We start from the raw sequence: 72,089 nt of genomic DNA, 5'->3' as shown, positions 1-72,089 counted from the left end.
TGGGTCTCCACCGCTAATCCCTCACCCATCATAGCAATCAACACATAAGACTCACTGCTCACACCTAACTTGTTTTGAGTCTCCTATTCTGTCTGCTTTTTTTCCCAGGATAATTGCTTGGTCTCTGTCTTCATTATCTTTCTTTTCATCCGCTGCCTTATCTCATATCTTCCCCTTATTTTTCCCATTTCCGGCTGCATGTCCTCTCCTTTCTTGCATGTGCACTGAATAAAAGGGGAAAGAGAAAGAGACAAGACTCACAAGTCACAGAGGGGGGAAAAGATTTTGAAGTCAAATGTTACAGAGGGAGAGATGGTCTAGAATGAAATGTGAAAGAGAAAGAGGAGAGAGAGAGAGAGAGAGAGAGAGAGAGAAAGAAAGAGAGAATGTAATGTTCCATGGGGTGTCATTCATGTAAGAGAGAGAGACAATCTTGACTCAGATGCCACAGAAGAAGAGACGGTCTAGAGTCAGAAGTCATAGAAAGGGAGAGACAATGTAGAGTCATTGAAAGCAAGAGAGAGAATGTTGAGAAAGATGTTACAGAGAGAGAAAGAGTGACACTGTCTAAAGTCAGAAGTCACTGAGAGTGACAGAGTGAGATATGGTCTAAAGTAAGATGATGCTCTGGATATAGGTGTCAGAGATGATGAGGAAGTCTAGAGTCAGAAAGAGCAAGATGGTCTAGAGTTAGATGTCAAAGGGAGAAAGTCAGACTTTTACTGATGAAACGCGTCGGTATATCTTACATTCTGTATCCGTGGTTGGGTCTAAACAAGCAGGCATTTGTCAAGTTTGATATATGGACAAAGAGGGACCTTTGTCCATATAGCAAACTTGACAAATGCCTGCTTGTCATACCATCTGATAGCCCTGCTGATTGTACAGGTGCAGCATTGTGGAGAGATCTGGGTCACAAATTGTTCTTTCGGCTGTGTGGTCATCAAGAAGGAGGGTTTTTCCCTCCTACCAGCCGTCATTTTAGATTCTGTAAGATTGCTCCAAATTACGCTTGAACTAAAAATGAATTGCTACCTCGTGTTAGTTTTCACACTTTTCATCATAAGATACATTTTTTGGGAGTCCTTGAATATTTTGAACAAATAAGACATGCCCTTGGTTGCAATCAGAACTATTTGAGAATATGTATTGGTACTATTGAGATTATTTATGCTATTTATTGATTATTGTTTTTAACAACTGATGTTCAAATAAATAGATTTTTTATTAATACGGGCTTTGCAATATTCATGCTGGTTATTATCTTATTATCAGTCTTATGACGCACCTTTCATATTATTGAGATTATGAGAGAGAGACAGGCAGTCTAGAGCAGGGATGGCCAACCAGTTGGAACCTAAGACCCCAAAAATATCTATAGATATGGCAGAGAGCCAACTTTACCTTTTATATATGTGTGCATATATATGTGTGTGTGTGTGTGTGTATGTATATATATATATATATATATATATATATATATATATATATACACACAGTATAAACAGGCACATACATACCGCACACTCATACATTGAAAATATAACATAATTTACAACATCTTGCTAAGTGATAAAGAAGATATCCAACATTGCCAAAATGTTCAGAATAATAATTAACCCAGCACAGCTCTTACCTTGCTGCTGTGTCCAGCGGAGGAGGGTTCAATGAGCACTTACAGTCTCTTCACGGCGCTCTCTCCCTTTTTTTTTTTTTTGGGGGTGGGGGTGGGGGCCCTAAAAATCCTGCGTGCGCCCCTGGATGGCCTAGATTCAGAAATCAGAGAGAGAAAGATGTTCTAGATGCAGATGTCACAAGAGAGACTGTCTACATTCAGAAAGCATAGAGAGGGAGAGATGGTCTAGTCATAGAGAGGGAGAGACAATCAGATGTCACTGAAAGAGAGAGAAAGAGACGATCTTAAGATAGACTTCCCAGAGAAAGAGTATTAAAATCTGTTCAGTTCAGACAAACTGGTTTTGATAAAAAATGAATGTAGTAAAGTATAATGTAATCAGATCAATTTTTAACACATCTATCATTCACAAAATAAAGAATATTTTGGAATCTATTAAGTAAATAATTAATTTTCTAATTAGTGAAAGGTTGAGGATTTTATTTATAAATTATTACTATATAAGTTAATAATAAGTTAATAATACAATATCCATCATCATCATTTATTCATATAGTGGCAACATATTCCGTAGCGCTTTACAATTGGGGACAAACACAGCAGTAATGTAATAAACAAACTGGGTAAAACAGACAAAGAGGTGAGCAGACCCTGCTCGCAAGCTTACAATCTATGGGACAATGGGAGTTTGATACATGAGGTTAAGTCTACATTTTGCATTTCGGTCCAGCCAGACTGCAAAGGTAAAAAGTGATTCGTAAGCTAAATGATCCATCACACAGCAATGTTATATATTATATTATATTATAATTAATAAAAACTGTTGGTGGGATCATAATCCAAACAGTAAGATAATTTTATTCATATATATCAGCTACAATGATATAATCATCTTCCACTTTGCCTATAACTAAAGAATTCAATTTAACTGCTAATGTTTCAAAAAGTAAATATAGTCAAACAAAAAAATAGTTTGAAACACATAAAATGAAGAGATAACATTAGGACAAAAATGATAAGAGACTAGAATATTACTTAATATTGAGAGAAATCGTACAGATGACAACCTCTCACCCCCACCCCATTATCTCCCAAAAATAATAAATAAAATCACCATTTTGGTCTTGTTGTTGCAACCTCTTCCTCACTCTGATGTCTCTTTGACAGAACAATCCTTCTTCTTGCTTCCTCTACTTGCTGATTGTTGGTAAGATCTATGCAAATGTTAGTGAGACCCACGCAATCTCCTCCATTCTCTATTGGCATTACTTCATACTCCAGATTACGGCTGGTGTTGTCTGTGCAAAGCACCAATGTTGAGGTGCTGGAATTAGAAAATGATTCTTCTGTGGCATAACTCTCAATTTCCATATATTCCACATCACCAGGGTTTCCTACAAAAATTCATCTTCTCCCTCTAGAATGATGACTTGGTCATCGTATTTTCTCATTTCAATGTCATTTTCTTTAATCACAAATTCAATGGTCAAGAAAATTCAGGACAACACCTTCTGGATTCCTGATGGTAGGATCTTTGGAAAGCAGGACATAGAACAAATCTTCAGCTTTCCTACTGAATTTATGCCAGCATGTTGGATGTGGAATATGCTGTAGAGCAACTTGCCAGTAGATTAAGTCCTGGAACAAGTGGATGTTCAGCCACAGTTCTTATCCACTGAAAGGATCCAATGGGTGGAACAAACAGAAGCACACCAAAAGCCCAAACTTCAATACTAGAATCCATAGCTAAGAAATCATAGTATTTAAAGTCACAGAGTTCTGGGGACATGTAGATATGATGGGTGACGTGGATGGAACAAGGGAACCTGCAAATTAAATGAATCCAAAGTCATTCAATTTAATGTGGTGACAATCTTTGTTCATTAGCAGTATCTGGTTTTATGTTCATAAGTACCAGTACTTTACTGTGCATGTATTCTAGAGCTCTGGACAATTGTATTGCACTTCTTTTCCTCCACATTAACGGCAGGTTGCTCCTGCTCCACTAACAAACTTCATTCATATATTAGAGGTGAGTTATACTCTATACAATATGTTTATTTGTTGAAATTTGTCACAAAGTGTTGCCTCTCAAGCATGGCTGAAAATAAAAAATATCTCTTCATTTATCAAAACACCCAGATCATCTTCCCTCTTTGAATGCAGCAACAAGTTATCATTATTTAATTATCCGTTTAAAAAATGCATATATGACAGAGATTAGTTGATGAGGCGCCAATGTTAATAAAATAATTTTTATAGTTTAGTCAGAGAATACAGAACAGTCAGAGACATACTGCAGAAATCCTTATAATAACCATAGACATTAAAGCTATGTCAGGGGTTAAAAAGTGTTTACTTTCTACTATTAGAATTTAGCCTTTTAATGTATTACTAAGTAAGCATAACAAACTCCCACCCTTATCAATCTGAGCGCATTGAGCATGCCTGGCAAATATCTCCCTTCTCTAGATGTACCTAGTAGATAATCTGTCCAGGATTTTTGTGCCCTTAGCCTTTGTATACACGCCTCCTCCTTGGGAGAATTAAGATAAGCTATCTCCAAATCCTAACAACTATGCATATTAGATCCCACAGGACATGAGATTATATTAGGAGTATTTTTTATTTGCTGAACACATTGAATAAAGTTTACGTCAGCCCGGAACTCGCCATCCACCATATTTTATCACAATGTCACAACGATATATTAATACATATAATTTAACAGTGATTAACAGCACACTTTAGGGAGAGCCACTTGTTTCACCACATCTTTATCTCATTATAATAATCTCTAAATCACTAAATCTAATTTGCCTCTTAGCTGCTTCTGTGGCAATGCCCTCTCTTCCCTCTGCTTGTGCAAACTTCATCTTCTCTGCTAACCTTTGTGTCCAGAGGGATGTTTAGACGCAATTTTGCAAAATGAGCAGCTCAGCATTTTAAGGGTGCAACATTTTCCCCTTCGGAAATAACCCCATCTGTCTAGATGAAAGGAACACTTTAAAAAAATGTTCTTCTTACTTTTCAGAGAGCCGATAGGACACAGGAGTAGAAGACACACATTTAACTAGCTTGGTACGCAAAATATATATAGAGTTAATGTTACAACACTTATTTTTTGTTGGTAATTACTACACTATATAGTTTTTTTTCTCAATATTCCTTTGTCTGTACCTGTTTTTTGAGGATTAACTATCACATTCCCAGATTTCGTTGGACATTAGGATAAATTCTTATATGTCTGGTACGCCTACACACATATAAGGTGGAGGTGGTGTTTTTTCTATAAGACAATAGAGTATCTCTGGTTTACCTGAACAATATCCGGTTCCCTTGAATATTGAAGGCTCTCAATAGGGAACCTTCATTTAATTTTCTTGTGACAAGAACTTGTATTACTTGATTTACTACAACAGAAGGTGCCGTATCCTAACTCCTTTTGTCTAGGTTACACATTTTACTAGCGTTTAAAAAAAATACTTCTTTATTGAAGAAATGATGGAAAATAATAAACATTTTTAATATGAATCCATAACATTTCTTCATTTTGTTTTTAACTATAATAACAGAGAAAAAGAAAAGACGGGAGAGATGGGCATGGGGGGCATAGGCCAAATACATGGTGGAAAATATGCATCTAATGGACAAAATAATTGCTGCTATGAAACATTAAGTATGTAACAAGTCAAAATAAACAGTCAGTACACTCTGTAGGCAGCACATCAAGGACTCTGGTTCTGCCAGGCGGGGGATCCAGAGGAAGAACCACAGGAACTGCCGTATAGGTGGAACAATTTCTTCCCAAGACTTGGAGGATTTAGCGTCTTTAATGAGTGTACCTGGTTACACCTTTGTGTTAAGACCCATGGATCCCATATCGCATAATAATTATGGACAGCATGGTGGCATAGTGGTTAGCACTTCTGCCTCTCACCACTGGGGTCATGAGTTCAATTCCCGACCATGGCCTTATCTGTGTGGAGTTTGTATGTTCTCCCCGTGTTTGCGTGGGTTTCCTCCAGGTGCTCCGGTTTCCTCTCACATACCAAAAACATACTAGTAGGTTAATTGGCTGCTATCAAATTTGACCCTAGTCTCTCTCTCTGTCTGTGTGTGTGTATGTTAGGGAATTTAGACTGTAAGCGCCAATGGGGCAGGGATGGCGCTGCGGAATCAGTGGCGCTATATAAATAAATGGTGAGGATGATGATGATGATGTTCCTTCTCATAGCATTTTTAATGTGTGTCTATTGTTCTTTATTTCATTGCTCATAAACTGTTTGCAGTGGTGGTTACAATAGTTACTCAGAATAAATTACTATAGTTCAGTACCAAGAACAGCTTCCGGCAAGCTGCCTTGCTCACTGAACCTTGAACAGTTACCAGCTGCTGTTTGTTTTGTTGACCTTCTTCCCAGAAAGATCATTACATCTCTACTGCCAACTTCAGTTCAACAGCTAATGTTTTCTTTTCTCAGGGCATTTACAAACCCACAGCCAGTTCTACAAGTAGTGGAAAAACCTACAGATAATATCACTAGCGGGCAACAGCCAGAAATAAAAGTTGCACTGACATTAGAATATTATGTGCTGGTCTTTTACCAAAGTGAAGAAAAGCGTAATATATTGTTATTGTATCATGCTTTGTAACAACAAAATACTTTGTACACTACTGTATACTGTTTTTATTGTCATTGCCTCATGTTTTGTATCCACCTAAATACTGGAATGTTCAGCCAGCATTTTACAGGCGGTGCCATTTTCTCTAGTCCTGTAGAGGTTCTTATGCTCTGATAGGCTAGAGGTTGATCTACTCTTGTGAACATTCTAAGAGTCATGTGACACTGGAGCTTTGTGCGCCAGCGTATATCATATATTTCTTCCAGCTTGTCCATGGAAAGAGAAAAAAGTTATTAAAGCGGTTGCTCACACCTCAGTGAAATGGGAGAAGATTAAACAGCAAAAAATCCAGAATAACTTCAAGAGTAATGATTTACAATTACATGTAAACATTTAGATTCACAATTACATTAAACATTTAGAATTGTACATAAAGTTTGAACATATTTCTATTATGTATCCCTTTTGCAGATCAGTATGATATGATAAATTTAATAGAATTGAACTTTGCAGTGATTTTTATTTTATAAAGCAGATCTATTTAGTGTTACTTTACAGTCAGTGAGTAGGAATTAAAATAGGTTTTATAAAGTGTGCTAAAATAAATAAAGTCAGATTCTCCTAGATTGTATTTTGGTTTATTCAGGTATGGGATCTATGATTTGTAAAGTTTGGGACTTAGGGCTTTCCGGAAAAAGTCCCCCCCCCCCCCCCCCATAAAATTTGGCAGACCCTGCATAATATATAGTAAAGCATAATTTAAGAATTAACCCAGTATTTTTCCACTGTCCCCTCCTTATTCGATTGTTTAACAGTGCTCCTCGCAGTAATTATAGAAGGAAACATGCTGTGTTTGTATGTATGATAAAAAAAGCAGCAATTATTTACTATTTTTGCTTTCATTTTACAAATCTTTTAAAAATGCATTCAGAGTAGTTTAACTTAACTGTACTTTATCCCCAGCCTTGGAATAAAAGACTTCTGTAATATGCCATACTCCGTGGCATTACATGCGGGGCCATCCCGGCTGCTGCGTAGACACACACCAACATCTTCTCTCCACTCTTCTACATTCAAAGCTCTGGCTTTGTGTTGTTGGCGTCAACAGGAACCGGATTTCAAAAGACATCTCAGTGCACACACTGGTGCCTGAGCAACAGGTATTTTTGCTATACTGCTGTCTATATGCTTATCTGATTACTGGTTGCTGACTTGGAATGTTCCTAATCATTCTTGTCTGTTTACTGTGCTGATCACTCATTATCATCCCAGCCTATTTCTGACTAACCCTGTCTGTTCATGACCCTGACCTTTGGCTTGTATTCTGATCTGGAACCTGTACTGCCTTTCCATACCTCGACGCAATGCCATCTGTTCTATGCACTGTCAACTGATTCCTAGTAGGGTTAGCCCAGGGTCGTAACCTGTGGTTGTCTTGCAGTAATGCCAACTACCTCCTTATCGGTGTCCCAGGTGAAGACTGATCACCTATTTCAATCTGAATCTAGGTGTCCCAGCATCAACCACTATCAACACAATTGCACACCCACTAGTTCGTGACAGAAATCTGGATAGGATTGACCATAATCAAGATTCTAACTCAACTTCCTGGTGTCCTAAGATGACATTGGACCATCACCAACTCTGAACTTACCATAAGCTTTTGCCGTAGATTATATGAAAATCCGCTTATAAGACCACTAATGTGATATTTACCTTGGGCCACTACTGTGGTCTTTACCTGGGGCCATTAATGTGATCTTTGCCTCTGACCTCTAATGTTATCTTTACCTGGTGCCAATAACTTGTTTTTTGCCGGAAGTTAAACTTAACTGAGTAGCCTTCAGGATCCGTGTCCTTTCCCCACCATCATCGGATCTTTATTTGCGCCAATGTTCCCAGGTTGGAACTTCTGCTCACATCTGGTGGAGCTCTCCCAAACTTGTAGAGTTCTGGGCAGAGATCAAGAATCTAATAACATCTTCTTTCACTGGAATTTTTTCTTTTACTGGCACTATTATTAGGAGCTCATAAGTACCTCAATAAACTGATTTGTCGTATTTGCAGTGCCATAACCTATCAAATAGCAGCAACATGAAGAACTCCTGACCCTCCTTCTATTACAGCTGTTATAAACAGAGTTTGGCATATATACAAAATGGAATGCTTTACTTGCATTATGAATAAATCATCTAAAAAAAACTGATAAAACATGGCTCCCCTGGCTAAAACACTAGAATGCTGAAAACCAAATTCTTCATTAAGGATCTTAAATTAAGAAGTTTCTTATTTAAGTCTCCTGGACAAAACCATGTTACAATGCAAAGGGTGCAAATTAGTTTTCTGTTTTGCACATAAGTTAAATACTGACTGTTTTTTCATGTAGCACACAAATACTTGATAGCTTATTTATACACTGAAATTTAAAGTTGATATTTGTGTGCTACATGAAAAAAACAGACAGTATTTAACTTATGTGCAAAACAGAAAACTAATTTTCACCCCTTGCATTGTAACATGGTTTTGTCCAGGAGACTGAAATAAGAAACTTCTTAATTTAAGATCCTTAATGAATCAGGCCCCTTGTCTTTTATTTATATTATTTTATTGCTGTTACACTCTTATTTTATTTGGCATCTGATCTATGCTATCACTCAAGAAAATAGTTTTTTTTTTTTTTTTTAAATGTACAGGTATTCCTCACTTAACAACCTACCCATTTAATGACCGCTCGGACTTACAACCAGGTTCTCCCTGGGTCCTCATTGTTATAATTGCTGCTGTTTGTAGAGCTTTACTGTACACATGTTTATTTTCTGTTATGCAGTGTTATGTAATGTAAAGCAAACTAACAAAATACAGTTTTCTTTAGTCTATTTCTTCATTCAGAATCAATAAAAATGATTACAATACATGTAGGTGCATATAACAGTACTGTACTCACTTAGCGACCAATTCGCTTAACGACCTAGTCGTAGGAACGGAACTCGGTCGTTAAGTGAGGAATACCTGTATAGCATTTGTGGTCATTTGTTTATTACTTCATTAATTCCCTATGTCCTGACCCACTTTCATTGTTACACTGTTTACTTATCAAGTCATTGGGGAGTTTTTAGCTCCGTTGCTTAATATTTGCAATAAACTCTGTCTTCTGCAGTGGCGAATAATGAGTTAAAGAACCACTTCACTAAGCTGTGTTTTGTGGTCAGAGCTGGAGCTTCTGATATGCTGCTCACATGCATAACATATTTACAATGAAATCATCTGTGATAAACATCCTTTGAAAACAGACACCTACTTCTTTTGAATGACTGGTAAAATATTGTTGAGTTTTTGAGATATTGTTCTGTCATATTGGTTAGCAGTTAAAGGAATTTTCCAACTTCATATGACATTAATTTGGGTGGGGTACTAATTAACGGTGCTGATAACAACGACAATGAGGTCATAGACAAAATATGCCCGAACGTGACTTCAGCGACATTAAAAAAAATCCAGACTTACCTCTTTAATGACAAGAGAACTATCCGACTGTTTTCTCAAAGATTCCGATCAGAAGTAATAACGGCACTGCAATTTTACGTCATTGAAAATGGCGACATATCAGAATTTTTTAAAGCGGCAATTCTGGCTGACAATCCCTAAACTTAACCTGATGCCTAACCCTAACCCGATGCCTAACCCTAGCCCAATCCCTAACCCGATGTCTTAACCCTAACAGTAACACTTACCTTACATGACAGCCAGCATTGCCGCTTTAAAAACTTCTAATATGGAGTTCGCCATTTTCAATGACTTAAAAACGCAGTGCCGTTATTTGAGAAGACAGTGGGATAGTTCTCTTGTCATTAAAGAGGAAAGTCTGGAATGTTTTAATGTCGCTGAAGTCACGTTCGGGAATATTTTGTCTATGAAGTCGCTGTCTGTGTTATCAGCACCATTAATATCATTACCACCGATTAATATATTGGTTTGTATGTCTGTTCCTGCAACTTTTATAAAATATAGCTGTAGCCCCGTTTTCACTGGCCTATGTGTCATCGGTGCACAACTGGTTTCTGTCACTCTGTCTTTATGCCCAATCTGAAATGGAGGACCTATGTTCTGCAGAGCTGTCAAGACGAATTTGGGGCCCAGTACAGTACAGTAATATCGTGGGGCCCAGTCCATAGATGATAAGGAGAGCAATTGTATGTCAATGCTACCAAACTATCACTGATCTCCATACTCCTTCTTCATCCACTGAGCACCCTGCAAAACTGCTTACTAATCATGTCTCCCAACCACTTTATCAGTATGGACCATAATTTTGTTGCTACTTGCGACCTTACATTTAACCGATACCTAATACTTACCTCACATCCCCCTTCCCGCAAGTGCTGCTCTTCTGCTACCTACCACCTGCACAGTCCCTCCCTCACACTCACTGTCACTACTCACACCCTCTATCACTCCTGCTTAGCTATCTCCTTATCTAGTGTTGCCCCTCCTCTACTTCTCTGGTTGATCCAGCTTCCTTTATCCAATTATTCTACCAAAATCCACATCCCTCCATTATCTATTGTCCTCACCTTGTCCTTTTCTCTCTCAACTCTCCACAAAGATATTTGTACCCTGCTTCTACTTTTTTACCTCCCCGCTTGACAACATCACTCTTTCCCCTGTTTCCTAAGCCAGTTGCCTTTGTGTCATCTTACATACAATCCTTTACGCAGTCTTGTCGCCTACTTCTTTGAAATACAACCAGAATACACCCCTTTCTCATTCAGGACGTTACCAAAGCCCTTATCCATTCTCACATATTTTCCACCTTGACTATTCCAACCTCCTGCTATTTGGCCTTCACCTTACCCTAGGCTGATCTTCCTCTCCTGCCGCTGCTCATCCATTGAACCAATGTACAAATCCCTACACTGGTTCCCCATTTCCTCCAGAATTCAATTCAAGCTGCTCACCCTTACTTACAAAGCTGTCACCAGTGCATTTCCTTAATACATCTCTGACCTCATCATGAAATGAATACTCCAACTGAAAGTATACTACAAAAATGAATATACTCCAAATCAACGTTTCCATTCTGCCTCTGATCTTCACCTTTTCTCACCTCTGATAACCACATCTCATCTCCCACTTCCTTCTTCTGTGCTGTTCCCCATTTATGGAACTCTCTACCCTGCCTGACCAGACTCTCCTCCAACTTTCAATCTTTCAGTTCTCTCAAAAGTTCAGTTCACCTCTTCACAAAAGCCATTCTAACCCCACCAATTGTAAGGGGCTCTCTCTACACTCTGCCTATTGCCAGCACCTCCTTCATCAACCTCATATGTACCTATTCTGTTTTATGTAAACTCGTAGTTTGTATAGGTTGTAATGCTGAGGTATGGACCTGTTCTGTGTTATGTAAACATGTATGTTGTATGATTGGTAATACTGACTGTTTGGAGCTGCAGCATTCGTGGCACTTTAGAAATAAATGCGGCTGATGATGATGATTATGGGGGTAATCACTCTCACTCTTGTCCTGACTACTGTCCCTTGTAGCTGCTTGTTCTCCTCACCTCTACACTGTGAGGACATTTACAATTCACTTTAGGGTCCCTTGTCTCTCTCTTGCTCTGGACATAGATATCATACTCATGTTACGGTTACTCCAGTTCTCACTCATGGGATTGGGGTCTCAGTCATTTGACTACCTGCAGCTTGGGCAAATTTAGCAGTTTCACTTCTGGCGCACTATCTATCCCAGCATCCCTGTAAAGGCACTCAGGACGTGATTCATTAAGGAACGTAAATGCCGATACATGCCGCATTTTGCCGTATAAATCAATCTGTACATGCGCAGAACCAGACTATACGCCAGTGAACGCAGCACCATTCAATTAATCTTCAAGCACAAAGGACCCTTACGACAACCTACGATTTCATGGGCAGGGGGGGAATGGGCGTATGCACATAGTCAATGTACTGTAAGGACGTGCACAGCAACGTCTGATACAAGCTTTGGGCATCTCAAAGGTACGTGTTTTTCTGTCGTATCCCTTGCACCAGCTACAAGTCAGGTATAAGTGGCAATCTATAGTGATGACGGCTGTGTATACATGCTAGAACATGTGTTTGCATCAAGAGCAACTGTAAAAAAAGCATTTTATGTACAGTAGACATTAAGAATATCATAATAGACGTATTAATGGCAGAATTTTTTTAAATGTTTTTTCATTAATGACTACATTATTAACAGGTGACTGTGACTGGATCACTTATAAATAACTTATGGTATAAATTCATGTAAAGTAAATAGCGCAGGGCGCTTATTTATATAATCGCCAATGCACTTATTTTTGATATTGTGTATATTTTGATACCAGGGTAGAAAATTTGCTTTCTCTGTTTTAACCTTGCTAAAGGAAATGCTTTATTTTTGATGTATATATCTGATACAATGAGCCTTTGATTAGAAAGTCTTTGTGTATCGTGATGTGGAGAAATGACTTGTTTGTGATTTGTACCTTTCTTTGGGAATGTGCATTCTGCGACTGTCTGTCTGAAGAAAGTATTCATTTGAATTAGACCTTTTAATTTGCTAGATTTCCTGTGTCTAAAAACAAGATGCAGGACATCACAGCGTTTCTAGAATTTCACAGATAAGTGTAAATATTGTTAGCTTTGCAATGCATGTAAATTCATGTTTGTGTAAACACATTGCATCCTGATTCTAAAAATAGCCTGTGTCCAAATCAATATAAAAAGCACTGTCTTGTGCACTGAAATGTATCATTCTGATGTTCCATTTGACCTGATCACCTGGTACCTTCAACTAGTGTGAGAACAAATAAACATCACTCTGCTTCAAGACCCTGCTTGACAACTTCTTCAATACTGCTGTAATCCTGTGACCTGCAGTTTAGACCCTAAATGTAATCCATTCTCCGGCTGTTTCTGAGGTTGGACCCAGCTTTTCCGGTACCACCGCTCTGCCTGCTACCCTGCAGCTCTGGTCAGTGTGATAGGCCAGGGTGATCCATTCACAGCCACCCTGCTCCATAGTAAGAGGTCCGGAGTACCAGCCCAGGTACACCAGCAAGGGGGTACCCCAGCAGTGACAGTTACCCAGAATAAACGTGGTTTTGGGCACCATAAAGGAACCCAGTGCTGGCAGCAGGCTCCTCCTACTGCGACAGGAGGGGCGTATTCGGAATAACGTCCACGTATCTGGTGGCAAAGTAAGCCCAGCTGGTTCCCAGCAACAACAAACAGAGTGGCATAGGCAGTCCATCCTTTCACAGTGACAATCATTGAATGTTTTTTTTGCTTTGTCCGTTCTGTCAAGGCTTTATATTCTACATATGTATTGGACGTATCCTGCAATGTAGTATGTCTATCAAAGCAGAGCCCACCTAGACCCATAGTCAATAAGAGACATATCTTCAGATCCACTTGTAGTTGAATACAGATGTCCGAATTACATGCCTTTAAAAAAAAACACAATTTCCGCTTGTTTTGCGTGCCTTAGTGAATCTGGCCCTCATTGTTACACGTGGCTTACATGACAATTCTGTTCTTTAGATATAATTTTATCCAATGAGAGAGAGCACATCATAAAAATTACCTCTGGACAATATAAAGACTTTGCTTAAAAGCACAGAAGTTAGGTAGGAAGACAAAGCAATTTATTTTTTTAATGTTGCAGGAAGGCATGCAAAGAGCAATCAAGCAAAGTTATTTGAAGATGGGCAGCTCCCTAACATTTTAGTGTCTTACTTTCCTGTGGCATATAACAGGGCTATAATATAAATAACTTTTCATTAATTAGAATATATAACTTATGCGCAACATTACATTTTTGGTTGAAGTCTTTTCAGGAAAACTCTAATGCTATTTTTCATGAATAATGCACATCTAAGCATGTGACATGGACTAACTCAAAGCTTCCTAGAAACAACTATAAACAGAGATAAAGAAAAAAAAAGTTATGATGTTTGTGTGATGGACTGTCAGACAGAATGGAATGTGGTAACTCATTTTTATGTTCCTTTTGAATAAACATTCTGTTATTTTCTGACTTATAATTCAAGAAAGTTTTTATTTGCAAATGATTTAACTGTTGCATGTTAAGAATGTACATATCTATATTGTTTTAGGAATATCCGTCTTGACCTTCTCACAGGGTCTATATGCAGAATTTTTCCATGGTTTAGTCAAATGTCAGTCATTTAGTCATTACCAAAACCAGCTCCACCTATCACCTTAAAGCTTTGTCAACACTTCTCCTTTTTCATCTATTTTCTTCCCCATTTTCGGGTGTGACTTTGGTTTTACAGTACAGTGTAATAATGAGAAACAATAAATAGTTTATTAGTCACTTATATATAACAGAAACCCACAACATTTTTTTTTCATCGAATGACACATTTATTTTATGTCATTCTTTTTTTTTATAGCTGCACCATTCCTCCAATTCACTGAGGCTTTCCCAGCAATTGAATCTTAAAGCATAATTTCCAAATACTTGCCAGTTGCTTCCCTTTAGCAGAACACTGTAAACTGCATGCTAAGGGCAGCACGGTGGCTAAGTGGTCAGCACTTCTCCCTTACAGCACTGGGGTCATGAGTTCAATTCCCGACCATGGCCTTATCTGTGTGGAGTTTGTATGTTCTCCCTGTGTTGGGTGGGTTTCCTCCCACACTCCAAAAACATACTAGTAGGTTAATTGACTGCTATTAAAATTGACCCTAGTCTCTCTTTCTCTCTCTCTCTCTCTCTCTCTCTCTCTCTCTCTCTCTCTCTCTCTCTCTCTGTGTATGTTTAGGAATTTAGACTGTAAGCTCCAATGGGGCAGGGACTGATGAATTAGTTCTCTGTAGAGCGCTGCGGAATCAGTGGCGCTATATAAATGATGATGATGATGCTGGAACAGTTTTTGGTTTTTAGTGCTAGAATAATCACAAAACTTTTAAGTTCACCACTGTAAAATAACTACAGAGTGGTGTGTAAGCAGGAAGACCATTAAGAAGCTCCAACCTCTGTGATTGCTTCCTCTTTTTATTCTAGGTAATATTATTATTATTATTATTATTATTATTATTATTATTATTATTATTATTATGTGATATATAGAAAGCCAGAAAAAAATAAGAGTGTATAGCTGCTCCAAGTGGTCATATAAGCTGCACACCCAAAAATGTTTAATAGTGTAGCGCAGAAGAGTTTCATCATACTTACCTACTCCCGGAAACTTTTTTTTTTGGGAGAGGGGCGTGACTGGAGGGCGGGAGGGGACGGGGTGCAGCCAATCGTGTCATTTTGGCCCCGCCCTGTGACGTAAATGACTGTTTTTCGAGGGGGACAGGTTCAAAATGGCACGATTCACAGAGAATCGCGCATCGCAAGTATGTGGCCCAGAAGTTGATTGACAGCATGCCAGGGCAAATTGCAGAGGTCTTCAAAAAGAAGGGTCAACACTGCAAATATAAACTCTTTGCATAAACTTAATGTAATTGACAATAAAAGCCTTTGACACTTATGACTTGTAATGTTACTTCAGTATACCATAGCAACATCTGACAAAAAGGTCTAAAAACACTGAACCAACTTTGTGAAAACCAATACTTGTGTCATTCTCCAAACTTTTGGCCATGACTGTATAATATTTTCTATGTTATTTGTATTAATTACCAGACAGCAACAGCCAGCTGCCACAATATCAACCTCATTCAGGTCTCTTATTGGTGGGTTTTAATGATGGCTGTGATGGGCATTTGATCCCAATAGCTGCTCTATGATGGTGGCATGGTTCAGGTATGTGCTTGCATACAAGTGAGAGGAAATCTGAAAGTGGTTGCCACGCACATGGTGAATTTGTCACCCAATTTATCCAATTTATTATTATTATTATTACTGTTATTATTGTTATTGTTATTATTATTACTGTTATTATTGTTATAATTAGTACTATTATTGTTGTTGTTGTTATTATTACTATACAGAAATGGAAGTTGCTCAATCAATTTATAGGTTTATAGCAGGTGCTTGAAAGGCATAATTGGTGACTTTGTGACAGGTCACGTGACAGGGGTAGGAGGGGGGGCGTGGTGACGTCTGTGTCACCATAGCCACGCCCTCACTATAAAATGCCTAAATTCACAGCATTGAATAGCTGGGGGAGGGGCTTAATGACGCGATTACACACCATCCCTGATATACAATGCCATGAATTTCGGCATTTTTTAGGATCCGGGAGGGTTGCCTACTCTTCCGGGAGTCCCGGAGGACTCCCTAAATTCAGGAGCCTCCCGGAAATTCCGGGGGAGTAGGCAGGTATGTTGTAAGTGTGGGATTATCTTTAAAGTAGCTGATGGAGAGTGCTGCTGCTGTATTGCCATTTGGAGGCTTTTGGGGTACCTCTTGGTAAGTTAGCTCTCAATTTTAAAGCACATATATGTATGGCCCAATATAGGGACTTTCACTGTTTAGAGAAAGGACCACCCTATTAGCAGAAGCTTTAGGTAACATTGGGACATACATGAGGAGATAACAACTAGACTGTTGGTTACCCTAGACAGAAAGGAGACAGTTCAGGAGATGAGAGGGAGATTTAAGTGTTATCAGCATAGAGGTGGTACTGAAGGTCGAATGAGCAAATTAGTTTCCCAAGAGAAATGGTGTACAGTGAGAAAAAGAGAAGGCAAGGCACACAGACTTGTGGGACCCCCAACAGTGGAGTGGAGGATGTGCCAGAGGTAGAGACACTAAAGGATCAGTTTAATAGGTAGGAAGGGATCTGGAAGTGTGGCTGAGGAAGAGTTCCCCGTAGGAGAGAGTTGCAGGAGATGTACTGTCAGAGCAGGTGAAGGTTCAGGGAGTTAGAATGAAAATATCATGAATGAATGTCAGATGTGGGTTTCAAAGTTCATACGAGAAGGGAAGCGAGAGTGGTGGAGATATGTGGCTATGGTTGACAGGATTATGCCTTGGAGTATGAGTGGGGATTGCATAGAGCCCAAGGTTAGGTAAGAAGTTGTCAGCAGCCATGAGAAAAAGTAGGTTGAGAAAAAGGACATGTGAGGATGATTTGTGAGTGTGAGGTTTATTTCTGCTTACGTAGGCCGTATGGCGTGTGCAGCAAACAAGACAGTTCATCGGTTCAGACTTGCGAAGAGGGAAGTAGTGAAGGGGAAATTATAATAGGTGGAGGAGAAGTAGGATGATGGAGACAGAACTGGACTGTTGAGAAAAGTGCAGTGAAAGTGAATAGGAGAAAGAATGAGTGTAAATGGAGTAGGTGTATGGTGGAAGGATGTGAGAAATGTTGAGAAAGTTGGAAATTATAATTGGTGCAAATTCTGCTCGGTAAAGAAAGAGGTAAAGGATAATTTACCTCTGGCTGGGGTTAATAGAGCATGCAGTTTCTGTAGCTCTGATATGACAAGGTTCAGGGTGTTAATAGTTGGGCTAAGAGGGCCCTGCAGTCAAAGAGAGAGGGCAACAGCAATGACACTTGAGCTTAGTGGGCAGCTGAACATATATTGAAATAACAATGAGAGTTGAGCTCTGTGGGTCCAACTGCTGAGCAGAAATGGTAACAGCAGTGACATTCGGGGGCGGATCTAGAAAATAGTCCTACCAGGGGCGATTTAGGCCACGCCCCCTTTTGACATCTAAGACTGCCGGCGGCTGCACACTATGTGCAGGTCCGTTCGGCAGTGACAGTCAGGGACAGTGTTCTGCCCGGCCGCTCTGATTGTGATGTAAACACAATCAGAGGTAGGGGAGATGATCGCCCTGATCGCCCCTGACTGGATCCGCCACTGGTGACATTTTCATCTAAGTGGCTAAAGCTGCTGAAAAGAGATTTCTGTAGCTCCTAAAAAAAAAACCTGGTCTATGGTTACAAAATCAATCCTCAATGTTACTGTGATGTTTGCCAACGGTATCTACATATAAGTGGGGAGCTAGAGCATTGAGCTGAGTTAATTTGCAGCTAATTTAGATTTAGAGCAAATTGGCCCAAAATGTACGTGGTGACTTCACAGACCTTCAAAAGTGGCCATGAACAACTGAAATCCATCTGTATTTTAGTAATTCCCAGATAGAAAAGTAGCCATTCAGAGACTACTATGGTCAGATGCATGTGTAGCTGACCCTACTAATGGACACCCATTGGATGAGGCCTCTCAGCCTTACTGTTAAACAGTTACATGTGTCCAATTTGGTCCCCTACATGTGTCACCAAACCAGATACAGATCTGGCTGTAAGGTAATATATGTGGCTACCTACAAACCACAGACACAAGAGGAGTGTATTTAAATGTGCATTTTACTGATTCAATAGCTTGTGTATGGAGACCATCAATTAAAACCAATGATACAGGAGAATCAACTAGATGAACTGAGATCTTCTTTACGTAGAAAACTGCTGTTTTCTCAGTTTTAATGGCTGATCGCAGTTCAATTCCTAGACCCTACAGTACAATATGGCTCACAGAGGCTTAAGATAATAAGGTGCCCGAGGGCAGATGGAGTGGGCAAGTGAGAAAGAAGGAGGTTGTCCAAAACCATTTTAGTCTGAAGATGACAGCTGTTGGACTGTGATCTGACATCTTACAGCTGTCTTCAGATAATCATCCAGAGGACCTTGTCTGATTATGTCACCAATGTATGTAATAATAATAATAATAATAATAATAATAATAATAATATCACTTGGCCCCTGTATGACTCAATTTAACATCTGTTCTCCAATTGCATTGGCCAATGAAATGGAAACCCACATGATGACCAAATTCACAGCAATATTTTTGATCTGAAGATTTCAAGCGTGCGCCGTAGTTTTAAGAAAACAACCAATTTATACTACACATATGGATACAATTGTTTCAGAGGCGGAAATTTGGAGATTTATACATGCAAAGTAATAAACCATTTTTAACAATTCTTTTAAACTTATCTGCAGTTCTTGGTGCCTACACATCAAATAAAAAGCAAGCAATCAACAAGTACTGATTTGGTTTATTTTAGTATCATTGTACAACACATAACTGTTTTTGTAATGAGTATCCATAAAATGGACTAGTGCTGTAAAAAAGCATATATGTGTGCATATGTACAGGAGAATGAGAATCACAGACACCTGGAAATCTGGGTAAGAAATATTTATGGAAAGGAGGTAAAACAGTAAATATGTTGCAGTGTCACTTCTGACCAAGCTGTCTTTCCATTTTTCCAGATATTATTTATTGGACCCTTCCAGACACTTGTAGGCGCTGTGAGCTATTTTAGGAAAAGTAAATAAAGACTATAAACTGTATGGTGTTGTAGCTATAGGCTTATATGTGGTGACTTAGTGGTTAGCACTTCTGCCTCCCAGTGCTGTGGTCATGAGTTCAATTCACAGCCATGGCCTTATCTGTGAGGAGTTTGTTTGTTCTCCCCGTGTTTGCGTGTGTTTCCTCTGGGTGCTCCGGTTTCCTCACACACTCCAAAAACATACTGGTAGGTTAATTGGCTGCTATCAAATTGACCCTAGTCTGTCTATATGTGTATGTTAGGGAATTTAGACTGTAAGCTCCAATAGGGCAGGGACTGATGTGAGTGAGTTCTCTGTACAGCGCTGTGGAATCAGTGGTGCTATATAAATAAATGGCGATGATGATTATATGTCCTTAATGAATAATGCAACGTAATATTTGATTTAAAAAATTATTGAAGTGGAATCCCTTTCTGTACTTGCTAAGGAGAGTGAGGAAATGTGTATCATTAACATAACTAAACCAATGTACAATTTCCATTTGTGTAGCCTGTCCATGGGAACCCTAGTAGTTGCAGGCCCTATCTTAGGGAATCCATCAGGTCATTATGTGTATTGAAACTAGTGCACTTTTAATTTATAATATTAACCTGGAGATATATATCATGTTTACATTGAACTGATGTTCTGATTTAAAAGACTTAGGGGCCTTTTTATTACCGTGGTAATCGTTTTATCGATGCAATCTGATTTTTTATGTAGGTCTGAAGCTTGCCGGAAATGTTGTCATCGTTAAACCGTACCCAACCCCTTTATTAATATAATGCAGTGCCAGTAAATTATTTGCAAAAATGCATATTTAAGCATCGCTGAAATGCGTCATACCGGGGCTACTCTGGGAACCCAGACGAAGTCATCCCTCTGGTGCGAACTGTTATTCCTGTTTACCGGCAACCTAGCATACACATAGCACTTCCACAGCACGGGATCCAACAATGCCGGAGAGGCTTCAGCTGGATCCCTTAGAAAATGACAGGAAACGTCAACCTGAGATGACGCTACCTTGCTGCAAAATACAAATTTTCAAAGCTTGATGCATTTCAGGACTTCACAGTCCCCATATTAATCTATGGGAACTGCACTAAGAAACGTTAAGTGGGTTATGGCAGGAGAAACCTTTTTACATTTTGCAATCACCATTTTATATAGAAAACTGCTGTTTTCTCAGTTTTAATGGATAATCGCAGTTCAATACCTAGGGCTGGATTTACTAAACTGCGGGTTTGAAAAAGTCGAGATGTTGCCTATAGCAACCCATCAGATTCTACTTATCATTTATTTAGTACATTCTACAAAATGACAGCTAGAATATGTTTGGTTGCTATAGGCAACATCTTCACTTTTTTTAAACCCGCAGTTCAGTAAATATACCTCCTAGACCCCACAGGGATCAGGGGCAAGCTGATCCGCCCCCTGGGCCAGTCTCATAGTGCGCTACCTGGGTCACTGGGTCATCTGCATTTTTTTTTCCTTTAAAATGTTCCAAATAGACTGCTAAGTGGAGTTTTGCCTCCAGGGCTAAAATTTGTCAGCCCTCCCCTGACAGGAATACTGGAAATATTGCAAAATGTCTATTATTGTTTCTGTAGAAGACTCTTACTCTTGCAAAATTAACCCTTTGGCTTCCAGTGGCAATACTATGTTGGAGGGATTAACTTTTTTTTTTTTTTTATAAGCAGGTATTTCTGTGCAGCTTGTATTTTTTCCTGTTTTACAAGTGTGTAATAAACTGATGTGATACTTTAGTCATGTATAGCATGATCAGGTTAGCCCTAAGTGACAAACATCACTATGATGATATCATATGTTTTTCAAAACAACATTTTCCTTTTGAAACAAGTTTCCTTTCATCACGGCTGCTTACAAATTCAGAACGCTACGAGCCCTCCCCTGAATGCTTAATGAGGTCGGGGATTTCCTCTGAGTGCCTCCAACCTCACTGATCAGATCTTCTCTGTCACGTAAGTGGAGTGTACCCCTCTCCTCTGTGCTCCCCGGTGTCAGCGGTGCCTGGAGGGTTAATATATCTCCTGCTGTTTCATTCTCATCATTTCCTGAAACAGCTTCTCGAGACAGAAAACTTCCTGCTTGGACTTTCCAGCATTGAGCTGCAGCTCAGTCAGTCAGTGAGACGTGTGGACGGTCAGTCGTCTTCTCTCCATGGACAACAGTTGACTTACTGATTTCAAGCAATGCCGGATCAAATGGCGTACAAAGGTAACCAGACATTATAGCGATGTGTTGTACATATTGAGGGCAGGGGCTATCTATGCTGTCACTGGTGTGACTGTAAGTAACTCTGGTGACAAACTGGGGTGGGCATGAGATGCACACAGTATGGGTTTAATGGACCAAGATAAAAAAGACCACTGCCAAGAGAGTAGTTATCAAATGCAGCTGCTGCACAACCTCTTCTGAGGCAAAGCTGCCAGTCAACATTCTGCTCATTGGAGGGTCAGTAAAGCCAGGTTTAGGCACCCTGTGACTTTTCCAGGTGCTGGGGAGTTACAAGTCACGGCAGAATAGCAGGACTTGCTGGGACTTGCAGTTCCACAACCCATGGGGAGCCTCCCATTGGCTACCAACGCCTTTATATCTTCTGCAGCAAATGTAAACTTTATGTACTTATAAAATTTTTCATTTGATTGTGATGGAAGGTCACAGAATGAGTAAACTCCTTGTTTGATGCAATAAGGCAGTGTTGGCTAACCTGTGACACTCAAGGTGTTGTGAAACTACAAGTCCCAGCATACCCTTCCAGCAATAAGCTGCTATGTATTGGCAAAGCATGCTGAGACAACACCTGGAGTGTCGCAGGTTAGCCAACACTGCAATAAGGTAACAGAATATCCTGGTGTGCAGAATGCATTGGCCATCGTTGCTGTAGAACAGGGGCCGGTGCTATAGTGGCCTATCTGGACCAGGGTCACTGGGCCACCTGTATTTTTTTCACTGTAAAATAGGCCGCTAAGTCGAGTCTTGCAGCCCCCAACCAATCCCCCCCCTCCCCCGCTAAACTTTTCCTTCCTACAAAGAAAAAACAACTTGTATTGGACATGTCTGACCGTATGGTTATGTTTATGTTCCTTTTACATACCAAGCAAGGCAGAATAAATTGCAATGTTTTGATGAAATGTTTGTGAGTTGCTGGCAGTAGAATGATCATGACACATGGGAGGTTCTTGCTATTTGTATATGGTCTCTAAGGAGTAATCTGTTGTCTATATAAATGTCTGCCACACAGGGAGGCTTGCTCAGGATGGTGTTGTCATCTGCATCAGATAAATTAGATAATATTTCCATTGTAATATGAGAACAGATATATTATGCTTTGAAGTAAAATCCCACTAGGGCAAGAATTGTTCTGTCCCCCCTTTCCCAGTTTCTATATATGGACTGTAACATTTTTGGGATTCCTGACTGGGAATGTTCTTCAGTGTGAGGTAGGAATTAGAATTGCTCAGAGCTATCCCACTGTTGTCCTGTTAATAGTCCCTAGTAACTAAGTAACAACTGCATTCCAATCATATAGTATCACTGGGAACACAAAAGCATGTATTTTAATGGGGTTTAAGATTTCTTGAGTTGCGGGTGGTGATGTAAGGTGAAAGGTCTAATTAATGACACAATTTAAATATATTGCTTTTCTGTTGATGATTCTAATGTATTCTAAAGAGTGCAAATAAAATATTTTGTTTGAAATGGGTATTGCGGAATTGTAAAACCATATCCTATGCAAAAAAAAAATAAAAAAATTAATTTGAGTAACCAAGTGTCCAATGGTGAAATAACTGGACATGTTCTCCCTTTAGAATGGGATTTTCCCTTTTGCCCTAAACTCTGATTAATGTCTTTTGCTTGTTGCTGTGATGACTTAGTCACAACTTGGTATATATTATAGTAATAATGTGACCATAACTTGGCAAATCACTAAGGCCACAATAACACATAATTCTGGAATTCAGGAATTCCGGCATTTGGAACGCAAACTTGCGTAAGTAAAAGGCTGATATCTCACACACACACACACACACACACACACACACACACACACACATACACAAACAAACACACACACACACACATTTGCGGTGGGTCAGCTGAGACGTTTTTATATTTTTGAAATTTACCAGTAGCTGCCGCATTTCTCACCCTAGGCTTATACTCGAGTCAATACGTTTTCCCATTTTTTTGAGGTAAAATTAGGTGCCTCGGCTTATATTCGGGTCAGCTTGTACTCGAGTATATACGGTATGTAGTGTAGCATTAATATGGGTTTATGTTTTTTTACTTACGTGACACACACAAAACACCAGTTTTTCCCAGTCAGAAAAAAAATGGAGGAGAGGCCGTTGGACAGAGGAGCATCTGCATGTGGGGTACACAGTTACCATGTTAATCTAGAATGTATACACCAAATGTATAGGACAGCTTCAAATCTGTGTGCAGCCCTATGGTCATACCAGTAGGTTCTTAAATTGTGTTGGCCTGCTAGTCATTGAAACTTATGTAGTAACAGTGTATTATTTATTACTCAGGAATAAAGATCAGCAGCATTTATTTGGTATCCAAGTTTATAATGCTTATTGCAGTGAATTTTCATCTTTTTACCATGAACTTGTTGCATATGACAGACTTGTTTTTTGATGGGTTGCCTAGGACAATTGTAGGCATAATTTAATGCTGCCATTCAACATATTCCAGAGTATAGCTTGAAATAAAATGTGGTTTTTTTTACCAGGAGTTACTAAACTGCGGGTTTGAAAAAGGGGAGATGTTGCCTATAGCAACCAATCAGATTCTAGTTATCATTTATTTAGTACATTCTGCAGAATGACATATAAAATCTGATTGGTTGCTATAAGCAACATCTCCACTTTTTTAAATCTGCAGTTTAGTAAATATACCCCATATTCTTAGTTGTAACTGTCATACATATTTACATATACCATAGAAATGGACTATTTGTGCTTCTTCAAGTGGAAAGTCATGTGGAAATCCCCTTCACCTTCTCTCTGCATACACTCATACCTGTTTTATATTTGTGTTGCTGCAGTGGAAAGGTAAATGGAAGTACAGTTGAAGGGAAACAAAATCCATAAATATGATTTATTTAACTGTTAGCAGTATATGGGCTTATCTGTGTTAACTATATTCTTAAATTCCAGCATCATTAGCAATACAAAAAATTACCAAACCACAGTGCAGCCATTCTGATTAATAAGCTGCCTCAGCTGAGGTAGAGCACCCGGGTAATATGGGAAATAGGATATGTAGTTACTATTGATGATATGTTTGAGGGCTGGCAAGTGAGGTGTCCTCAATGACCAGGACAGGACAGCACAGCAATCTAAATAGTATGTGCCGTCTTCTCAGCATAGAGTAGCGCCAGTCAGCACATGACTGCATATAATGGTAAAAGATGATATTATATTTGGAACAAGGACTGTCTTATTTATGAGGGTACCCTATATCATCATCATCATTTATTTATATAGCGCCACTAATTCCGCAGCGCTGTACTCACGCGCTGAGAACTCGCTCACAATAGTCCCTGCCCCATTGGAGCTTACAGTCTAAATTCCCTAATATATACACACACACACACAGACAGACAGCAAAGGAGAGACTAGGGTCAATTTTTATAGCAGCCAATTAACCTACCAGTATGCTTTTGGAGTGTGGGAGGAAACCGGAGCACCCGGAGGAAACCCACGCAAACAAAGGGAGAACATAGAAACGCCACACAGATAATGTCATGGTTGGGAATCGAACTCATGACCCCCAGTGCTGTGAGGCAGAAGTGCTAGCCACTAGGCCACTGTGCTGCTCATATATCAAATGGAATCAGTTTAGTCCTACAGCAAACAAAGTTCCCTGTAACTGAAGTTATTTGGAAATAAAAGCGGTAATAGCTTAACTTCATAAGAATTCCGCCATTAGTGGGAACCATGGCCTGTTCACTGTACTAAAGATTATTCCTATTATGTTTGATTTTTAACACTTGTCATTTTGGGGTTGTCCACTTTATAGCGACAGCCAGCTTAGCACTTATACTTTCTTGGCCAACAAGCCTTTAAATGGTTGCTACATCTCTTAATGTTTTCAGTAAATGGTTTCTGGACATCATGCTGTGTAAACAATTTAATTTTACATCTTGTGACTACTTCCTCATTATCAAATATTTTTGAAAAGTGAAAGCACAAGGAGGAGCAGGATTCCTGTAAAGCGGCAGGATAAGTAATTGAGTTCTGCTTTTTACTTTCTCTCTATGGCAGAGTAAGTTAGTTTCTGGCCTACAGTAGTTCTATTTTTCAAGACTGGGCAAAAAGAGGAATTCAAGAACTGGTCAGGCAAATTTTGCAGCCCTCATGAAAATTTATGGAGCCAGGGAAGTTTTGCTCCCATTTAGGTCTATAGTAATAATGCCAAAAGGATAGACCTTGATAACACCTTGTATGCATTGTGGCCACCAGGCTTCTATGATATGACACAATTACTATAAAGATATGTTCAGGTGGCCTTTTCCTCTCATGCCATGTTCTGGAGCACAGACAGCTGTGACAGGACTCACTTTCTATGCTTTTATGCTGCATTTTCTGCAAAGATTGTTTAAGCGTTTGAGCATAATTTTTTGTTTTAGGAGAATATCTGGAGTGTCGGAGTCCTTCACATTGGCTTACAGTATGGCCCATTGGCTGCACCCTAATAGCATACTACTGTTGACCCCAGCATTATAGCTTTATGTTCAGTAATATATTTGTTATTGCAAGTCCTGAGCAGCTCAGTGAGTCGACTGACAAAGTGTGTGACAATTAGGACCCAGTGAGATGATTATATGAAGTCTACATGTTTCCTGGTCTCAGTTAATTAGCCATAGCACCTGTGTAAATAACATATCACATTAAATGGATGAGTTGGCAACTCTTGATCACAGGAGGGAAACTAGTGGAACCTTTAGAAAAGTGTTGGCTCACTGAGTCTTCACCTGTGGCCCTCAGCTCCGGGTTTGAAAAAGTGGAGATGTTACCCATAGCAACCAATCAGATTCTAGTGATCTATTTAGTACATTCTACAAAATGACAGCTAGAATCTGATTGGTTGCTACAGGCAACATCTGCACTTTTTCAAACCCGCAGCTTTATAAATTTACCCCTTGGTCTTTCTCAATCAGTCGGCACAAGCTTTTATTCTCCGCTTTTTGACCTGCCAAGTTTCACCTGCAGAGCTGTGAGTGAGGCTACGGCGATCAAAAAAGCAGAGGGTAAGATTGAACTAGAGCAGCCGACTTCTGCATCACGTGACCTCTTCTGCACATTGCGGAGAGGTCATGCAGAGCCAGCCACAGACTGACCCACTTAGTCTAACGCCTTTTCCTTAGGAAAGAACAGCATCACAAAATCTTAGGTCTCTGAATGATTTGTGTGTACTGCAGGACCTTGACTTGAGTTGTGGATTGAGCTAATCAAAGATCCGGTCTTCCTGTCCTACTAGTTATTGCAGCCAATCTGCCACTATGGCTCATTGGATTTATTATGCAATTCAAGTATCAATTACAGTATCTGTGCTTTGGACCATTTTTATAGATTGTATCACGTAAAATGAATAACCGAGCACCTAGTTGCAGCTGCTGAAGGTAGTCTGTATGAATTTCCCCTATCATACTTCTTTCTGCTAATATCAGCTTCTTGAAGTTTCATTTCACACAGCACGTAGCTGTCAGCTCGGCTTGCTGTAGATTAGACAACAAGGGAAATGACCTGTTTGCAAAGAAACAGGTTTATGAACTATTTAGGTACATTTCCGTATTCCAGCTGTAGCTGTTAATGTGAGAGCAGGTCTGTCCAAAGAACACAGCCATAGAGACCACTTATTTGCCCACATTTCAGTAAAAATGCCAGAAAGCTTCAAATGACATCACCTGTAGTATGTAAAGATCTCCAATGGCTCCTTGTTGATAACAGGTACATGGTAAAACACGTCTCCTGCTTGATTCCAGCAGTGAGCATGAGGTTATGGAAACACCAGACTGCATATAGCATGTTTGCAGATAACCACAAGTGTGCTCGTGCTTCAGCCCTCTGTAAAGAGGAAGGAGCTTCAGTGAAGAGAAATGGTGACGGACAGTTATGTTTGCTAGAAGCTGACTGTTTTATGATGTCTGCAATGACTAGTTTATGTTTCCTATCTGCACACTGTCTGTCCTTGTTCCAACCATACCACACCACAGAAATGCCTGTCTCCAATGGCTGCATTTATATTGTAATCTGATAATGCTTATGACATACAGTAGCCACAGTCACGTTGACCACCACTGTTGTTATTCCGCCTCCTTATGTATTAATTGTTCATCACACATCTTCAATTATAAGCTCAGTTGGACAGGGGCATGTTTGCTGTCTGTTTCATGTTATTTTATGTAATATGTGTCATGATCCCATCAATGTACAGGGCAGTATGTCAGCTCTTTATAAATAAAGGACAATTATAACAAAAGTAGGGGATTATATACTAAGAACTATAAATATGCTTTCTTCATAATTTGCATTAACTTTTTTTTTAATCTGATGCTATCACACTACGTCCAGACAACATAAGTGGCTGCGTTTGCTAATATAACATGTAAAATACATGATTCCTCCATTGTACCTTCACCTGCAGTGAGGGGCAACATGAAAAGGGTGAAGGCTTCAGCCTTTAAAGGGCCTGCAGGTGAAGGGGCCGATGGGCAGCTGTTGGCCCATGGACCACCTGTTGCCCATTGTTCTTCTACTGCAACAATCTAGTACTGCGCAAAATAGTGAGAAAAGCTTGCCAATTATAACCAGCAAAGACTATACCAAACATAAGAGTCTTAAAAGTAAAGCAAACATGATAGTTTTTGTTTTTTCCTTGGAAAAAATGAAACTGATATTTCTTCACATAGTTGTTTGTTATCAATCGCTATGCAACAAATCAGCTTTTCAAAGCATACTTTTTATCCGTTTTTTTGACCATTGAAGTTCAAGGTGACCTCAAAACTGCATAAAGTGAAATATATACCCCTTTCACACTGCCTATAAAACCTGGGTGTTTGCCGGAGCCAGCTCCCACGACCTGGGTCGTGGCTCAGTGTGAAAGGGTGTCAGTGCTAAATCCTGGGTCTGACGACCTGGGAATTAGACCCGGGACTTTTGCAGGGTTATTCCCGTGTCAGTACCTGGTTGCCTGCTGTGTGAACGGTGTGACCCGGGTTTTTCAGACTGGGTATCCCATAAAGAAGCTGATTGGGGGGATTTGGGACGCTGGAGGATGACATCATTTAAGTGCTGCAGAAAAGAGAGATAGGAGAGAGCAGGGCCGGACTTGCCATCTGGCACTTCTGGCAAATGCCAGAAGGGCCGATGGCCAGATGGGCCAGTTGCTAGCTGGCCGGCCCCATCGCTCAGCGCACAGACTGTCATGCTGGAATTCGGCATGACAGCCTGTGCGCTGAGCGATGGGGTTGGTCTACACTTACTTCCTGGTGTAGCCGCGCGCCAGGGCTGATTTTTAGTCCCAGTCCGGCCCTGGGAGAGAGCATGGCACTATGGCTAGAGGAAGAAGTGTGTGAGCTGCTGGCCATTAGAGGAGAGGAGGAAATACAAAAAACAGATCACAGGCACTGTAAAGGATGCAGGAGTGCACTATTACATAGCAAAAACACTGACGGAGCGGGGGATAAAGCATCAAGCTCTCACTTGCTTTAAAAAGCAGCCAGAAAACACAATGAACCAGGAACTCTTGGCTACACAATAGTGACTCGTCAGCCATGATTAAAGCAATGCTGTGAACAGTCACCACTCGCTTTGGCCTCATCTTTGTGTGCAAAAAAAAAAAAAAGTTTTTTTTTTAAATGACATCACCATTTTTCAGCCAATCAAAGCTCCTCTTGTGATGACTGATGCTTATTGTCAGGGCAGACCCAGGTTCAATATGAACCGGTCGACCCGGGAAATTCCCAGGTCCAAAGTGCAGTGTGAACGGGGTCTGAGTCGGGATGCTCAGTGAAGCCGCTTTCATACTGGTGCCCCGGTAATGTCTTGGGTATGTGAACCCGAGATATTGCCGGGGGACAGAGGCTCCCACGGAGAGAAATTCCCAGGTAGACCCTGTTCATACCGAACACGGGTCTGCTTGGGTCTCCATGACAACATCCCAAGAGGAGCTCTGATTGGCTCCTCTTGTGGTGTATGTTTGTTTTTTTTCAATTTTATAATTGTGTTTGAGACCCAGGTTGAAAAGCCCAGGTCTCGCCATTTATAGTGCAGGCGACCCAGGTCGTACCCGGGAATTAGACCCGACACCATTCATACTGAGCCTCGACCCGGGGTCGCCTGGGCTTGTCCCAGCAAAAACCTGGAATATTGCATCGGCGGCAGTGTGAAAGTGGTATAAGTAGATAAAAGTTGAGATAGTTTAGAGCACCATGTAAAAGCAGTCTTTTCAGAAGTGTGAAACTGCTAAATGGGAGGTAACGTGTCATATGTAAAGTAGGTTAAAAAAAGATACCAGCCAAATATATTTCCTGGTAACATAGCAGTTTATATCAATGATCCACGTCATTGTCTTGGGATGTATCATGTACGAGATCTATCGTAGATCTATTGCAGTGCACACTAAACTGAAGGATTCCTGAGAAACTGAGCTGTTCTGCACCTGTCCCTACAACATTAGTTCAACAGTTTATAGCAGAACAGATTACTTAAAACAACTTGACAAGGCACCAAAACAAAAATACAAGTAGTTCTACATTAAAAATAGCTGCCACAAATACTGTATTTCCCCATGTTCAAAAGGGTCCCATGTATAAGACGCACCTTAATTTTGGGGCCCGAAATTAAAAAAAAAATGTATGTGTAAGGGGCTTGCTGCTTGCCTATAGACCGGATCTGATCAAACTTACTATTTAATGAGCGGTGAATGCTTATTTACTGACCCCGACACACAGGAAACCACTGAAGACGGCACAATTACATTCTGTAACCTTGCACACTTGCACACAACGTACCATCTAACATCGCTCTTATTGTGTTAAACACAATCAGAACAGCCGGTCAGCACACTCTCCCTGCCGTTTTGACCGGATCCACGGGGGGAGGGGGGGGATTGCAGGGGCTTGCTGCTGGCGGCATGCGGTCCATTCGGCAGAGACAGGCAGGGAGAGTGTGCTGGCCGACTGCTCTGATTGTGGGGGCCCCCGCTGCCCTGGCTTCCCCTGTATAAGACAAACCCAGTTTTTAGACCCTAATTTTTTTTCAAAAAAGGAAAAGGTGCGCCTTATACATGGGGAAATATATGTATATGTAGAAAGGTATTAAATTAGTCATAGCTGAATTTAATTGAGTTGATTTGTACATTTATTTCTCTGCACAACATGCTTTGCATTCGAAATCAAAATGCTATGAAACGACCCAGAGAGTCTACTTACAGAGCACATATAGCATGAGCATATGCCAATACCAATGTCTTGTCATGGGGACTTTTAAATATCTGTGTTTGAGTGTTACTTTATGCTTTCTCATATTAGATCAGTTAGTATTTTTGCTTTAGTTTTCCTGTAATCCAGCTAAAGTCACATTGCCTTATTTGGGTCTGTTTTTCTTGAGTCATGTGTGTAATGGTTAAACACAGGATTGTTTTGTTTTGTTTCTGGGTCACACAGCTATTCTTAGAGTGCAGTGGTAAATGATTTTGAGAAATTAAAATGAAACGTAGTTTAATGTGTATGTAGTCTAATATGGTAATTCCAGCCTGTGTTGTAATCTTTTTCCAGTGTTAGATAAGGTATTACTTTAGAGCTAGGAAAAACAATGTTAGCTACCCAAATTTGGAAGGGAATTTCCTGTAATATTATAATTGCCAGATCAAGACCACAGCAAGTGAGTCTATTGCCTGTAGGTCCTGAGTTGTGATCAGGTTGGGAAACAGTATGTGGTGAGTGTTTTAATAAGTGTAAAGCTGGGTACACACTACAGAATATTGCTGCAGATGAGATTTCTGTAATGATTTTACCAGCGACTAAAAGTCCCGATGATCATGCAGATTAATGTGTACACACCTACATGATTTACCTTCAGATCTGTGCTCTTCATCTGTCAAAACCATCTGCTGAAAAATCGTGACTCTGCGCACTCTATAGAGATCTGCCTACACTGCTGGTCATGAGGGCCTACACACTTCCATATTTGCCCGACACCGTTCCAATGTTGATCGTGATTTTTAGGAAGTTTAGAAAACTAAATCAACAGATAAAATGTGTTTTGGTACACTAATACATGATCATGGGAGCACACACACTCTTGCAATATCTGAACCAATGGTTGTAAATCGTGTGATCTGCTCGATAATCTAAAGTCATAAAAAAAAAGGAAGAAAATACATATACCCATTGAAGTCTTCTTCTGTAGTAATAAATGTATACACAGCACCTTGGGAAAACAAAATAATATAAAGTTTGCTACATGAAACCTATGGGGCATATTCAATTGTTGTCGTTACAGACAAAATTAACGCGCCCCACGCACTGTTACCGTCATTACGGTAATAGTGCATGTAAATACCGTTATTACGGTACTTTTCTCGCTGGATTTCAGCTCGCGGCTCAGGGAGCTGCAAGCTGAAATATGGCTGTAGTTACCGTAATAACAGTTATAGTTTTTCCGCGGTGGAAAACTCTGAGAATTGAATATGCCCCATGAGTCACACAGAGTGTAGTCCCTGATCTGAATAAATATTGGGAGAAAAAAAGAGGGCGCACTCAAATTCAAGGTATGATATATTAAAACATAGGTAAAGTCAGGTTTGTTGTAGCGAACTATTACTTGTACTATTATGGTGTTGTAAAGTGCTATAAACTGCGGTGGACCATGGACCAAATTCAATCTACTTACATGATAGTGTCGCCCTGAAGTAGACATTAGTAGGGCATTGAGCACGTTGAACGGGACTGCTGTGCCCCTCACCATATAACAAGTAGCGGTGATCCGCTGTATGATTATCAGTATGTTTGCTCTGGCCCAGGTGTGACATATGGACAGGTGATGCTATGATAACGCGTTTTGAGGTTTTTTTTTAATGCAATATATCTTCATGCATTATATTCAATCTAGATTATAACAGGTGAGGGATATCTATAGTAAGACAAACCCGTAACCTGAACCATTCAGGGTAAAGTAAAAAATGTAATTAGCAATAATAGTATTAACAATAATGTTTACAGTACATGACTGTGCTGGTAGGATGAACTGTCACAGAATTATGGCTACATGTAATGAGCAACTTTTGAGAGTCTTTTTATTTATTTTTTTATTTATTTTTTTCATTATCCAGGAGAGGAGTACAGTTTAATGTATATACACAAGACACAAACATGAAAATTATTTACGCAAATTACTATTATCTCCTTTTTTAGGTGTTGCTATGGAAGGCAGTGCCGTAATGGATTTCATGAACACCAACAGCGACCAGAAAGAGGATGCTGAGTTGCTGCTTACCTATCTCAATGTGTCTGATGTGGTTACTATAATGGAAAACTTCTATCGAGATGGGGAAGTGTCTGCTGGTGAGAAGAACATGGTTACATTGTGTGAAGAAACGTATGACTATGAAGAGAGATCAGACTCTTTATTCCTCAGTGGACAAGAAACTTCTCTCTTATCATCAGTCAAATACGGAACTACAAAGGAATTACTCAGCTTTGCAAACCAGTTGTCGGATGCAACTAAGCATTTACATAAATGTCTGCAACAGGAATGTGGAATCATTTTAAACAGGGTAAGATGACGCCCAAGTTGCTATAATCATTTTTTTTTTTTTAATTCATTCCCAGTTATAATTTTTTATTTTTTTGTATTTTGATGACTTGACACAGTTATGCTATTTTTGTTCATTATTATAATAGGTGTAGTAAATTAATTACACTAAGGGCTATAATTAAAGGAGATGTTCCCTTCAATATTTAAACCCCTCACATATAAAACCCAGTTACGTTTCAAATTGATAATAAGATGATTTGCAAATTTATTTTTTTTATCTTGGGGGAATTTTTTTTTTTACTGTTTTGCAGAAAACTGCAGCATTATTTTATAAAACGCAGGGGGTCTCTTTCACTCCACGTTTAAGGTGCAGCATCTAATCACTCCAAGCTGAAATAATTAATTTCTATGAGTACTTAGTCTTGTCTATAATACCTTGCCAAACTGCAGATTACAAAACTAATAGGTTGATTATTTTTCCACATTGTCACTATCCTCCCACATCGCAATTTAATCATATGTGGCACTCAAGGGTCAAGAATTCATACAGTAAGTTTAAACCATTATCTTATGTGCCAGTCTTTAGTGACTGATTGGGTCTTAGCCAGCTAAAAATAAGTGTTTTACCAAGATGGGCAGGCTTGGGTTTGGGTTGTCAAATTGCGGGTGTGACCTATTTTGTCCTGAATTTTCAATTGGGGATGTTGGCCAGTATGTAATGGCAGGAAACAATGATATTGGCAGAAGATAGAACTTCGGAGAGGAAGAACAGGTCTCTTCATATATTTTTAGGGTCACTCTGTTACCCAGAGCAACCAGTCAGATGTTTGTTTCCATTTTTAAAACTGTACTAGAACAATGACAGAAAATTGCTCGCTATGGGGACTGGCAAATTTTAGCCTAGGGGACAAGACTCAACTCAGCAGCTTATTAGGAACATTTTAAAGGGAAAAAAAAAATGCAGGTGACCCAGCCCAAGGTAGCCACTGCGGGACTGGCCCAGGGATGCGGGAAGGGGCGCTGATGCCTCCCTGCCCCCCAGCCCAGTCTGCATCTACTTTTCCCATAACTCATCTTGTGCCTGGTAGAAGGGATAATATACCGTCAATTATTAACGTTGTTTGAAAACAATATATATTTCAAATGTTTATGGGTGCACAGAGACTTTCTGAAAATTCCTTGCTATAGCTGCATCCCTCTACTTCAGTAGGTTATTAATATTAATATTATTATTATTATTGCTGTTGTTGTTTGTTTTTTACATCTGTGAGGGGAAAACAAACAATTCTCCCATGTAAAAATACAATGTTAACCCACGGCGCTAGAAATAGCAGCAACACAATGGAAATAGAACATACTTGCCAACTCTCCCTGAATGTCAGGGAGACTCCCTGAAATTGGGGTGATCTCCCTCGCTCCCTGAAGAGTCTGGCATTCTCCCTGATGCTGAGCCAGTACAAGACATGGTTGGCTTCGACCATCTGTGGTATGATGACACAGTTCAGAAATTGTGTCCTATGTCCATGTATTGATGCCTATGGAGGTGGCCATTTTCATGGAGCCCAAGATTTAATCAGACAGGTAAGACAACATGAGTAATGGAGACAGAAATGTAAAAGTCACTTCAGTCTCTAGAGATTTCATTAGCTGCTTTTCTTTAATGCATAGTTGCTTACTCTCCCGTAATGTCCGGGAGACTCCCACATTACTGGGAGACCTCCTGGGCTCCCGGGAGAGCAGGGCAACCTCCCGGTTCTCGCCCCTGCAAAAGATAAGTGGCGGGGGGTGGGCTTAATGACACAAATATTGCATCATCTTAGCCCCGCCCCTGCTGTAATTGGCCAAAATTGTGACAACCGTTTAGGGGGTAGGGTCAAAATGATGTGGTTCGTAAAGCCCCGCCCCCGCAAGCCCACCTCCCCCGGGATCTCCCTGAAGCCAATGAGGAAAAGTTGGCAAGTATGAAATAGAATGCAACAATACTCAACATAGATGGTAATATACAAACAGGAGACACTTATGTAAATAACCCAAGAAAAATTATTGTGCCTGTTTGTATATTACCATCTATGTTGAGTATTGTTGCATTCTATTTCCATTGTGTTGCTGCTATTTCTAGCGCCGTGGGTTAACATTGTATTTTTATCTGTTTATACTGGGAAGTTTTAGAATTCGTCCCACTCAGACCCACTTTGGCAGCTTTATACATATTTTTTAGAGCAGCGCTGTTATCCCTACAATCCTTTTTTAATTCTCCCATGTAAGACTGATGTCTTGTGTTCACGTTGTATCACTAACCCAAACATATATTCCACAGTTTTTTTTACAATAATTAGTCACCATTAGAATCTATGGCTTATGTCTAATGTCACCACTTCTATTAATCAATGTAAATATGCAAAGAAGTTGTTATATTATCTGTAGAGTTATTTTGCCCATACGGTTTACTTAAAATATATTGGGGGAAAAAAAAGAATAAGCCCTATTTAAAAGTTAATTTAAACATTTACTATTAAAGCAAAAATTGGGCATTGTCTGGTGCAAATAAGCCATCTGCATAACTACCTTTGTGCAATAATTTCCATTACAGTAATGTATGTGCATTGTGTATGATGCAATTAAAAATACAAATTGGCGTGTAATATTATAGAGTAGATGTTCCGCTGAAAGTATGACTTGATACGTACATGTTGTTTATGCTGGGAAAATGTTTCGTTGCAACTGGCAAAATCCTACATTCACCACACCTAGCTCCAGCATTCTTGTTTGGTGGCTCACACAGTTTAGCTTACACCATCTAGTGGTGCTGTATTATGTACCTGATAAATTATTGCAGATAAAAGATGGAAGAAAAGCCTGTTCATCTTCACATTACATCATACCCAGCAGGTTGTTGTGTTGTCTAGTTACCTACATAACATAAGTGTCAGAATCCTTTCCAGCCCCTAGATAGTCATTAGCATTGTGCCAAAGGGAATAGTGTACAAAAACATGCTGTTGCTCATAGCAACCAATCAGATTTTGTGACTTCTTCGGTGTTTGGAAATGAATAAAACTTGATTGTTGAAAAAAAAAAAAAAAAAATCATCATAAAATTACTAGTTATAGAAAAACTTTATTAACATTCAATTTACTCTCCAAAGGTCTCTCTCTTAAATTACTTTCATGTTTCTAAACCATGTAAGTAGATCTACCGACTAAGACATAGGGGCATAAATTACATGTATTTTAGTAGCTTTTTAACGCTATTTGCGATTATTCAAGGCTTCAACTGGGAGCAATGGCTCTCAATGTTCCTAATAGGTGTGTGTTGTACAGATGTTCTCAAGTACAGCCAGCAGAAGATGAGGCTGTGGACACCATCACATTCAGGACATTTGTGTGGATATTGCAAAACCTGCAGGATTGAGAGACCAGAAATTTGCTGTGACGTGCGTGTTGGGAATGTTGGCTGTGTCTGCTACATTGACACCCGACAGTCAATCAGCATTCACTGAATGCTAATTGACTAGTGGAAATCGTGGAGAAGGAGCATTCCTATCAATTTAACCAGGGTTGTTTTAGTTCATAGTCGTCATAAATCTAATGACTCGCTGGTCACATGAATGCTACAAAGGTTGATACTTGTACATTTAGTATGGTAGACAACGAGAAAGGGGAGCATAGTATGATAGAAGTAGGAGTGGACTAGTAAGTTCTGGCGGCACAATTTACACACAGCATTTATCATATTCAATCGTGTATACACTGCATCTTTACATAAGCTCCAATGGGGCAGGAACTGATGTGAATGACAAATATTCTCTGTACAGCGCTGTGTAATTTGTGCCGCTATATAAATGATGATGATTTGATATGCACACCCGTTAGCTAGTCGGCTGTAATTGTGGAAAGTGGTCACTTGATATAAAATACCTGTAATAACAGAGTAGGATATGATTGTAGTTTGTACCTGTGCACTTTTGTCTTTAAAATGGGAAGTGAACAATTACAATTGATTGATTCATTGAGACGAGGACTGCAATCAATATGATGCATCCACTGCTGCTGTTGTGCTGCAGGAAGATTAAAAATGTGCTGATATAATTAGAGTTTGGAGGGGGGGAGGAAGCTACCTACAATTTGTGTGTTAGATTCAAAAGAAGCAGTATGTTCCCTCCTTGCAAAAGAAAATGCATCTGTACCTCTTTATTGCAACATGATTTGTCCATGTGAAACCTTGCACCTTTTAGCTGGATTTGGATTTGTTCATTACTTAATTCATTAGTTAGTTCATTAATGACCAGTGTATGAGCAAATAGAACTGCTTGTTATATTATAATAACCTCATTGAGCTTTCTCGTGTTTTTCCCCAGGTAAATGTGCAGGTTAGTTGACATGTGTAATTAACTCCTGCTAGAGTATGCTCAGGGGTTTGACTTAGATCGGTATAACTCGTTCCATTACAGTGAATAGAATCCAGCAGAAATATATTATGTCAGAAGAGCTTTGTGATTTTGAATTTTCCTGTCTTTCTCCAGATGCTCACAATTAGAAATGGGCGATATCAGACAGACACAGACGTGCTGTTGTTTCCATGGAAGATGACTTACAGAAGCATCGGTTCAGACTTCGTCCCTCGGGGTGCCTTTGGGAAAGTCCATCTAGCGCAAGATGTGGAAACGCGAAAGAGGATGGCGTGTAAATTGGTAGGTTCATTTGAGAGCGTATCTGTCTCTGTCATACTGAGCATAGTCATGTGGAATTTTCGAGTCCTACACAGCGATCACTACTAACACTTTATCTTTTGGAGATTGTGCTAAGTTTTTGTTTGTGACTTTGGCCTAAGGCTAGGTACACACTGAAGAATTTTCCAACCAACTTGTTATCTACAATGATTGTACCTGCAGAACGAACAAACAAACTATTCCATCTACAGCACTCTCTACATTTAGTCCCCAGGACATGTTCATTGTCAGCTTTGGCTGAAAAGACCAGGATTCTGTAAACGCTTTGGAGGTCATAATGGTGAGTAGTGCTACACACTGCATGATCGGAAGAGACTATTAAACAGTACAACTAACCAAATTAAATGACAATCGACACTTTGGTACGATTGTTGTTAATGGTGTGATTATACACACTAACGCGCTATGTGGCCACACTGACATTTATAGGGTGATTGGTCCGATAATCGGCTAAAAAACCTCCAGTGTGTACCTAGTCTAACTGAGATCCTAATTTCCCAGACAGGCCATCATGGCTGGCAGAGGTTTCAGAATAACAAGACAATGAACATATACTTGCTGCAGTGACTGTAGAACGTTTGTTATTTGATTTCCTTGTTATTGTAACTCACATACTGTGGAAAGAAGTTTATATTTGAACATGTCATGGAACCGTGAATATATGATAAGTAAACTTCCTTTGTAGTCAAATACAAACAAAAAAAAATAAATCAATACATTTTCCTTAATTGCGTAACGGAAACTAAATCTAAGCCAGAGTAGGTACAATGTCTCCTTGGAAATACTGATACCATCTCGGCATAGATAAGCGCACAGTGGTATGTATTGTTATAGTGTAAATTTAGCAACTTATTATATGCTATAACACAGACATGTCACACGTGTCTCTGCAAACTTAGCTAAACACCTGGTGAAAAGACCATACTGTTTGTTTTTTCCAAAAAATAGATACATAGCTGGCATAACAGAGATAAGCTGTTCTTATTTAAATGCAAGCCACAAATATACAGAGGCAAAGGCATGTAAGCTGCAGCTTAGCGGATAACTCAGCCCTAATTAAAGTGTCTGCTAAACTGTTTTTAAATGGTTGGGGGTGGGAGACCTCTGAAGTACTTGCCCCACTGCACTATCTGCGGCTTCCAGTTGCTGATATTCCTTAGAGTTTGGTTGCTATGGTGTAACTCGCCTAGCAACCTTAGCTGTTGGTTGACATTTATGTGAATGGCAGTGTCTTAGCCAAATGTGTACTACCAACATTCTGACAAATTTATATTTATTCAAAAGTTTGTCATGTAAGTTACTACAAAGCTGCTCAGTGCAATAAATCAATGCTGCTGGGAGCACAGCACCAGATTTTTCAAGAGACCAGGAAACGGACAAGTACTTCTGTCATCAAGGTTCCCCCCCACCCGTTCTGTTAGCAGAAAGTATTTTCACTGTTAAAGGTAGAGAATGCATGATGCTCATACCCCATTCATACTGCACCAAAATCCCGGGTTTTTGCCGGGGCGAGCTCAAACGACCCGGGTCTTGGTGCAGTATGAATGGTACAAGTCAAAAATCCCGGTTCTAAAAACCCGGGTCTTCAACCCGGGATTTATCGAGGGGTAATTCCCGGGTCGGACCCGGGTTGCCTGCACTATGAATGGTGCAACCCGGGTTTTTCAACCCGGGTTGCACAGAAAACAAGCTGATTGGCTGTCTGACCTGTAATGCTCACAATATTTACATTAACTGCATACATAAAACCAGGAAAAAAAAACTCGAGAGGAAAACAACAGTATGGACAGAAACAACTACTTCTATCATCCACACTATAAGAAACAAACGAAAGAGAATGGTCGCACATACTTTACATAGGTGACTAAAGTAAAGTACGGAGCGGTGAGCAGTACAGAACGGAATTGGTGGATTCACTGAAGAAATGTCTGATTGTTTACAAATGATACAATGGAACAATAAAAATTAAAATATCTTATAAGATACACTCACACTCTTTATGGACAAAACAGCAGAAAAGCAGACTATTACAAAAAAAAAAAATGTTTTCAGCCAATGAAAAGTGCTCTGGTGATGACTCCCACAAATTGCCAGGGCACAGACTTGTGAAGTATGAATGGAGTCAACCCGGGAAATTCCCGGGTCCGAGGTGCAGTATGAATGGTGTTTCTGAGTTGGGACGCTCCGAGCCCCGGCAAAAACCCGGCTTGAAAAACCCGGGATATTGCCGGGGGAGGCAGTATGAAAGCGGTATCATTTGCATGAATTTACATTTGGAGGTAATACGGGATAAAACTTGGCTGGCTTTGTTTGCTCTTTGTTTTCTGCGGTCCTTCATTGTTGTTCTCGTTGAGCATCATACATAACACCATAAGGTTTCTAAATCATTATCATCATTGTTTATTTATAATGCACCGAATCAATTTTTAATCCTTTAAGATACTTGAAGCCAATTTTAGGCAGGTTTACTGTGCTTACACAAGGCCTTATTGAGATGGAAAAATGCAAGGTCTCAGTATATTTTAAAGATTTAATAAACCATATTCCTAAACATCTCTAACATTCATTTCTTCTAAAACCACGATCCGTTGAGAAAATCACCTTATTATCACGTAACTAAAGTTAAGGTCTAATTTTGAATTCTCAAACTGCGAATACAACATAAGAATTATGGACATTGAATACAAAGTATAAACTTTTTTGGTGTTAAGATTTTTTTGCTTTTACTAATGTCACAAGTGTTATTTTGTACCAAATGATTCTTAAATTCATTGATTTATTGTTGGCTTGTAACTGTTTTCAAATTTTAAATAACAAATGCCCAAAAGAAACAAAATTTGCTGATATAAGTGGGTTTAGATGAGATTCCAGTTGCTACATTTCTACATTTCAGTCAATAAGCAGAGCAAAGCATAAAAAAGGAGTAACTTTGCACCTGGGCGAAACCATGTTGCATTGGGGGGGGGGGGGTAAATTTTAAAATGTCAGGACAGATTTATAGTTGGGGTAGGGCATGTCCTAGATCAACTTTACATTTCAGTGTAAAAATAAAGCTATCACATATTTGTGTGCTAGATGAAAAAACAGCCAGCATTTAACTAATTTGCACCCCTTGCATTGTAACATGGTTTATCCCGGAGAACATGTACTCCTTGTATTCCCTTACTTTCCTTACTGACTCAGGCCCTGTATGTTTTCCTTACTTGATGCAAAGCACACATAAAGATAGGTATTACATGAACAATGATGCAACAAGCAATATTGTGGTTGCTATACTACATTACTATGAGTTTATCCCACTCATGTCGGTCTTCCTTTCTACAACAGATCCCAGTGGAACACTTCAAACCAGCAGACGTGGAGTTTCAAGTACAGTTTCAGCACGAAAATATTGCAGAATTATACGGAGCCGTATTGTGTGACAATATGGTCCATCTGTATATGGAGGCTGGAGAAGGAGGATCTGTCTTGGAAAAGCTGGAGAGCTGTGGTCCTCTACGGGAATTTGAGATTATTTGGGTGACCAAACATATTCTCAAGGGTCTCGATTTTCTTCACTCCAAAAATGTAATCCACCATGACATAAAACGTAAGTCAGCAAGTGCTCATCTTTTTATGTAAAATTCTGTTTATCAACATTATGCTGCGGGAGTGCTGCAGTAATGCAGAGTACCACAGTTGTACTGACCTGGTAGTTAGTTAGGAGGTCACTCTCCCTGAGTTGTTGTAAGATGGAGATTGGAACTAATCAAATATTCTAAATATCTTGGCATGGAAAAATCAAATGTTGCAGGTTTCAGACTATCTGTTAAACTTTGGATGTATAAGCAGTTATATTATCAAGGTTAACTTTTATGCACTAGGCCACCAGTGTTTAAGGTGAGCATATTTAAAGTGTACCTGTTGCCTGCTTACAGTTGAGGCAGCCATTTTGTGTGCTGATCCAATATTGGGCTTATTCATTCGCTATGTTATGTTTGTGCCTTACGCCTCATATTTCCTAGTGAATTGTTAGGCTGCATTCTCAAAAATATTTTCTCAGCTCACAAAATGTCTGCTCTCTCTGTAATTAGGTGACGGCTACACTTTAATGCTGGGTGAGCTAGTTCTTATCTTTTATTTTGCATATACAGAACTGTAGGTAAAATGTGTAATTAAATGTCAGATTTTGCTCGAAGAAATCAGCTTCAGTCAAGCTACAGCTTGCTCATGAGCTAAAACCCAGGCGGCTCAGTGGTAATGCACCATGGGAAAGGCTCTATTCTATACAGGGCTGACATTCAGTGTATTTAATGTTCCCATGGCACCCCCACACTGAGCCCGAGTCATTAAGAAGAGTAAAGCATAAAAAAGGAGTAACTTTGCACCTGGGCAATACCATGTTGCATTGGAGGGGGAGGTAAATTTAAAATGTGGGGACAGATTTATAGTTGGGATAGGGCATGTCCTAGAATAACTTTAAATTTCAGTGTACAAATAAAGCTATCAAGTATTTGTGTGTTCCATGAAAAACAGCCGGTTTTTAACTTATGTGCAAAATAATAACTCAATTTGCACCCCTTGTTTTGTAATATGGTTTGTCCCGGAGAACATTTACTTCTTTCTTTTTTTCTTACTTTCCTTAATGACTCCGGCCTACTGAGCGCAATCCACTGACATGTTGAAGAAGCCACCAGCATCTTCTTTCATATGAAGTTGCTGGCTGCTGCTCCTAAGTGTCAATGTTAAGCTGGGAGTGTGGCGCCTGGATATGATGTCATATCCAAGCGCCTCACTACCTGTCTGAGGAGAAGAGAGTGCCGCCCCCACCTTCTGCCTGCTCAAGATTGAAGCAAACGGTGGTAGGGTGAAACGCCCAAGGAGGGGGTGGGCACCACTTGTGTTGGCTTGCATGGCCCTGACTCTATATCTTTTGCAATATTGATAATTTCTATTATTGTACAAGAAAATGCTGTTTATTGGTGTTACATGTCTTTCTGCAACTTTTACCAAATGCATTGTTTTGCATTTCTGGCTTCCTTGTGTTTTTTTTATTACCAGAAAAATTCCTCTCTAAATGAATTTATATAAATATTAATCGTGCAGTGCCAGTAAGTCTCCCGTCCTCAGTTATCTGTGAGAGCTTTGATAGACAGGTTTGTTCAGTTTCCTTGTTCCTCAAAACATGTTATTGGAAGGTTAATGCAAATAAGGTGCAGTAAAGTGTATCTTCCACTACAAGCTTTCTGTCTATATCATTGCAGCCAGCAACATAGTATTCATGTCAACAAAAGCCGTTCTGGTGGATTTTGGACTCAGCATTCAGATGACTGGTGATCTCTATTACCCAAAGGACTTGAGGGGGACTGAGGTAATTAGCCGTGACTCGTGGCTCACACCACATAGGTTATTCAGAGATTTCGGCAGTGACAGAACTATAATCCTGAAGGGCACTAAATCGTCTTATGTACATAGGAAAGGAATGTTAGGTACTTCTGGCTGTACTATGCTCTGCATTTCTTCTTCCTCTTTTGTGTCCTATTTATATGTTCTCTTTTGTACATTATTAGTCACAAATAGTGGCTCATGAAATTAAACTAATTTAGTTCTGGCTGAGCTACTATTGTGATGCTCCGTAGCTTTGTAATTACAAAAATGAATAGGTAGAGCAGACATTTCTTTAATATTTGGCACTCTAAGCCCATTTATTTATTTTTAATGGTAAAAATAATATAATATATAGTATTAGCGCAATGTGTATGAAGGTTCCGTATGCAGGACTGCCAATCAGGTTCAGACTGTTATTTGTGCAGTTTAGCAAATGAAGGCAGACAACTGATTGGTTGGGTTACAGCCCCTTGGTGCACTTTACACAATGTTCTGTTTTTAACGGTCCGATGAATGAAGTGTATAATGGATTTTCATCTCAAGTCCACCGAGATTCAGAGGATGTACCTTCATTGTAGTCTTGTTGCAGACAAGTTTCATGGCCCTGGTGCAATATTTTCAGTGTCTCCTTCATCATTAACATTTATTTATATACCGCCAGTTAATTCCGTAGCAGTTGGGAACAAACACAGTAATAAAACCATACTGGGTAATGCAAACAGGGAGGTAAGAAGGCCCTGCTCACAAGCTTACAATCTATGGGCTTCTTCTCAAAATTGTATGAAATCACTTTTTTTTTATTTTTTTTAAAATGTGAGGTTATAATGAGAACTTATCTAATGTGTATATATGTGTGCTTGTGTGTGTGTATATATATATATATATATATATATATATATATATATATATATATATATATATATATAATATAGTCTCTGTACAGCACTGCGCGTTTGGCGCTATATAAGTAAATGTTAATAATATATGTATTATAATATACTGTCACATTTCATTTACTGAAATAGTAAAAATGTTTCTTGTGTGCTTGGTTGCAGATCTACATGAGTCCAGAAATTGTTATTTGCAGAGGACACTCTACCAAGGCTGATATATACAGTATGGGTGCCACTATCATTCACATGCAGACGGGGAATCCCCCCTGGGTGAAACGATACCCGCGATCAGCCTATCCCTCTTACCTTTATATTGTAAGTTGTTTTATTTCTTTTATTAAAAGTCCCGATCAGCCTGCTGATTCATGTGTACACACTAAACACTTTGTACATGATTTGTGTTCTACCTCTGTCATAACCATCAGCTGAAAAGATGGTGACTCTGCACACTCCATAGAGATCTATTGACACTGCCGGTCCTGAGTGCATACACACTGCAGGATTGGAACGACATCGTTTTATCATTGAACAACATTTTTAGTCCAGTTTGAAAATCAAATAAAACGATACGATGAGCTTTGGAATGATAATTGTTCATCGTCGCAGCGTACACACTCATGCGATATCAGGCCAAGCTGTCGTTTATCGTGTTATTGGCCTGATCGTCTGAAAACACTGTAGTGTGTACCCAGCCTATGAAAAAGTGTCTGTGGACATTTGTGTGCCAAACAATGGGCTGTAATATATACCCCAACCAAAGGAGATGTCCACTATCTTGTGTTACTGATAGTTCTTGTGCCTTATCTTGAAAAACTTTTGAGCTTCCCTGTACATTTTAAGGCTTAACAAAAATAGGAAGCTTGATAAAAGGACTGAAAACCGTTACACTAGGCAAACATTCACTAAATAACTTAATATTTGTCCCTCAGATACACAAACAAGCCCCCCCATTGGAAGACATTGCGGAAGATTGCAGCACTATCATGAGAGACTTGCTGGTTGCGGTATTAGACAAGAACCCGAAGCAGCGTCCTACTGCTGCAGAGCTGCTGAGGCACGAGGCACTGAACCCTCCCCCAGAGGACCAGCCGCGCTGCCAGAGCCTGGACACGGCTTTACTGGAACGGAAGAGACTACAGAAAAAGGAGCTCGAGCTGCCTGAAAACATCACAGGTACAAATGTTTGTTTATTATTAATGTCCTCTAGTTCTCTGCAGTAGCCAGTATCAAGTTTTATAACTGGGGTCACAAGGCTAGAAGGCGTCTGTGGGGGGGATGGATGATATCTGCCAAAATACTCTACTTATTACAGCTGAATCCATGCACTTTCTCTAAAGGTCCACCCACTGCGTGATATACACCTGCGCCCAGGCACAACTAGGAACCCTACACTTACACATTTTATTTCAGATAAGTAATGATCTCCTGTCACACTGCACTGATAAGGTGACTGTATGCAGGCAGCAATCAGAGGTCATGAGTGTTTATGTGCCCAAAGTGCTGTGCCTGCATTGTGTTAGTTAGTGTGTGTGTGTGTGTGTGTGTGTGTGTGTGTGTGTGTGTGTGTACGCAAAGGGTTCTTGGGGTCTAAATACACAGTGCATACAGCACCCTTGTGCCCCCAGCCTAAGGGACATCAAGCACCCAACGGGTGATGGAGACCAGAAATGTGTATAATGGGGCACTCAGGAATTCATTTCCTCCAATAGGTATAAATTATCATTATTAGTACAAATCCATAATTCGTTATTTCACTTAAACACTAAAAAAACAACACATTTTTTTATTAGCAAAATATTAACAACACTGAATTGAATGTATTGAACCAATGATATTTTGTACTGTTAACATTAGTAGTGAACCCCTGCTAAACCACGTCGCTGCTGATATATCTATCCTTATTATTACAGTATAAATGATTGGAAAGCTCCTAAAAATTTAACAACAAATGTCTAACTTCTTTAAGTTATATTTCTTAGTATAGGGATTAATAATTCTACAACCCTATTCCAGGGTGGAAAGGAAATAAACCTAAATACACTTAGGAACACGTAAGATAATAATGTGTAGAATAGATGGTAGCTGTAATGATATTACCAATCCTTATAAACTACTTCACAACCAAGTATACATAGCTGCTTCAGAGGTGCTTATGTTACCACTAATATAATGGCTGAGACTGGGTGGCTTCGTGCCTTTTAGGAGGTACTTGTATTCTCCCTATTTACCCAGAAAACACTGGGAATATATGTTTAAGTGGCACAGATCAAAGAAAAAGTCACATCCTATAGGTCCTATGCTGGTCTCTCAGTCCTATAGCTGCCTATCAATAAGACACTGTCTAGGGACTTCTCAGAATTTGATCTAGTCAAGTCCCTGTAATTGTTAGGTCACCCTTTTGCACTAATTGTTAAATTAAGGAGTTGAATCAACTTTATATCATAGGAGCCAGCAGCATGCGTGCGGCAATGCCAACGCGCGTTTCACTAATAGCTTTTCCAGAGGCAAGCTTGCACCTTGGCAAAATCAAGTTGCAAAGCAGGGGGTGCAAAAAGTGCAAATATGCAAAAGCAGCCTGTATTTTCCCTGTATACATACCAATAAATGCATTCGCACCCCTTGCACCGCAGCATGGTTTGGCCAGGTGCAAATTTATACCATTTATGTTTTGCTACTAATTCTAAATAAGTCCCATTGGGGTTCAAATTGCTAACTAGATCTTATTTTTAGTTTTATTAAACCATTTTTAGAGAAAACGAGAACTTCTGCTCCAAGTGGAATTTGTGCAGATCAAAATGGGGACTTCCACGTACAGCTTCCCCAATCTATTCCTATCATATGTCTCTGTTTTTCCGATGGCCTCCACTGACACTGGAATTGTTTAGTAATGTCTCTCTGGGGAAACACTGTGAAAAGCAAAGAGGAATTTTTACAGATTTTGAGGGCAATTTATTTGCATGTATTCAGATTGCAAGCTCTTTCAGCAAGGACCTATGCAAAGAGAGAACCCTAATTAGAGTTGTTAATTATTAAATCCTCTTCGTGATGAGAATATACTGGAATTATCCCTGCTCAGGCAGCCCCTACAAAATTGTGATGAAAATGTATTGCATTGTAAGGTAATATCATACATAGTCGGACACCCTTAGAAACTTTTTCTTTTTTCTCTTCAGATTCTTCGTTGTACACAAGTGAAGAGTCTGAGATGCTGAGGAGACAGAGGTCACTATCCATTGACCTGGGTGCACTTGCTGGCTATATTAATCTTGTGCGCGGACCTCCGACCTCGGAATTTGAATGTCCTTAAAGGCAGACTCTGTTGAAGAAACAGAAAATGGACTGCTCTAAGATGTGAACTCTTGAGTTATAGCTCTATAATTTTTTTTCTTTTTTTTTTAAATGTTGGAAAAAGCTACTTTCCATGGATGCTGGTATGTTACATTGGAGGCTTGGGGCATGTATACTCATGAAAGAATGATGTCCAAATACTTCACATTTGGGGCTTATGTAAAAATGTAACAAAATGTAACCCATAAAACCGCCCCCACTGGCATATAACTATTTTTGCACAGTAGGAGGGTTTTCTCCCATTATGACAGGTATTAGCAGGGGAACCCTAAAATAAAACTATATGGTCATTAGTTTACCCCATATTTATTATTGTAAGATTGCACAAATAATCATTCGCATTGCTTTGTATTGTAGATTCTTTATCTCTGTGTCAAACTTCACTGAATGTTATAAAAGAAAAACACATTTTTAAAGAAATATTCTTAAGGTTCCTATGGAAGTCTTAAGTTCATTGTTATATGTGAACTGTAATGTTTTGATATGACTTTTAGTACATCCAGACGGATGAGTGGGAGAGCCACTGAAGCACCCTCGGGTGTCGTGAGCTGTGTTAATCGCACCTTTGGCATCCACAGGGTTGTTAATGCTTGTTTAATGTCTATTTTGGAAGATGTTCTGCAATGAAGCTGTAGCTGTATGGTGTTTCTGTGCACTACGTATATACTATATCATACTATGTATGTTTAAACAAGGACGTTTATTGTTTGCATTAAAGGTTTGTCGGAATGAGGCATTCGTTCTAGAGTGTCCAGGTAATCTGTGCACAAATCTGCATATCAGATTATGGAAAATAATAAATATTGATTGAAAACTGTATCATATGTGAATTACTTTTTTATTAATGATATAAGAAACATTTAAATAAACACACCGGTCTGAATCCGGTTCTCTCGTACAGTACACGGGTCCAGTTTTTTTCACTCTTTCTATGATTTCTGCTGTCAGAGACATCATTCAGTGACGGTTTTATACAATGTTATTACCAGTTGGGTAAAAGCTTCTTTGCAAAGAATGGCTCAGTATGTGAAACTTTAAGTCTATCCAAACTTCACATTTGGGCATTTAGTTTTGGTAAAAAATGTTCTGCCCTAGCCTGGGAGTAGGGAGTTCATCTGTAAAACAAACATTTTGGCTGGAAATTGCCTTTAAAGCAGCTGTTAGTAGGTGTAAGTTCTATCCTGGTTATTGTTTAATTTACCTACATTCTCGAATGGTCAATAGGAAATGAAGTTATGTATCAATAGCATCGTCCTACATGTGTTTATCACAAGGGTTCTTAATCTGTACAAGCCCCAGGAAAGACATGCACATCCTACGACACTGTGCTGCTCAGTGCACCAAATCATGACCCTGTTTAAATCCAGGTGGTGCTCTAATTTGGGGGCAACCTGCACCTGGTCCAACAATCTGTCAGTGACCTCCTGAGAACCACTAGCAGTCGTTCCTTCACCAGCACCACAATTTGTCTAGAACCTTACGCATCTGAGGCACTCTCCCTTCTTGCACTCTCTCTGGAAACCTCGGTGGCGATATTAGACAGGCTCATAGTGGAAGAAAGAGGATCCTCCAACAGCACACAGTAAGGTGCCTGTCAGGGGAGGGCTGGCAAACTTTAGGCCAGGGGCAAGACTCGACAGCCTATTAGGAACATTTTAAAGGTCAAAAAAATGTAGGTGGCCCACTGACCCAGCCCAAAGGAGCCCACTATGGGACTGGCCCGGGGTGGCAGATATCGCCCAGCCTGCCCCTGGTGCCTATCAAACTGATGCGCTATATGAAACGTACATCCAACAGACAATAGCCCTTTGCCATGAAAATAATTCATCCCAATACTGTATGCTACCAAGACACATACCAAATTGTCTTGATAAAATGAAACTCACTCGCATAGATTACAAAATAAGAAAGCCTTTATTGTATGTGATCGTTATTAGCTATTGTTTCTGTTAATGCAACATTTAGCTGGTGCCAGTGATCCCCTTATTGGAGGAGATGTCCTATGAGTCAGTATCTTACTCTTACAGTACAAATAGGGGAGCTGGATGGTACCTTACACTTAACTTACACCACAAACTATAAGTCCTCAATGCTGTGTTCTAATGGTGCCATGATATGCTCCTGAGCTGTCACTGTACACAATTACACAAATATGTGGAGGACATTACCAAGAACATGAACAAATCCTTTGCCCCAGTTTTCAAAAGTGTCCCCCAATGTGACTGAATTAGGTGACCTTGACCAAAAGGACCCCAACCAATTGCCAAGGATCAAGACAGGTTCCACCAAACACTGATGGGTCCAATGCAGATTGTAGTATCAGTGAGTAATTGTTCAATGTGTTCTTTTGTACAGCAGATTGTTGTATGTAGCTTACAAACTATTTTGTTACGCAATGTTTTAAAACAAAGAGCTCAGCAACATAGAACAGAATGTGCACCTCTGTTGCACAACCGGTCTGAAAGATCAGGAACAGGAGTATCAAGGAAGACGTTCCAATCAGATATTGCACAATATAATAATTACTGAGCCAGCAGCTGAAGGAAGAGCAGATGTGGGTGTGGAGTATCCGTTTCATCCTCACTATATACATGATCTCCACACTAAATAATGTCCATACAGCATAAAAGCAACACACCTGCCACCAGCATAAACCATGTTTCTGTGGGTTATAACTTAATATTTTCAAAAAGTTTGTTATTTCATAGCTTAAATGTGAGTTACTTATTATTTAATCTAAACAAACATGTTTTGTATTGTTTTTCCCCCCTAGGACAATATGTCTTTATTTTGGTAGTAAATGGAAAAGCAGGAAAAAATAGGAAACTATAGTTTGCCTTAATTATTCCTTCAGTTGTCATTCGTGCAACCCCTGATACTTGCTTCATGGTTTAATAGAGTTCTCCTGAGTACAGTGATACCAAATATATGTACCTTATTCATACTTGCCAACTCTCCCGGAATGTCCAGGAGACTCCCGAAATTCGGGTCAGTCTCACTGACTCCCGGGAGAGCTGGCAAATCTCCCGCATCCCACTACTGCCATCCCAAAATGACACGATTTGCGGTGAATCGCGTCATTTAGGCCCCACCACCACGACAAAATGTCATTTCTGTTGCAGGGCCAAAATGACACATTTGGGCGCGCCACGCCCCCTCCTATCTTCCTGCCACGCACCTCTCATGGAAAGAACTTGCCCAAAGTAGGCAAGTATGACCTTATTCAAGGTCTGATGTAGTGTATAAAGCACCATTTTAGTCACTATAGCCCTCACCGCCATTGGCGGGATATATCCACACACAGGGGTAAAAAATATTTAGGATTGGTGTACAGGTAGATAGGGCTGGGTGTGGGCAGGCAAAAGTTTGGGGGATGGAAAATATATTGTGGGTTTGGGGTACCATAGGTTGTGTGTGACATTTATGTGTGTCTGCATATGTCTGTTTCATGAAGGATGTTCAGCCGAGCTGCAGAAAGATTTAGATGGGTGGTAGCGTTTTTTTTTGTTTCATTTTTAACTCTTCTAAAAATATTTCTAATTTATTTTTACATTTTATATATAAAATGATCTATTGTTACTGAGCGACAGGAGAGACTTAGATAATGCTTTTCTGGTTCTAATATGGCCAGACCCACTTGGAGAAAGTTCCGGTGACATTTCCATGGCAACCCCATGGAAACACAGTGCTCAGACTGTATACTGTGCTTTACCAATCCTGTGATCAGGAACCAGATCTAATGGTCACTGGTCACAGTACTAGAACCGGGGGCTGTCAGTGGCTTTACCAGGATGTTTACATAAATCCTGCCAGGGAACGCTCCACCTAACAGGACATATAGAGAGAGAAAGTGGTCAGACAGCAGCAGGGCCCTCTTAAGAACATCTTGGGCCCCCGGGCACAGCAGTGCACCGGGGCCCCTATATATATATATATACAGAAAAAAATAAAATGATTATATATATGGGCCCTGCAGCCCAGGGGGGCCCGCCGGAGGCAGCACAAAAAAAAAAAACCTGGAAAAAAAAAGAAGAAAATACCTACATTGCGGTCAGCTGGCGATCTGGCTCCCTCCCTGGTCTCCTCCTCCGTCGCGCTCCGCAATGGATGTCGGGCGGGTGTGGTGACATCACGCCCGACATGCACTGCCAGCACGACGGAGGAGGAGACCAGGGAGGGAGCCGGATCGCCAGCTGACCGCAAGGTAAATATTGTCTTTTTTTTTTTTCCAGGTTTTTTTTTTTGCTGCCTCCGACGGGCCCCCCTGGGCTGCAGGGCCCCCGGGCACCTGCTCATTGTGCCCAATGGGAAAGACTGCCCTGGACAGCAGGTGGTTTTTAAAGGAACTATGTCCATTAAATGTATGTTTTAATATAACCTTTGTAAGTGTGTAGTTCATAGCTGTTTTATGTGGATAGAAGTTTGCATATCCAGAGGTTGATTTAGAATTGAATGTAAAAGTTGCCCTTCTTCATATGTGCAAATATTCTTCTGCATACTTGAGTTTCCACCTCTGTGCTGTTACATGTATGTTAATATACGTGCAATGTTACATCTAGTGTATAGATGCATCCAGGGGAAGTGTTCGGCTATCCTCATCGCCAACTTGTAAACTGAACTGGTCTTGTGTAGCCGCAATATATGCGTTTGGTAAGGAACGTATTTCAAATATACATTAACCCAGAATAAGATGCATTTTAAATGCATGCTGAACTTGTGTCTAGACGCCATCACTGTACTGTAGTTGCACTTGTACATCCCTGAGCTGTCTCTCCAAGAGCAAGGGGTGACGAGTCAGATACATGGAGCTCAAAATACAGACACAAGTAGTGCACATGTGCAGTGCGGCAAATTTTATGGAAGATGCACTCAAATGCACCTGTGTGCCACTCTGAACAATGCCCCAAAGTCAACATTTTTGCAGTTTTACTGTTTCTCTTCCTTAGTGTCATTATTCAATATTATTTTAAAAGATTGTATTATAGGGTAATATGAATATATAATTTTATTAAGGGGGCAATACTATTTGTTTGCTAATGGGGGCTAAAATTATTTATGATGCACACATGTAGCACTTCATATTGTCCGCATAATATAATAAATACAATAATAATGCCTTCTTAATATAATTATTAATAAAATTTGCCCCTATAAGTTAATTATAAATGAATTTCGCTCCTTAGTCAATAAATAAGGATTGACCCCATAATTCATAAGTCAAAGGTGCCTTATAATATGTTCTGAATGACAGCATGCAGTTTGAACGATCTTTTGTTTTAGTTGTTTTCCCGGAGGTTTGGCAAACGGCAGCCTAGTAAATCTCACTGTTTGTATTTAGGTCATGTTAAAATTCGGGATGGCGATTTGTAAAGTGGGGCTTTGTGAAACTGTTGTTTTCATCTGTTTTATTGGTAGTAAATCTTGCCGGAAAAAACACCGAAAACCTTCGGTTTAAGCAAACCCCCACACAGTGATAATCAACTCTTTGTATTGTGACATTGAACAAAAACATTTTTGTTCGTGATAACGTCCCTTTAACATTTTTACGCAACAGGACATAACTCTACCTCCCGCTGTTGTTGTTGTTATGCATCAGACAATAAAGTTACACCCCATTGGTTTACCTCCCCTGGAAACCTGAGTGACATCACCACAGAGAAGTGAAATCCACTGGTAGATACACTCGGCCTCTATCTCTATAAAATATGTTCATTTAGAAGTCACTGATAAGTCGATTCTATGAAAGTGAAAAAAGAAAAAAAAATCTCTTCCTATAGTGGATTTAAGCAAAAATACAATAAAGTAATCTTTAATAAAGTGAATAGATTAGGTATCACTATAAATTAAGTGTTAGAATAAATATAGTAATATATTTTTGGAGTTACAAAAACTATTAAATATAAAATTGAAAACAAGACAAAGTGAATTTACCCTCTACTTTTACTCATTTTTCCATGTAATATCCCCCCCCCCCAAAAAAAAAATCTAAATCCCAATCTGCTACCCAAATGAAAGTGCAATTTGTCCTGAAACAATCTGAAAAAATTTTGATTTAACATTTTGATTTTGATTCAACAGACAAAATTTCAATTTCATTTCAATCAAAATAAAAAGTTTTTCCCAGTAAAAGTAACTTACAGAGAAAATCTGAGAATTAGTCTGTTCATTTTGGTCAAAACACATTTGGGGATATATTTACTAAACTGCAGGTTTGAAAACATGGAGATGTTGCCTATAGCAACCAATCAGATTCTAGCTTTCATTTATTTAGTGCATTCTACAAAATGCCAGCTGCAATCTGATTGGTTGCTATAGGCAAAGTGTAGGGTGTTATATACACCCAAAGACAAGAGCTCAATTGCTGAATTTGTCATTGCTGAAATACAAATATAATATACTAGTGAGAGAGAGAGAGAAAAACAAAAAACAAAAAAACCACACACTTCACTCTAGTTTGTTTGGTGTTGCTGCAATGGGCCTCGAAATGCTGCAACATTCAAAGATTCAACTTTTTATTTTTTGCTTATTTATTTTGCTTTTCTGCCGGTACCACCACCTTAATGCAGAATGATGTCATATTCAGTAAACAAGTCTGCATACTACATGTATTTAATTTAAAAGAGAAATATACATTTATCACTGGGAAATGCATTATTTATATCAGTGATGCAGAACACTTTCTTCAGAAAATGCTCTTTATAATGAAATCATAGTGACACCATTGCTGTTCTTCATGTCTATAGTAACATTTCTGCTTGCCCCCCACACAGCAGCATAATAAGAACAGATTATACTGTCTGGGTTTTGATTCGGCTCCACAAGAAAGTGAGCCAATATTCTCAATTAAACAAAAAACAAAAAACGTTTCCTAATGACAGCACAGACTCGGGGCTACAGTTCCCATTGATTCTTTTTTTGTCCACACATCGCTGCAGATCACTGGCGGTTTTGCCCTCCACAGGATTTACTGTCCAGAGGTTTGTAGGGTGAAAACTCAAATTGCTGACAATATGTAGCAGTTTCAGAACTACCGAACCGCATGCAGTTTAGAGGAAACCATCCGGTAAGACTGGCTGGGAATGTGTAACAGCGCAGCATTACTAAGCATCCGGCCTGGTCCACTGTGGTAGCCTGAACCAATGCTAACCAGCACTGAGTAGCACTGAGCTGTCACAACAAATAAAACTTTATTTACACTTTATTTATGGGCAGCACGGTGGCTAAGTGTTTAGCACTTCTGCCTTACAGCACTGGGGTCATGAGTTCAATTCCCAACCATGGCCTTATCTGTGAGGAGTTTGTATGTTCTCCCGGTGTTTGCGTGGGTTTCCTCTGAGTGCTCTGGTTTCCTCCCACAATCCAAAAACATACTGGTAGGTTAATTGGCTACTAACAAATTTACGCTTGTCTGTGTGTCTGTCTGTCTATGTGTATGCTAGGGATTTTAGACTGTAAGCTCCAATGGGGCATGGACTGATGTGAGTGAGTTCTTTGAATAGCGCTGCGGAATTAGTAGCGCTATATAAATAGCTGGTGATGATTTACACACAGTAATGTATGATTAAAGTGTGATTAAATTCATTTTGTATATGTTAGACAGGATGGATATTAATCTTATATCTGTATTTCGAGACTTGCAATTTATTTGTCATGCTTTACCTATAATGAAAGCTTTCCAGCACACATCTGCATTTCTTATCAGTGTATGTATACATTGATATATTGTCACTTCATGTATGAGATAATGTAACTTTTTGTGTGAATTGTTGATTGTTAAGACTGAGACTGACCCAAGTGCTAGACATAGATCAGATTAGAAATGACCTAACATCACTTTGAAATAGATTGACACAGCGTTTTATGTAGACAAGAACCATAAATACAGCATAATGAAAACTTAATGACACATACAGTTCATATTTTATACTTAGAATACTACTGCCATCTACTGTTCAAAGTTGTTATTAGTTTCTGAAACTTAAGGAGGAATCAATAATTTATATTGAGACTGAAGCAGCTATATAAGGATTGCTGTAAATCTAGAGAATCATTTATTTGTGCTAAACTTATCTTTTTAAGTGAAGTAAATCATTTTCCTATATGTCTTTTGTATCAGTTTGTCATTCTTTCTTTGTGCTAATATTTGAGGGTTGCAATCTTTGTAAACCTCTTACACTGGTAATTGGTACATTTACACTAAGCCCTGGATTAGTACTCTGATTTAATCAGGTGTTTTTAATCCAGAAATATTAAAACAAACATTGAACCATTCAGTTCAGGTAATGATGTATTATAAGGAAATAACTGGCAGCTCCTGTCCCAACAGGTATTATGATATCTAGTAAAGATTAACAGTTGCACTGACATGGGAATGACTTAAACTTCTACTGTTTATCACTGACAAAATACATTTACAGAGCTTTTTATGTACAACAATTCCACCTAGTGAAAGCCATGCCATATGCAGGTATTGTTAGCTGTGGACTGCTTTGTAAAAGACCCTTAATAGGGGTTACTATTTAAAAATTAAGTAAGCTGGAAAATATTTTCAAAGTAGGAAAAGCATAATAATCTATAAAAAATGGGTAAGAGTGATTCATATTTAACTTAGCTTTTCTTTATTTTGACTTAAATACAAATCAGAAAGTCCTAGCACACACACAAATATTAACATACCAGTATGTATTTCCCCTCCCTACATCTCCAATCTCATCTCTACCTACACTCCTACCCGCCCCCTCCGCTCTGCCTCTGACCGCCCCCTCGCTACTTCACTGATCACCTCTTCTAACTCCCGTCTCCAGGACTTTGCCCGGGCTGCTCCTCAGCTGTGGAACGATCTTCCACGTTCCATCAGGTTAGCACCTACTCTCAAAGGCTTCAAGCGTGCCCTCAAGACTCATTTCTTTATTCAAGTCTATCAGTCCTCCTCCTAGCTCCCTTGTCCCAACTCTCTCCCCTTTCCTTTAGGATGTAAGCTCTCAGGAGCAGGGCCCTCTTTCCTTGTGTGCTCCTTCTACTATTCCATCACCCTCTGTACCTCTTGGCCTGCTTCCCTAGCCCTGTTTTCATAGCTTCGGCCTACTTCTCGCTGATTTATACCATCCCTTTCACACATTGTCCCAGAAATAATTTGATTTGCATTACCATGTTACCTGTGTGTGTTTTTTTTTTTGTGCTTTTTTTGTTTTTTGTTCTTTCTGTATCATGGGTCACTGTTTTTTGTATATGTCATGTATGGCGCTGCCCACCCTTTGTGGCGCCTTATGAAGTAAAGATAATAATAATAATAATATGTATTTGGACTGTGTGAAGCAAGCCAAACTCTACACAGATAATGTCCTGGTTGGACTAAAATCCATAACCCCAGTATAATCCCAGTGCAGGGAGGTAACAATGCTTTCTTTTGCTCATATCTCTCAACTCTCGATTCTAATAGACTGTCCCACCAGTCAGGACTTTTGTCCAAATATTGGGAAGCATGTACCACACATAGCTGTTCTACACCACAGAACGGCAGAGAATGGGTGTCCAAGGCAGAACGGGAGCCCTAGTGCTTCAGCACACCCAAAGCTTGACGTCACCACTCCACAGTTCATGGTCTTGCTACCTATTGGACAAGGAGTGGCCATGAACTAATTCCAAAACATAGAATGTTGAGATATATGTTTTGCTTATGTATTTTGCTGTTGTACAGTACAATACTACAGTATATGGGGGTGATTCAATTAGCTGTAAATAGAGTAATTTTCCACCTTTTTCGCAATGTCCAGCCCCCATGATGCAATTTTTGTAAGTTCTTACTTACATTTTTTTTATTTACCAAAACAATGCCAGCGTCTTGGCATACCTGTCGCTGCCCATCCACAAGCTGTGTCTTTCACCGTGGCACTGTAGAACCTATGTGGTAATGTTCTGATCATGTTTTCTATTTTTAAACATTCTATCATGTGTTGAGTAAAATTATTGTTATACTAAACCTCAAATATTATTATTTCCAGAATAAACATGTTATTTCCACAACAAATATGCTAGCTTTAACTGACTGAAAATCTAAATTTAATAAAAACTTTAACCAAAATGAAAATGAAAAACAAAACACAACAGCGGGTAACTTTTGTAACGGAATCGGACCCTGCAACCAGTGCTTGGTTGAACGCCTACAGAAAATAATAACAAAAAACATGTTTAATCAGAGCCGTAACTTAGAATTCTAGCGCCCTGGGCGAGAAAGACAAATGCCGCCCCCCTAGCCCTCAATTATAAGCAAATTAACCTAAAATATTCCTAAATTGCGCCTCCCTTCAGCGTTGCGCCCTGGGTGGTCGCCCCTGTCGCACAGCCCTAGTTATGGACATGTGTTTAATGCATCTTTATGACATCTCCAGAGCTTGATACTTATCACTTGGTAATAAAAAAATAAATTCCCAAATGACATGGCAATGGAACTAGCTACACATACTTGCCAACTCTCCCGGAATGTCCGGGAGACTCCCGAATCCCGGGTAGGTTTCCCAGACTTACAGGAGAGTAAGACATCCTCCCGCATCTGCCCACTTCCTAGTGAAGTGGACAGAATTAGAGCTGCAATGATGCAATTTGTCAAGCCCTAATTATTTTTGATCAAAATATGAGCTAAGGCCTGGAAGCAGCCTCTCCCCCCTACTCTGGCCAAGGTAATTTCCAAAATTAATTTCAATTTCGAAATGGAAACCCTGGGTGTCCCATATTCCACGTCAACATCGTCCCCGCTGATTATTTGGAGAGCCTGGCATAATTATGTGACAGGGAAAGGGAGGGAAATCCATCACGTTTGCTCCCCTCGCCCTCTAATGACAATGACGCTGGTGAATGATCTTTTGTTTGATGGTGTGTAAAGTATTAGTCAAGCCGAATGAATACAATGTATAGTCAGATGCATTTGATTTTGATGCTGTATTTTTTTTCAAGTATATTGTGTATGTGTTCCATCCCCTTTATGTACCCTTTCCCCTTTTTTTTCCTTCTGTACCCCTTTTGAAAAACCTTGAAAAACCAATAAAAATTTTATTCGTTAAAAAAATAATATGAGCTAATACCTCATGTTTTCAATTTGCTAGACACACACAGATATGCAGTGTAAAGGATAAACGCTGACAACTGTCTTTTTGTATACATATATGGGCATTTATATTGCCAAGCAGCTGGTACCATATACAATATGGGATATACTGAGCGCGGGCTTAGCAGCTGTCCATCAAGCCTATTTAAGGCACATTTGTGTGCGGCTCACAAGCCAGCCCTTGCTAGATGTAAACCCCTGTACCTGGGAGGTGAGTGCATCTGATTTTAACTGCATTTTAATGGTGTTTAAAGCATATAGGTCAGTGAAGGACTTGCATATAATGAGGTGCCCTTGACACTGGGATGCAGGCTTAAATGTTTTGATCAAAATATGAACTAATACCTCATGTTTTCAATTTGCTAGATACACACAGATATGCAGTGTAAAGGATAAATGCTGACACCGTTCTGTCAAGACAGCAGGAACAATTTTAAAGATCCCAAAGGAGCATTCTATAACTCTGGTGGTCATTTGGTATCCATGCCAAAGGTGTAAGCAGCAATGTCCTACAAAAAAAACAGAATATTGAATTCATCCCCCCCCCCCAAAGAAAACATAAAGAAACAAATATTATAATATTTATGTTTTCAGTCCATAAAAGCCGATCACGGTGTAGTTTAGCATGGCGAAAATGACCTTCTTCAAAATAATGCAAATGCACTGATTCCTGCAGGTGTTAGGAATCATGAGATGATCCCAGGAAGCCAGTCACAACATTAAGTATCTTCCGTTTGGAATCACATATAACATCCAGGACATTTAGTATTCATACTTCAGGATAAAATGCCCCTTTAAGCTCCTGACACTCAATCTCACTCTGTGGAAAATGAATAAATTGAGATTTTGTTAGTGCTTCATGACTTGGAACAGCCACTGCAAAAGTTTTGCTGTGAAGAAACGGAGTCCACAGCTGTCACTGCCAACTGCAAAGTACTTAATGCAAGAAAATGGAACACACCCGATGTCTTTCAAATAAAATCTGTTATGTGTTGAATTTAATTATATCAAACACCAACATTCTGCAATCCTCTCTATCTCTCTTTCTATACAGTGGTCGAAGTGGGCTGGTATATGGTGGCATGCCATACAGCCACTTCTACTGCCTTCATTGTAAAACTATCACATTCTATTCACTTACATTTCATATATATATATATATATATATATATATATATATATATATATATATATATATATCACTATTTATATTTTTCCACTTTATATTATAGCTATCTGTTAGTAACTCATCACTACAGATAATTATATATAATAAATAATATATAATATTACATGTCTTTTCATGTCATAAATATCAATTATTTCACATATATTATCGATAAAATATGTGGACTCTAAATATACATGCATCAAGTAACATCTTGTAAAGAATCTATTTGGACTCCTAATAAAAACACCTAGGGGTATAGTTACTAAGCTGCGGGTTTGAAAAAGTGGAGATGTTACCTATAACAACCAATCAGATTCTAGCTGTCATTTTGTAGAATGTACCAAATAAATGATAACTAGAATCTGATTGGTTGCTATAGGCAACACCTCCCCTTTTTCAAACCCGCAGCTTAGTAAATATACCCCCTAATCTATATACTTCAATATATTGTATTATCAGCTTCACACTTGAATCAATTCTATACTCCAATGCGTCCTGTCTGAACTTTATGTTTTTTATGTCATTTTGTCTGTTTATCTCTGGCTCTTTCTTTATTATCATTTTTATTACTAATTGCATGCCTGTGTAATTATCTGTTTATTATATTATTCATAGCCTGGGAACATAAACCGCTATAAAACTGTTGATATATATATTTTCTAAATAAAATTTATACTAAAACTCATTTCATTGGTTGAAATGTATGCCAATCAAATTACGAAGTACCCATTGGTGGATAGTTACTTAAATAACCAGCCCGAATTACACACTGGTTGCCTCACAGTAGAAGCATTTAGTGAAATGTACGTCAGGTGTTGTTTTTAGAAGGAGCCTGTGAGTCAGGTCAAGCAGGGAGTCCAGTATCTAGCTGGTTATAAGAGGATTCATAGATATATCAGAATAGGATTTTTGCTCTATAAAGGAACTCCTCCATATGAATCTAGTGGTAGACAACTAAATATGTCATTAACAGAAATCAAAACAGATATACTGTGATGAAATTCTTAGTTTTTTTTTTTATCATAAATCAATCCAATTAGGTCTCTATTGTTTGTGTCAGAATACTAGAAACCCAAAACAAATTGTGACCGTATAAAAAATATTTCATAAGAATTCTAGGAAAAATATACGAGAATACTCATGCAATTTAAGATTTATCTATCTATCAGTCCTGGCTGCTAAACATCTGAGAAATAGCATTGGAACTGTGATTTGTATAACTAATTAACCAGCTGTGATGAATGTCAGTTGAAGAAAAAGTCTGTGTCTCTGACTGAATAGATACCAAACGGAATAGGGAACATGTAGCTAACTATGATAGTTTTGTCATTATTATACTAAACGCGAACTTCGTTTTACTAAAATATTTTGCTACACTATCCCCTTCCTGACAGGCACTTATTTATATATATATTAAGATTAAGAAAGCATAATTGATATACTGTAATCACATTTTTATAAATTCTCCAGTTATTAACAAACGTTTTGAATTTCAGTTATGCATGTCAGAACACTAGAGACTTTACCCAATTTGTGGCTACATAATAATAAAAATTAATGTGGGATATATAGCAATACTGCTTCAACAGCACAGGTGTATAAATGGTACCATTCGTATACAAGAACGCATGTAGAATGTCCTTAACTGATGCTATGCGTATTTGAACTCCAAGGAAAGGAGATATACTAGCCTTGCACTGGTACAGCAGAACAGGTGTATACAAGCTATAATTCTCATATAAGAATACATGTACCATATCCCGTTTGATGCCATATATATTTAAACACCATGGGCTAGATTTACTAAGGGTTTGAAAAAGTGGGGATGTTGCCTATAGCAACCAATCAGATTCTAGCTTTCATTTATTTAGTACCTTCTACAAAATGACAGCTAGAATCTGATTGGTTGAATTGGCAACATCCCCACTTTTTCAAACCCGCAGCTTAGTAAATCTAGCCCCATATCTTTGAAATATGTAATAGCGGGATTTTTTCACATGAATAAAATACCGTGATTTTATCTTAACCACGATCAGATCAAATCACATATAACCGTTATGAAGAATTCCAAAACTCAAGTGCATAAATGATAGGACACTAGAGAGTTTTTGGGACCTCTACCTGTATTACCCAGCTGGTGGTAGCCGTGTGGTTCTCGAGATAAGCTCTGCATACCATAAGATTAAGAGTGAAAGTTATATGGCTTATTCACAGTTATTGTAGAATAATTAAAAACATGAAATAATCTGCCATCTCTATACCAACGTGGCAATTCATGTGATCTGATGATTAGCACAGTAATATACTTACCAGGACTGTATTTATTCCTTATTATTGGGGATCTCTCTGTCTATACTGACATATTATAGTGACATACTCATCAGAGTGACACTTACCTTATACCTCATTTGTGTAAACCACACATGACTGTATGATCTTCATGTCCATATGATGGAAACACAATACACTTACCTTATATGATCACTATTCATGAATTGTTGGTATTTTCAAGACCCCATCATAAGACATCTGTACAATATAACTACCATAGATAGAGACTCCCGGTATATATCTACGGAACCAAATAAAGTGTATCGATCTTCTGAATATACGTACCCGACCAAGACTTTTTAACCATTCAGTTTTATTTGTATGACTAATACATAGTAGTTTTATAGTGTAGTGTCAATTTATTTGCTCATTTCTATCCACAATGCAGTGTCCCTTCAACAACACAGGATTATCTCCATGTTGTGCCTTCCATATAAGTTATACTTCTCTTTCTCTTCTATTATATACAATACATTACTACTGGAAGCAGCACATCATACTATCACATTAACATATTAAATCATGTCTTGAAAATATACATCAATTGGAAAGATTTTTTCTTGTGCGGGAAATCATATATGTTACCTATATAGAGAAGGGTAAAAGGTCTTATTGCAGGTGAAACAGGTGAATACTGTAATTTTTGCTTACGATAGGATTTATTTTTGCTTTGCCCTATACTGGTAAATTTACCTGGCAAAGACCTTCCTATGCCATTTAAACAGTGAAACTGGAAGATCGAACTAAGGGGTATATGTACTAAGCGGCCGTTCTGATTCTCGTAATTTTATTAAACACAAGACCCATTGAGCTTAGTAAATATACCCCTAAGTGTATTAAGACATGTTAAAAGTCATTAAAGGGGTGCAGCAGTGACAAATTTGTGTATTCTCACTACATTTGTAAAAGCCGGTGCTTATCTTTAAACATGAAGTCAGAAAAGACTTCAGCAACAAGTCAATATTTCACTAATTGTTTGGACATCATTTACAAAGCTCATTGGGGGCTTTACCAACATCCTTAGCATGGATTTCGCACCAGAGGTGAAGTGGCCACAACCCCCTCCTAAAGTCGTATCTGCGGATGCTTCCTCCTCCTCATAGTATATAAGGTACGATAATATGCCCTTACTGTGCATGCGTAGTGCAGAGAAGCACATTTTGCGTTGTCATTTCGGAGTTGCACCAGTCTCTGCATGAGCCCCTGGGGACGCACAGTGTAAAATGTCTTGCTATTGCTCTGGTGCAACTAGACGACTGCCCAGCACACATCAGTGTGCACACTTACTCTTCACTCTCAGAATATTCCTCCACAAGTTGGATGTGTGAGGAATTGAGTGGAAACATCCAAGGTGCAAAGGTCACTTCAAAGTACAACCTCCGACCACTTTAGAACGGTCTCTTTCATTTTCCTCCTAAAATAATGCTCAGCTTAGGCTCATTTATGGCTTTAATTAGTTATGAGAGTGAGGGGAGATCGGGTCTGTATTACATATGGCAATTTTGTGTTTGTCTGTGTCTTTATTTTACATTTTGTACACCAAGAAATAAACTTCTCTGCTGACTGGAAGATGCAAAATGAGTCCCAAGATAGGGCAAGACATGATCTCCACCAGCTGGTGCAACATTTAAAATGACAATGCACCGCTCAGTACAGTGAGACATTTCCACAAAAGTGAGGCTAGATCTGTTTATCTAATTTTAATAATAATTAAATCTAATGTTTGTAATATTCCAGAAAACTAGGCCCATTGATGAGCCTACTATTACTTGCGGCCACTATGGGATCCCCCGTGGGAGACCCCCTGCAATTACTGAGTTTCCACTCTGGTCTTTTTAGAGGTCATGTATGGGCAGAGTGGAGGAAAGGGCCCAGGAGGATAAAGTTGCATAGCCACCTATGCTCCATACCTAGTGCGGTCCCTTTATCCTGGGACCCTTCAGAGGCTGATTCTTTGGCTCATCTAAAAGGGGGAACCTCTGAGGTAGCAGGCATGTGAGAGCCAATAGGACCGCATTGAACATGTGGAAGCACCATTACAGATTATTTTCTATACTGTATATTGGAGACTATCTAGCTCTGAATTCTTAGGGGAGAGCTATGCAGTGATACAATCACACATGGCTCCGTATGTAGAAACCTGCTGTAATGTTAAGTGAAGCCATAAGTTGAATGCACTTAAAAGCATTGGTTTATGAACTTCAGGCACTTACCCATTCGGGGTTAAAGTTTTCTGCATTTCAGCCAATAGGATCCATGGGGAGTGACATAGTTTTCTCTTCATATTACTTTCCATGGAATGCTGGGTCCTTTCTTTCCTGCACTTTTCGGATGCCTCCCCCTCCCAGCTAGATGTTGTTAGTTATTGTTTTGTTTAACAATTTTCTTTTATTACAGAGGAGGCACAGTGGGTAGGAGAGCGTTGCAGATAGCGACTAATCACAACGGTGCTTATGCTAGTTGACCGCTCGTCACTGCCACTTTCGAAGTAACATGACTCTTGATCAGGGGCTGGCTGGGCTGGGGGGCAGGGGGGCATTTGCCTCCAGGCCGGTCCCATAGAGGGCTATATTGGGCTTGGTCATTGGGCCACCTGCATTTTTTTCCCTTTTAAAATAGGCTGTTGAATTGAGTCTTGCCCCCTGGACTGAAATTTGACAGCCCTCCCCTGTTCTTGATCCTTCTGCCTGGAGGATCCCTTGGCGTGCTTTGCGTGGCCGCCAATGTCGAGTCCAGAAGGGGAGTAGTCACACTTACGCCTGTTTTAGCTCTGGCCAATGTTAAGGGATTATTCCTTGGTCTATTGTTTATGCTATCTTGGCATTGTACTATTTGGTTTAATGATTGGTTGTTAGCTGACTGCATTGCACTCGCCACCACCATTTCTTAATCTTACAATTAGTAATTTGTTATTAATAAAACTGTGACCTTTTTTGCCAAAAGTTAATATGTGTCCGTGTGGTTATTTGCTTTTATTAAAGGTTACACTCATAACAAACAATGGTCACTTAGGGTGCGTGAAAGGAAAGACATTAACCATACACATTTCAGTGCTAAACTCATCATGCTGGAGCATCTGCAGTCATAAAACAGAGAAATAACCAAGGAGCTCTGAACCTGCAAAACAAATTAGAAGGGCAATGGGGCCCACAGGGCAATGGGGCCCATAGAATCCCTGTGCCCCATTGTGGTTACTGCTGCTGTAATCCCTATTGCCAACGCTACTGTAAGCAGGATAACGGTAGCTGGAAGCTAAAGCACTTGTACATTACAGTAGCACATCTGTACCAGAAGATGGCAGCAAAACAACATGGGTCACATTACGCTATGGAATGGCATTTTAGAAGAAGGGCAAAATGTTCTTTTAACTGTAAGTAAAATTATTTAAACTATATAGGTATATAGTATAATTAGCCAGTGAAATGTGGTAGTGTATATATATATATTGTTAAAGAAAAACCAAACAACGAGAGAGAGAGAGAGAGAGAGAGAGAGAGAGAGAGAGACTATATATATACTTTTTTCAAATAAATAAATGTATATAAAAAAAGAGTTAAAAAAAAAAGTATATATATTTTAACAATATATCCTTTAACTCACGATCACATTTCACTGCCTAATCCTGTTCTTTTTTTAGCATTATGAAATGTAGATGAAACATATTTGGGTCAATGGTCACTATTGTTAATATACTGAGTAAATGAAATCCAGGTGGGTTATTGACTTTAACTATAAAATGAAGGAATGAAATATAGAGGACAAGTCTCTCTAGTAACCACAAGTGAATGTTTTGTGTATCTCCTAGTTTAAATGAAGGAGCAGACATCATCCAATTTATCATCATCTACACTTGGTAATTGTGAGGAGAGGGGGTGCCCAGACCATGTCAATAAAGGTCAGGTCTACCTGGGACCACCTTTGCACAAAACATGAAGCTAGAAATTGATTCCTCATGTTGGTGTTCGGTTCATCCAAAGTGTGTTCCTCCCACAGTTCTCCAATGTGTCACCCTGTTCACCCATCACCTTCACAGTTTTCATGTGTTCACCTCAATAGACTTTCGACAAGAAACTAGGGCGATCGCACAAAATCCAACACAGGGTTAAACACGATCACGCACATAGCCCCACTATCTTAACTTGGCGATTTGCCGCTGTTTTAGGGACATCAGGTTGGCATAGTGAATAGTATTGCTATCGTGTTGTACTAGTGTTATGGGTTTCATTCCAAGCAGTGCAATGTCCTGCCAGTGTTTGCCTGGGTTTATACTGTGTGCTTGACATCCTCCCATAGTCCAAAAATTTGCTGGTAAGTTAATTGGCTCTGGACAGGATTGACCATAGTGTGTGTATGTGTCATAGAAAATTTAATGGCAGATTTATCAAACAATGGAGTTGTTGCCCATAGCAACCAATCAGAAGCTAGCTATTATTTATCTATTATATTCTTTAAAATGATAGAGTCTGGTTGGTTGCTATGGGCAACACCGACCCTTTAGACTGTATGCTCAATGGCGGCAGCGACTAATGTGAGTGATTCAAATTTTTTCTGTCAAGGGCTGTGTAATGTGTTGGTGTTATATAAATAAAGGTTAATAATAATTAACTGTCTTTGTGTCCTGATCAATCCACATCCCACCAGCTAGTAGCCATACCACTGGGAGGTCTGGGAGCTTGAAAATAAACAACAGTTGGTCAGTGCGCCGTTTCTATCAGATCCAGGATCCTGGTGTGGACCTGCCAAAGCAGGGAGTCTCTAGGGCCTGGTACTACAGAGGGATATGGACCCTAGAACATGGAGAAACATTGGAATTAGACCACCCGACTGCTAGTCTACACCCTTTACAAGTTTGAGTCCCATCAGGAGGCTAAAAACCGGTAATAGTACTCGATTGTTGTTTGGGAGTTTCCCTAATATACTAACATGTGCATTCACTGTCTCCTTTAGCGTTGGATGCATTTATGTACTGAATTAATATAGAAAAAGACGTATGCAAAACAGCTTACTTACATCTGCATGTTGAGCCGGATGTATGTCAAATTGCGTCCAACTCCAAAATAGTAGTATTTTCACCAGGTGTATGTGAAGCATACACGTGTGTAAGCTTCACATACATACGTGTGTTATACTTACACCTAATGATAGAGTAGAGGTGTGGCTTGACACTGTTAGGAATAAATGCAACAGCCAAATTACCCTATTTGTGCACAATATAATAATGTAAGAAAGTGTCATATATGCATGAGAAAATCTGTTATTAATAAATCCAAAAGTCATATCTTCCATATAAATTGTACTTAAATGCAAACACCCCAACAACATCCATTGTTTAGCCTTTTAAAACTCCAATACTAATCTTTCCTGTAATAGTCCAAATGGAAACTTAAACATTATGCTATATAGCTGTAACACTAATGAATGAAGTACTTTCTGATAGGTGTACCTGGGGATGCGCCCACATGTAATGATGTTGAAATTACCTGAACAAGCCCTTACTCTACTCAGTTGCCGATCCCTATCCACCACTGTTCTGCCACTGCAGGTGTAAGGGAATGCAAGTCACCGATACACACAGAGCTGTTTTAGCAGCATTATAGGCCCAGGGCAAAGCAGTGCACTAGGACCCTATCTACACAACCACTCACAGGAATAAAAATGTAAATTATCGATAAAATTAAGCTTATATTTATTGATACTTCCAACAAAATCACTGTTTAAACATTAAAAATCATGATGTACAGCAGAGATTAATCCACACAAACGTTTGGACAAATATAACATGAACCTTGAAGTTGAAAAACAAGAAATTCAACATAAAAATGGTACTCAGTTGGTAAATCATACATGCGACATGGCACAGTACGAAATAACTATTAATTATTTATTATTAATCAAGTGTTCAACACAAACATTTACAAAATTTCTTTGCAGAGAATTGCTTCAAAAATTGCTTCACAAAATGATGTATGTCGATTTTGTCTTTCTTATGTACAATTAGAATGCGTACGCTGTTTTCGTCAAGGTAAAGATATGTATTGGCAACAGCATGATCGCATTTACAGATAACAGCTGATACTGAGGTGATTAGTCCACCTAAACGTTTTAATAAAGAGGGTTTGGAGGTTCTGAATAAATCTCCCGGAATAATATACTGAAAAGTTGGAAAACTTATGGGGGCCCTATGCTCATGGGGCCCCCAGGCAACTGCCCAGTGTGTCCATGAGTTAAGGCACCTCTGGATACACAGCAATCTAGATACGGACACATTTTCAGTGGTCATGAGCAGAATGGAAATGTCAAATGGCCCTTACTATTTAATCGGATAGACGTATTAGTTGTGGGAACTTTCTTCAGGTTAAAAAAAAACCCATCATCAATCTCAATGTGAGCTAGGACTTCTACCATGAGTCTGTACCCTAGTCCCTAATACAGGGTCCGGTTAGACAATCTTACCACTCAGACACAACTAAGATGGGAAGTCAGCAAAAATTGTGCCTCAGGTTCGTCCTTGGCCCAGACATGACTGAACTTGGCCCAGAGTATCATGACAGAGACTTGTTTTGCCTCAGAAGTGCCGGGCAGGCGCCTCGTCCGTATACGTTCAATGTGACGCATTTTACATCTTGCAGTTGCACTTGTGGGAATGTACATGTCTAGACAATGTCATAAAAACAAAATAAACAAAATAAAATGACAAAAACTGCCCTTATATCCCCTCATCCTTAATTTGAATGAGGGTAAACGAAGCAATATTTTATGACAAACACAATATGTAAAAGTTTAAAAGAAATGTAGACGGTGTTGGGGAACTGGAAACAAGTAGGACTGTGATGTAACATTTTTTTACCGTTTCCATGAACATGAACCTTTTCCAGATTTGGCACGATACTGTCATGTTTAGTCACATGTTGCTTTTTTCAGGGTAATTACAAGGACTGTGAAGGGGCACACATCTTGAAATGCACTAGACAGACAAGTAGATGTCCTTGTGTACATAAGGAAGCATCGTGGGTCTGGACTTTTTGCATAAATGACCCATTCTTTTTAAAACTGATCTGACAGAAATCTCAAATCATAAAGCATAATATGACAGTAATGCATTCATCAATGGCCCTGACCCTATGTGTTAACTTATTTATAGGCATTCTGTACAGAGCAATTCTGTTACTTTTGAGAATAGTGTTTGCTGACATATTGTGCTTTGCAGAGGTACAATATTTTTATTGGTTTTTGCTTTGCAAGTCTTTATTGTAAATAAGTAAAAAGATAATTGAAAGCAAGCATACTGCATACTTGCCAACTCTCCCGGAATGTCCGGGAGACTCCCGGATTCCAGGTAGGTCTCCCGAACTCTCGGGAGAGTATGGCATCCTCCCGCATCTGCTCTAGTGAAGTGGGCAGAATTAGAGCCAAAATTCTGCGATTCTCAGGGAATCGCAGACTGGCACGATTTGCATAACCCTGCCCCCAAAACGGCCACCTTCCCAGGCAGCTCCTGGACGCCGTCTTCAGAAAATCGGCAAGTATGGCATACTGCTCCACTACAAAATTGTCAGTCAGCCTCAGCATTGAGATGGATGTGACACCGGTCTTCACTGTGAGAGTGTTGACCTCAGGGCTGCAAAGGGTGAAATATTTACTACCATAGTTGATAAGGAGACCAATAACGCCATCAAACTTAAAATTGACACTGGTGCCAAATGCAATGTTATGTCATGTGAACTCCTCCAGCACACAAACCCCAAGACACCTATTGACTGTTCTCACACAGTGAATCTAATTGCTTACGGTGGCCAGATAATCAAGAGTGTGGGTATGGCCCCGTTTCAGTCCACAGGTGTCCCGCTGCAGCTTCATATTGTGAATAGTAATGTCAAACCTTTGCTAGGTCTGCCGGACAGTATAAAACTGGGGTTAATAACGTTAAGTGCTGAGGTGCACGTGCTGCAACAGGATATTCCAGAATTAAGAGACTTTGCTGATCTGTTCCATTGCGAGACCACTGGAAAACTCCCTGTCACATATCACATGCGTCTTGATGAGACTGTTCCTCCTACAGTGTGTGCTCCCAGAAGGGTGCCTTTGACCATGAAAGATAAGGTGATAGCGGAAATAATTCCTTTGACAGCATTAGGTGTTATTGCTCCAGTGGTAGAAACCACCACTCTAGATGCCAAGTGCGGGTTCTGGCAGACCACATTAGACAAGGAGTCATCCTTACTCACTACATTTATGACATGCAGACATGCATTCCTCTGAATGCCCTATCGCGTCTCTACTGGCAGTGAAGTGTTCCAACACAGCATGGAACACCTCTTTGAAGGATACCCTTGTGAACTCATCATTGATGACATCCTTGTGTGGGGGGTCGCACCATGGAGGAACATGACATACGCCTCCGCAAAGTCCTTCACAGGATTCGTGAAATCAACATGCAGTTAAACCCTGACAAGTGTCGTCTCAGAGTTACTGAGGTCCCATATGTTGGCCACCTTCTAACCTCAGATGGTGTCAAGCCGGATCCAGCCAAGACACGGGCCATCCAGCGAATGCCCAACCCACAGACAAGCTGAGTTTACAGCGATTTCTAGGTATGATAGATTACTTTTTGAAATTTCTGCCTCACTACAGTGACGTCACAGCTCTGCTCCACCAGCTTTTACACAATGACATTGACTGGTGTTGGTTGGACTGTCATGCTGATGCTATTGCCCTTCTGCTCCACGGGAGGTTTCTGTCCTCCCTGAGCTCACCTTAGGACACCTCTCAGAGGGCATCCTCTTGTGTGGTCAGCGGTTTGTAATCCCATATGCTCTCCATGGATTTTATGCCCAGCAGGCCCATCAGGGGCACACCGGGCGGGAGGCCACTTTGCGACGGGCTAAGGATGCATTGTATTGGCCCTCTATGGCTGCTGACATTGAGCGGGTCGTCTCTGCTTGTGTCCCCTGCAATGCTCTATGGCCCCATCATGCTAAAGAACCGCTCACTCTCCATGAGATATCTGACCTCCCTTGGTCCATCGTTGCTTCAGATCTTTTTGTGTAGAGGGGAAAAGAGCACCTTGTGCTAGTGGACTTATTTTCCGGTTGGTTTGAGATAGACTATCTTCCTAAACTGACAGGTTCCACAGTCATTAACAAAATGAAAAGAGACTTCTCTATCCATGGCAAACCACGCAAGCTGCTCACTGACAACGCCATGCAATTCATGAGTGGTGAGTTCCAGTCCTTCACCAATGAATGAGACATTGCACATGTCACTAGCAATCCACGCTATCAACAATCTAATGGACTAGCAGAAAGGGCAGTACGTTCTGCAAAACACCTGTTAGACAAATAATACAGAGATGGTTCAGACGTATTCATGGCGCTCCTTAATTGGAGAAATACCCCAAGGGATGAGCTCCCTCCTTCTTCCTGACCCCGGTCTGGTTTAACAGAGTCGGGACTGTGTAAGAATCCTCCAACAGGCCCAACAGCTATGTGGTGCGATCTGACGGTGCTTTGTATGAGTGCAACAGGCGTCACCTCTTAGGGCTGTGTGAGCCAGCACACCCACCCCACGGAATACCGCCTGAGGGTGTCAGAACACCTATCAATGTGGACAATGGGTCCTCTGAAGAAGCATCTATTGTAGTGAAGGACAGTCCTATACCCATGACCAATAGTCAACCCTGTTCAACACAGGACACATCACTACCTCCTTTCTTCATCATGAGGTCTGGTAGAATCTCCAGGCCTTATACTAAATTCCATGACTTTGTTATGTAACTTTCGGTATTACCAGTTTATGTGTATTTTCACTCGCA

The 72,089-nt window shown here is 39.6% G+C and overlaps 1 protein-coding gene across 1 annotated transcript; it reads left to right on the top strand.

Annotated features, from left to right (window-relative positions):
- The first annotated feature begins 21,494 nt into the window (after positions 1-21,494).
- Positions 21,495-48,494, top strand: MAP3K8 (mitogen-activated protein kinase kinase kinase 8). The gene is made up of 8 exons (XM_075212017.1): positions 21,495-21,782; positions 32,998-33,359; positions 37,861-38,028; positions 41,395-41,656; positions 43,311-43,417; positions 44,490-44,642; positions 45,257-45,500; positions 47,501-48,494. Exons 1-8 carry the CDS (start codon positions 21,758-21,760, stop codon positions 47,632-47,634), a joined length of 1,455 nt encoding a protein of 484 aa, XP_075068118.1. The 5' UTR covers positions 21,495-21,757; the 3' UTR covers positions 47,635-48,494.
- The last annotated feature ends 23,595 nt before the right edge of the window (positions 48,495-72,089 follow it).

This window comes from Mixophyes fleayi, chromosome 5 (assembly GCF_038048845.1).
Source record: "Mixophyes fleayi isolate aMixFle1 chromosome 5, aMixFle1.hap1, whole genome shotgun sequence".
In the NCBI taxonomy this organism is placed as follows: domain Eukaryota; kingdom Metazoa; phylum Chordata; class Amphibia; order Anura; family Limnodynastidae; genus Mixophyes; species Mixophyes fleayi.
Note: the sequence above shows the minus strand (reverse complement) of the source record. Positions and strands in the feature narration are given on the sequence as shown.

Bases quoted from the DNA above. Each gene is read 5' to 3' on its own strand.
- MAP3K8 (XM_075212017.1), top strand. From the start codon at position 21,758: ATGCCGGATCAAATGGCGTACAAAG. The intron at 21,783-32,997 runs GTAACCAGACAT...CTCCTTTTTTAG, and splicing joins GGATCAAATGGCGTACAAAG to GTGTTGCTATGGAAGGCAGT. The intron at 38,029-41,394 runs GTAGGTTCATTT...TTTCTACAACAG, and splicing joins AGAGGATGGCGTGTAAATTG to ATCCCAGTGGAACACTTCAA.